This window comes from Rhinolophus ferrumequinum, chromosome 17, assembly GCF_004115265.2.
Source record: "Rhinolophus ferrumequinum isolate MPI-CBG mRhiFer1 chromosome 17, mRhiFer1_v1.p, whole genome shotgun sequence".
NCBI lineage: Eukaryota > Metazoa > Chordata > Mammalia > Chiroptera > Rhinolophidae > Rhinolophus > Rhinolophus ferrumequinum.
This window is the reverse complement of record NC_046300.1, coordinates 39,503,546-39,575,634: the sequence shown is the minus strand read 5'-3', so window position 1 is coordinate 39,575,634 and position 72,089 is coordinate 39,503,546. Positions and strand designations below refer to the sequence as shown.

Sequence of the window (72,089 nt, the reverse complement as noted above, 5' to 3'; positions counted from 1 at the left end):
AACCGTTGATTAGAAGTAAATTTGGAAAAATTCTCTGAACAACATCATGAACAGGCTCACACCCTTTCTGCTAGAGCCAAAGTGACTGTGTGATGCTCAGAGAAGTTAATAACTTGTCCAAGGTCCCATAGCTAGTATTCTCCTGGATAATGCACATTTGAAACGTATTATCCAGGGAGCTGGTACAGACCAGAGTGTGCACGATTCTCGAAGGGCTCAGCTGATTTCATGGGCAACACGTCCCTCGTAGGCTTCCCTGGTTTGGGCCTTTATCATCTCTGCCCTGGACCTCGGCTTTCTAGTCTCCTCTCCCTCACTTCATTCCCCTCGTACTGTGCTCTCCTGATGACACCCAGAGGGACTGTAGCCATCATTACTGGATGCCCACCGGAGTGCCTCCCCCACCCCTTTTACATCAGCAGAATGATCGTTTTGTTCCAGTAACAATATACCCAGCCTCAGAGACAAATCCTGGCAGGTTTCAGCCATTCCTGACAAGTGCATAAATGAAAAATAAGTCTTGTATTTGACTCACTAGATTTGGTTTTCTGTAGTAGCATAAGAATCCTAAAATCATTTTCTACGGTTTTGGGTGTGAACAGTCTGTGCACATACTAATGATTTCAGGAATCATAGTTCTCACCGTGGAAGAAAGGAGATGCAACTCTGCAATGGGGCAAAGCAAGCAAATCCTCCAGAGTCACGTTAGAATAGGGACACCGGCATGTGTAGCGTTGCCCAGGGAAAGGGCCTGGGAGCACCAACCCCGCCAGCAGTGAGCACACGCGAGCACACACTTTTTGGTTTCTGAAAAGCATTCTTTGCTAAAAGGAACCAAAGATGGTTGAAGAGATGGGCTATTCAAGAACTGGGGAAGGGAAAGTACAAGGTAAGTCTGGAATATTGTACTGTAACAGGAAGTAAGAAATAATAGCAGTATATCAAAAGTACGTGGAAGACATCTGAAGGCACTAAAAATCCAAATATATGACAGTAATGAATTATAATCATTTGAATACAATAAGAATCCATAGTAGATACAAATGACACATACATACATACGGGACAGCTCTTCCTCATTGTAGAATGCCAAATAATATAGAAGAAAAGATGATATCAGAAAATCAGCATTTTACTGCCATCCTAGCAATAGAACCAGGCAAGAATCATCACGGGATGTTAAAACATGTGAGTGAAAGTCTACTGAGGAACAAGCTATTTAGAGTCTCAACAAATCTCTCCCCCCAAATAATTATTAATTAGAAAAGGAAAAAACAGAAATTTGACAGGCACCATTTTAACAAAATGATTGAAATTAACATCACAAGTCATGAATGGGGCAAACCAACATGATATACTTCCTGGTATGTTGCACTGAGAAGAACACAACATCATTCTGTGGTAGTCTGGTCAAAAGCACATAACCTATAACTAATGATGAGGAGATATCAGACAAGCCCAAACTGAAGGACATTTCACAAAACAATTGGCATGACTGTAACTCTTTAAAATGTCAAAGTTCTGAAATAAAAAGAAAGGAAGAGGAGACATGCCACATGAAAGGAGACTAAAGTGACCTGATAATTGATGTAACACACAACCCTGGACTGGATCTTGGACCGTAAAAATATTATTATAAATGATATTATTTGGACAATTGGAATATGGACTATAGATTAGATAATAGTTGTCAATGTTAAAACTCCTGCTGTACTGTGGATACGTAAAAGAATTCTTTGTTTTTAGGAAATACATAAGGAAGCATTTAGGGGTAAAGAGCATGATACATACAACTTATTCTCAACTAGTTCAGAGAGAAGATGATAAAGCCAATGTGGCAAAATGTTAATTGGTGAATTGTGGTGCAATGAAGATGGCCACAAACATTTTGCTGCTCCTGTGACGGGGAGATGAAAATGAATTCCCATCTTTAAATTCAAGCTAGCCTTACTGACTTGTTTCACTGCTAGGATGTAGGCGAAGCGATGCTATGTCATGAGAAGCCTTGCACCTTTGACCGTGGACTCTTGGAAAGCTTTCACCTTGAACTGTTACAATACATCCAACTCCCTGAGACCACCACACTGAAGAGACCCTATATAGGTGCTCCTGCTGATACTTGCAGCCGAGCTCAGCCTTCCAGCCATCCTCTAGACATGCGAAATAAAGCTATATCGGCTTCTCCAGGTGGGTCCATCCACCAGCTGAATACCATCCCATGACCTCTGTCAACACCACGTGGAATGGAAATCACCTAGCTGGGCTCTGTCTAAATTCTCAACACAGAAAACCATAATATATGATATAACGGCTGCAGTTTTAAGCCATTACGTTTTGGGGTCGTTTTTTTTAATACAAAAATGGATAACTAGCAGTAGGTGACTGATAAAAAGGGCATTCTTTGTAGTGTTCTTGCAACTTTCTTCTAAGGTTGATGTTATTTTTAAATTAAAAGAAAACATTGTAGGGCCATAAATTCATGATTGAAAGGGGTATGCATTTCTGCTTAAGCCAAAAGCTCATTTCCTCAGCAGGAAAATCATTTAGCAATTCCTTAAATCTTTGCCAACCTCTGGCCCCAAGTTGAGCTTTTTCACATTGTGAGTCAAGGCCATGAAGGGGTTTGTCGAACTTTGATCCTCAGTGTGGAAACCAAGACGCGTGAAGTGGAAACACACCTATCAAATGACTGGCCCCTGTGTTCCATTGCCAAGGATCCAACAACTATTTCTCCACTGGATATCTCAGAGCTGCTTCAGTTCAACGTGTCCTAAATCTATCTATATTCTCACCAACTTGAGCCACAAACCCTACCAAAACAAACAAACGATAATAACCTAGCCCTCCCTTAGTGTTTGCTGTATCAGAGAGTGGCTGCTCTCGTTCCATTTTGTTATCAGAACCAGAAATCTGGGAGTCACCCTTGAGGCTTCTCTCTCCCTTATATTCCACCACCAGTTATATTGGTTTTGCCTCCTGATAGTTTTCCCATTTGCCCCCTTCAAGCTAAGCTACCATTGCCGCTCACCTTCTAACAATTCTCCCTGTATTTAATCTTGCTCTTCTGAGATTCAGTCTCCAGTTCTCCATGCAGCAGCCACATTTAAAACACAAATCAGATCATATCACTTCCGTGCTTAAACCACTCAAGGCTTCCTGTTGTTCTTAGACTTCCTTCAGGAAGCCATAAAGGAAAAATTTTAACTTAACCAGGAAAACTGTATAAAACTCTTGGAGGCAAAAAGAGAATACATATAAATTACCATACAGCTGGCAAAAACAAATAACAATTGGAAGGAAATATTTGCACTACCACCTGCCTAACTAACCAAGAGCTATATTCCTCATTATATAAAAAGACCTCACAAATCAACAAAAAATGATCAACATCCAATAGCATAATTGATCTAGAACACAAAAATTCAATTCACAATAAAAGAAAAAAATGACATAAAATTTACAAAAAAGATGCTCAACTGCCCTCATAATGAAATAAATACTAAACCAAGAAACAAGCAAAAACATTGCCTACCATGTTGGCATAGATTAAAAGTTTTGAAGCTACACAATGTTGGTGAAGGCAGAAGGATACAGGAAATTTCCTACATGGTTTGTACCATCAAGGCCATTTTAAGACCTTTACAGATCTCAGTCACTTTGACTTTTGGAAACCGTGCCCTACATTATATGAAATATATTAAAATACACATACATCCTATATTAAGTAGAATTTTGCTGATATTGAAATACTGAAAAGGTTTTTATAATTTTGCTTTTGAAATTATTTGGCTATACGTAATTCTTATGATAGGCTATTTAATTTATGATAAGCTATTTCTCAACAGTTGTACATACTTGTGAATTCATGCAAAATAAGCAAAATACATAACCTAAATGTTTTCAAATATAATCAACTTTCTTTATGAATACTAACATTACAGATAATACATTGTAGAGATATTTAATTAAATAATTATTGATCTCAAATTTGCAGTTTCCCTTTTATCAGGAGGTGAATATATACTGTTCTGTGCCCAAACAGTTTCTTAAGCCCCTGATGCTAAGCTATGCCTATAGAACATTTTAATGGACAAACATCGCTGAAGGACAATTGGCAATGCCTGTCAAAATTACAAGTGTGCGTACTTTTTCACCAAGAAATTCCACTGAAGTAAATTTATCCTACACATATACTCACTCATGTGCTCAAATATGTCTTTATTAGTGTGTTCCTGGTTACACTGTTTGTAAAAACAAAAAACAGAAGGAACTTAAAATGCCCATCAATAGTGATTGAGTATAAACACAGAATGGCACATCCATGCACTGGAGTGCCATGCAGCCCTTGAAGCAAAGTGATGTATAACCAACCACGCTGATGTAGAAAAGTCTCTTCACTCATTGTCAAGTGAAACAAATGAAGGTAAAAAAAAAAAAAAACACAAAACACTGTGCATAGAAACCCCATCCTCCTTCCCCAACACACTGTCTTTTTAGAAGAAGCTGTATATTCTTACACATATGTGTGTTCCTTTGTGAAATAGCTCTAAAAGCATCTACGGGAAACCTTGGCAGCGGTTATCTCTGTGGAATGGGACAGGCGTGGGGAAGGGCAGGGATTTTCTTTGCATGCAAATCCATGAATTCTTTTCCTAGCAATTTAACAAAGAGGTAAGAGGAGATACATAGGGAAAGGGAGGAGAAGGAAACACAAATCCTAAACTGGACAACAAGGTTGCGTGACCAGGACCCTGCCCTCTCAGACTTTCTCTTGTGCTCTGCGCCCTCACTGTTAATGCTCTAGCTTACCCGTCTGCTCTCAGTTCTTCAAATTTTCAGCCCTCCCTCCCGGACTGGTTCTCTGCACATGCTGTTCCACTACCTGGAACTACCCCACTGGCACACACACTTAGTTCACTTTCCCTCCTCTTTGCAATAATTTCTCGCTCCTGAGGGAAGCCTTCCCTGACCTCTCAGGCTGGGCCAAGTTCCCTGTTACGCACTCTCTGCTTTTAACACATGGCAGTTATCACAGGGTAAAAATTCTATACCTGTGGGTTGTTGATTCGTGTCTGGCTCCCTTAGTAAATTGCTGATAATCATACCCCTGATGTCCAGCACCTGGTCTAACACATATTAGGTGCTCCATAAATATTTAATAAGTAAATGAATTACCCGAGGAGGAAGCAGGGAACAGTCTCCCATCATGGAAGAGTAGGGTACTTTTTATCCAGCGTGACCCCTTTCAAGTTCTTCCCCTCCAACAGCCTTATACTATGAGCTGATGACTTTGCCTTCATCACAGAAAAGTGATCCGCAGCACTGTTAGAACACAAAAGAATCAACATTTTCTAGTGGAGAAGTGGAAGGGGTGTCAAGAGGCTTCATTTTAGCATTTTTAGATTTTTTCCATTGTTGTTAGAACCAAACAAAATAAAAGTCCATTTTATATTGGACAATATTTTGTCATATATATGTCAAACCGGCTTAAAATAAATTTAAAAAGAGCATCTGTATAGATAAAACAAAGGTAAAAGGAGATTTCCACTGCAATGTGGCTGATGGACATGACCCTCCTATAGAAAACAATATAAACTTTGGATAAACTTACTCCCCCAACCGCACCATCAAAAAAAATAAAAAAATAAATGACCTGCTTACACTGAAGAATGAACAATGGCAGATTCTGGACAGGAGTCAACATTTGGAAAAAATGAACAACACAGGGTGAGTTAGTCAAATTTATGGCTTTTAGCCTTACGCTAAGCCTAAGCCAGCATCACACAAGGCAGCTAAACCTCTGCTAGAAAACCTGAACTTTTTGGCTTGAAAAAGAGGACAGAGTTCAGCCACTGAAAAGTGAAGGGGAATCCTATAAAGGAGTGAGCCAGAGAGGGGAAGTCCCAAATTCTGTGCAAAATCTCTACTCAAATCTTTGTGTAACCATTCATCCATGCATGCCTGGGGCAGGCTGTGAGCAGCCTAGTTAACGAACAAAGAAGTGAACTGAGATTTGAGCTGCTACCCAAGAGAAAGAATTTGCAGTTGGAATCCAACAAAAGTAATTGCCTACTCAGAAAAACAAACAAAGCAGAATCTCGAGTCTCTACAACATAACAGTCACAATGTTGGGGATAAAATCCAAAACTGTTTGATGTATGAAGATCAGGAAAATTTGACCCATCATTAAGAAAAAAGGAAATCAACAAAGACCAGCCTTGAGATAATTCAGATGTTCAAATAAGCATATAAGGATTTTAAAGCAGCTGTAATTATAGTTCCATACCATACTTCTACACAAACTCTTCTGGAAAACAGAGAAGGGAACACTTCCCAATTCATTTCATGAGGTCAGCATCACCCTGATACCAAAGCTGAAGACATGGCAAGAAAAGAAAACCCAGACTGATATGAACATAGATGTAAACATTCTCTTAAAACTTTAGTAAATTTAATTTAACAGTATATTTAAAAAGATAATAAATCATGACTAAGTGGGGTTTATTCCAGGAACGCAAGATAGGCTCAACATTCAAACATCAATCAATGTAATTCACAATATCGACAGACTAAAAAAGACAATTTTGTAATCATCTTAATAGATGCAAAAAAAGCATTTGACAAAATTCAATTCTCATCTATGATAAAAACTCTCAGCAAACTAGGAAGAGAAGGGAAAAGAGAAATTTCTCAAGCCTGATAAAGGGTATCTACTAAAACCCAACAGCTAAACTCATACTCACAGGTGAAAGACTGAAGGCTTTCCCTCAAGAATGGAAATAAGAATGTTCACTCTCATCACTCCTATCCAACATCATACTGGCGATCCCAGCAATGAGGCAAGGAACAGAAATAAAAGGCATTTAAATAGGAAAGAAAGAACTCAAACTGTCTTTATTCATCAACAACATGGTCACCTAGGTAAAAATTTCTAAAGAATCAACAAAAAAGCTGTTAAGACTATTTTGTTGTTGTTGTTGCTGGTTTATTTTTCCCTCTTCTTACACCTCTTCCACCACCCCCCCCAATCTGGTTCAAGCCGTTGTTTCTCAGTCTAGTTGTGTAGGACACAGCTCCCCGGCCCATGCTGGTATTATGAGCCTTGCGCTCCCCCTGGCTAGGGCACTCGGTCACCGGTCATCTGTCAGCTGCTCACAGCAGCTCACGGCTGCTCTTGCTGGCTGCTGGTCACTCATGCTGGCCACTGGCCGCTCCTGGCAGCACACGGTAGACCGTGGCAGCACATAGCAGCCTCGGTGTTAGGAGCACAGCACTCTAACCACCTGAGCCACCGGGCGGGCCCTGTTAAGACTATTAAGTGAGTTTAGTGATATCAGAGGACAAAAAGTCAACAAGCAAAAATCAAGTGTGTTTTGATATACTTTCAGTGAACAATTATAAATTGAAATTTATAAAACAGTGTCATTGAAAAGAGTATAAAAACCAAAATATATAGGGATAAATTTTTTTAATGTCTGTGCAAGATGTGTATGAGACAGATCAAACAGGACTTAAATAAGCAAACAGATCTACCCCGTTCATAAATCAGAAAACCCATTATTAATATGTCACTTCCTACAAATTGATGTATAGACTCAACATAATCCCAATCAACATTCCAGGAGGCTTTTCAACACTGACAAGCTGATTCTAAAATTAATATGGAAAAACAAAAATCTGCAATAATCAAACCATTTGAAAAGAAAGAACAAGTTAAAAGATTTACATTACCTGGTTTCATAACTTTCTTTAAAGCTGCAACAATCAATACAGTGTGGTATTGGCCTAAGAGTGGACATATATATGATTGGAACAGAACAAAGCCCAAAATAGACCCATTCATATATAGGCAATTATTTTTCAACAAAGGTGCTAAGATAATTCAATGGAGAAAACAGTCTTTTCAAAAAAAGAAACTTGATCTTAAACTTGTATCGCATATAAAAATTAATTCAAAATGGATCATAGAGTTAATATAAAATTTTTTTGATCTTAGATTTTGGCAAAGATTTCTTAGAGAGGACACAAAAAACATGAGCCTTACAAGAAAAGTTGGTAAATTGGACTTCTTCAAAATGGAAAGTTTCTGTTCTTTGAAAGACTCTGTCAACATCATGAAAAGACAAGCCACAGTAGGGAGAAATATGTGCGAAGCATATATCTGATAAGGGATCTATATCCAGAATTTATGAAGAACTCTCACAGCTCAATAATAAGAAAACCAGTGAGTCAGTTTAAAAAATGGGCAGTAAAACTTGTATATGTACAAACATATAGAATGTTAATAGAAGTATAAATAACCCTATTTTACACTTAAGGGAAAACAAAGTGGGGTCTTGGCAGTTTTAAATCTTTTTTTTCCCCATTGGAGACCCTCGCTGTTTGAGGGTGTGGGCTGGGAAAAGGATTGGACAAGGGGACAAATGGGGACACCCAGTGAGTTACGCTTACATTTAGATGTAGACATACAAAGTTGCTGGAAGGTCAAGATGCTAAGACAGCTTTTCCCCTGTGGCTTTCTTTCTTTCATTTGTGTATGTATTTTTCCCTTCTGCTGCTGGTCCTCCTCCCTGGCTCTGCCTGTAGGACGCTCATCATCCCTCCTCTTCCCTGCCTGTGGCTGCTTCAGCCTTCTCATGTTCATGTCTTGTCTTGGGAGCCATTACAGTAAGTCTCCTGCTCTCTGGCCAGAGCTGCCACATTTCTCGCCTTCTCTATAGGAGGAGATCCCTGAGCCACCATGGAGCATGCCTGGACTGCAAATGTAGCTAATTAAAAGAAATAACAGGGCTCACGGGTTCAGAATAAAAAGCAGCACCTGTACAGAGAACAGCTGCTCTTTATACTTTACAAATCCCTCCCTATTATCTCAGTTAAGCCTTAGCATGGCCCTGTGCAATGGGATGAGAAACATCCTCACTTGACACGGAAGGAAGGCTCAGGCCCAGAGGGTCTTCCCCGCTGCCATCCAAATGACAGCCTCTTGCTCACAGAACGCTCCATGTCTCACAGGAGGCTGGTGAGTGTTGAACCGAGTGCAGGCTTTGGAACCAGAGAAACTCAGGTCTGCGTTGGCCTCCCACTTGCCAGCTGTGTGACGTTAGGGAAGTCACTTACTTTCTCTGAGCTTTCATTCCCTGTGCTCTGCTGTGATAACACTACCTGACTCCCAGAGTTATTAACGATGATCAAATGCACACTGAAGGTACAATTTTTCTACAAGGAATTCATTTGATTTCTTTCTCTGTGAAGACAAATCTGCTTATTTGTGACTTTTCTTTGTGTCTTTCCTCATGAATTCTACTTTAAAATGTTAAAACCTAAACATTAGAAGCCTGGAGATATATATATAGATATAGATAGATAGATAGGTAGATAGTTCCCACACTTTCTTTATCCATTTATATATATATATATATATATATACATATATATATATATATATATATATACACATATATATATATTTCCCCCCGTATGTTTAAAACTATTCTTTTCCTTCTCGATTTTTCCTATTTCCCTTCTTCTATTCCCTCCCCTTACACATAATCACATACCCTCAGTCCATGAGTTCTCCCTGTGCTTGAGTCTAACTCAGAAAAAAATCCACAGAAGAAAGGGAAACACTCTTGCACTGTTGACAGAAAAGTACATTAGTGTAGCCACTATGAAAAACAGTCTGGAGGTGCCTCAAAAATTAAAAATAGAACTACCATGTGACCCAGCAATTCCACTTCTGGGTATTTATCTGAAATTCAAAACACTAATTAAAAAAGATATATGCACCCCTATGTTCACTGCAGCATTGTTTACAATAGCCAAGATATGGAAGCAACCTAAGTGTCTATCCATGGATGAATGGATAAAGAAAATGTGGGATGGATATATATATATATATATATATATACATATATATATACACAAACATATATCTATATATACATATATATGTATCTACATACACACACAGAAGGTTTGACATTTAAGTTTGTGAACTTGTTGCAACAATGTTGCTAACCTTTTTAGATATCAGGGGGATTGTTCATTGTGGGGACAGAGTCCCAGAGAGCAGTTTCCAGGCTCTCGGCCTCACGTGGAAAGGTGCTGGCTCGGTTATTAGATGGCCATCTGCTGTGGCTGGGTGGCCATCAGCTGTTACCAGTTAACCATTGGCCACTCATATAAATGCCGGGGCTACGCTAGGCGGTTGTTGGTTGGCAGAGAAGCGGAGGCGAGTTGCGGATCATGTGGATCCTACTTACTGTGTCTCGCCCGGCCGCAGCGAGACTGGGGTGCAGGAAGACCCCTTGTTGGGGTACTGGCAGATGTTTGCTTTTGTGTCTCAACCAGTTGCCAGCGAGAATATAGTGGTGTGACTCCCCTACCTATGGCTCTGTTGTTCATTTTTGGCCTCCCCATGTCCTGCGTTCTTGTGCGGGGAGCGGGAGCTGAGTCCCTGCATGACCTTCATCATGAATTTGTACCAACTGGACAGGTAACCAAGTTTACTATTTGGAAGTGCTAAAAATGCTGCGTGAAAAAGTTAGACGACCTGAACTTTTCCCCAACAATTCATGACCCTTGCATCACAACAATGCACCAGCTCACATGGCACTGTCTGTGAGGGAGTTTTTAGCCAGTAAACAAATAACTGTATTGGAACACCCTCCCTACTCACCTGATCTGGCCCCCAATGACTTCTTTCTTTAACCGAAGATAAAGGAAATTTTGAAAGGAAGACATTTTGATGACATTCAGGACATCAAGGGTAATACGACAACAGCTCTGATGGCCATTCCAGAAAGAGTTCCAAAATTGCCTTGAAGGGTGGACTAGGTGCTGTCATCGGAGTATAGCTTCCCAAGGGGAGTACTTTGAAGGTGACCGTAGTGATATTCAGCAATGAGGTCTGTAGCACTTTTTCCAGTATGAGTTCATGAACTTAATTGTCAGACCATGTATATATTAGGATATTATTCAGCTATACAGAAGCAAAAGGGCCATTTACAACAATATGAATGGACCTGGAGGACATATGCTAAATGAAATAAGATAGAGAAAGCCAAATATTACACATTCTCACTTATATGTGGAATCTGAAAAAAGCAGAACTGACAGAAATAGAGGGTAGAATAGTATTTACCCAGGGTTAGGGGGTGGGAGTAATGGGGAGATGTTGGTCAAAGGGTACAAATTCCCAGCTACAAGATGAATAAATTCTGGGGATCTAATGTATAGCATGGCAACTATAATTGACGATACTGTATTATCTAACTGACAGTTGCTAAGTGAGTAGATCTTGATGTTCTTACCACCACCACCACACACACACACACACACACACACACACACTAATGGTACTTACGTGAGAGGACAGAGATGTTAACTAACATTATTGGGGTAATCATTTTGCAATATATAGGTATCAAATCATCACACTGTACACTTTAAACATACCTGTATTATGTCAATATCTTGATAAAGCTGGATAAGAAAAAAGAAAAAAATCCACAGCCATTGCGAGAAAATTACGTGGGAGAGAGAACTTCCTAAAGAATGCCACCCAAACACACTGTGTGGGTTGATGTCCAAAACGGAGGAAGAAGGAGAATAGTTCATAGGAGAGAGGATTAGTTTTGCATGAAGTTCTCATAAATCAAGACGCACTCGTGCCTCTAGGCCTAGTCAGTCCCCACACAAACTCAGAACTGTCCTGCTGGGGAAACCAATGCCTGGGGTGAACAGCGAGGGAGTCTGGGGGGCCATCCTTGTTCTCTGTCCCCCACAATCCTACCCACGAAACCCCCCTTCCACATCTTTCATAAGAGCCTCGGCCACGGGCCCATCTGGGCCTGGCTGCGAGGGAGAGAGGCGGCCAGGCTGACACAAAGCAGAGGCCTGACCCCGGCCCCAGAAGGCTTCCCTGCATTGTTCTCAGCGAGGCCCTGGACAGCCCTGAGCCGGGGGAGGGGAGCAGGTGGGACTCAGATGGCAGGCAGCACCCTCCAGCCAGACAGATGGCGAACAAAAGGGCACACAAAGGAGGCAAAGGCACCAGAGCAGTCCCCATTGGCTGCCTCAAACACAAGCTGCACCTCAGACCATTGTGACACAAGGGGGGCCAGGGAGCGGCCATGTGGGTTTGCCAGCGTGAGCTGGGACCCAACATGTTTCTTCATTTTAATGTCACAGCCAAATGCTAACTCCCGTTTTGCAGACAAGGAATCTGGGTCTAAGAAGTGCTTGTCCAAGGTCACATGTCAGGGTTTAAACCAAGTAATCTTTTTCCAAAGTCTGTATTCTTGATCTACGTCACCGATTCTTTCTATATGGTAAATACTGAGCTTTTGGGCTCTTGCACGCGACTTCTATCCAAGGGCAGAAAGACAAACCCTGAAAGTTCCTCAACCTGAGTTACGCACAGCCAGGAAATAGCAGAATTCTTGATGGGTACAAATGAATCAAGATACCAAATTGCTTGACCAGAGGTATTCATAGCACAATAAAATGTATATTTTCAGACATTTAATTGTTTTTAAAAAGAGAGAGTTTTGGACCACTCACAGTTGTGCTGAAGCACAACCAGTCTGAATTGCTGGCTCCATTGAATGCATTTTGTAAACATCTAGAGGTGGCCTAACCAACTGCTATGTAACACTCCTCCCCAGGGGTTTTCCCAATTCTAGGCTCCCTGGTACTACTGAGGAGGAAGGGTAGTGACATGAGGTGGCTCTCCTGTAGGTGGCTCTCACCTCTCTACAGGAGAGCCACCTCATGTCACCAGGAAAAAGAATAGAAATAGAGCCATTAGAGAGAGTGGCAGTAAGGACCGTCACATTTGTCATTACTGAGTTCCAGAATTTTGCAGATCCCATTAACGCCTCAGGTAGCAGCATCATCTCCATTTTACAGATGAGGAAAATAGAGGCTGAAAATGGTGAAGCGATAGAGATATCTGTGTGTCTTCTCTGTCAAGGATCAAGTGCCCCTTCTGGTAGTAACAACGCAATTTTCCCTTGCCCCAATCACAGGGTCGTGTGGTTCAGGTGAGGCTGCCTGGGACCCAGCCAGGCCCCTCACCATATTCAATCCCTAGGACACAGTGATTGGGTCAGGGGTGTGCAGGTGACCCAAGTCAGCCAAAGAGATTCAATCCTGGGACTCCTGCTGGCCTCCTCTCTCCACTGGAATGGCAGAAAAAATAGGTGGGTAGTTGGCCCCCGAGAGGCCAGGGACATCCTGTGCGGTAAGAGCCTTCCCGAGACTGAACCATACAGAGTAGGGCCAGGAGATGAGTTAGACTAAATCCGAGGACCCAGTTCTAAGTCCTTCATTGGTTGAAGCGTTTCAGGTATGTGAGCAAAGCAAGACCAATTTTGATTAAACTCCCTGGTTTTCTTTTTCTGCTGATAACCCTTGACTTCCCTGCACCGGTGGTGGGGCTGAGCATCTTCCTCAGTCATAATACATCATCATGAGTCCCCGGAAGGCCTCAGAGGCACATGGGAAGACTATATAGTTCCCAGCCTCCTTTGCAGTAGTCGGGCATGTGACCAAGTTCTAGCCATTCTTTTTCAACTATTCTATCTATCCTCTATTTTCACCCCACACCCTCTTTTCTTGTTCTGGCTCATTCTGAAGCAAATTCTAGACATCTTATCATTTTACCCCCCTGATAAAGACTTTTGAAAAACATTACCACCATACCATTATCATACCCAACAAAATTGTGGTGATTTCTTAACATCATCTAATACCCAATCCATGTTCATGTTTTCCTAATTGTCTTAAAATATCTTTTTGTAGTTGGTTTGATCAAATCAGAATTGAATTGTGTTCCTTTTGCATATGGCATATGTGTCTTAGTGTCTCTTAAGTTTATTTTCATCTATAAGAATAGCCTCTTTCATTCTTTACCTCACATTATTTATTTATTGAAGAAACAGTCATTTATCTTGTAGAATTTCCAACATTCTGGCCTTGGTGGGTGGATTGTATCCTCACAGTGTTTCTTAATATGTTCCTCTATCCTTTGTATTTTCTATAAAGTGTAGGAAGATCTAGAGACATGGTTCGATTCAGGTTCCAGTTTCTTTGGCAAGAATACTTCATAGTGGTATTTTCTATGGTGTCACAACTGTGTATTTTCTATGGCGTCACAGCTGGAGGCACATCACCTGTGGGTGCTGCACTTTTGGTGATGTTAAAATTGGTTAGGGGTTCAGGTATCAATCTGATTTATTCATCATAAAGCACCCTCACCTTTCACCTCATGGTTTTAGCAGCATTGATTATTGTGGCTTAGATGCATTATTTCAGTAGGGGTTGCAAATGGTGATTTGCTAATTCAGTTATCTTTCTTGCTTTTATTAACCATGATTCTTCTACAAATATAAACTTTTCTCCATCAGCTATTTGATTACTCAGAAATATAGTCCATCTAGGAAAGACAGAATAAATGCTTATTTCTTTCCTTTTTTTTGTTTTCAGGATAATGACTTATTTCCTACCAAAGTTAAACAAACAAAAAACTCACAATAAGTTTTAAATGAATATCATTTAAAGGGATTGAAATTATATACGATATTTCAATAAATGGTAATCATTATTCTTTTTGATGCTCAAAGTGCCTCTTTGGCCACTGAAAACCCCTGCAAGTTGCACTCTATATCCTTTCCACAGGACCCAGTAGTCCTAATAGCTTACTTGCTTTCTGGCACAAGGTGTCCCAGGTTTATCTTGTCCATATCTGGCCCAGTCCCGGTGTCAGTCATTTCTCCAAGGAGCCCTGTTTCCTTTCAGTGGTAACACAATCACTTAAAAAAAGAACACAATCACTTTAAAAGTCTTTTGCCTGTGGAAGTGAAGCAGACAAGCCGCGCCCACAATCACTGGTCATGCTGCAAAGTAGCCTCACTATATTGAAGATTTTGGCCTCTGGCTGGCCCTGCCGGAAAGGACTGTGGAGAAAAGCCCAGAAAAACCAAGCCCAGCTGTGTTTGCATCCTTCCCACAGAGCAACTGGCCAAGAGCTGACAGGTGTGAGGCGGTGCTTTCCTGGAGACCTGCTTCCTCTGCACACCAATCTGATATCTGTGAAACTAAGTGTGCTGGACTTCCTTGCGGCAGACCCAACCGTGCTATTGCTAAGTTTGGAACTGTGTGTGCAGAAGAGGCGACATAATGCTCCAAAGGGCTTTTGACGTGGACTTTATAAACAATTTGAACCTCACAACCACCCTAGGAACTAAGTACTATTTCTATTCCCATTGTACAGATGAAGAAAATGAGGCTCAAAGGGGTTAAATCACTTGGCTAAAGTCAACACATAAGTAATAGGACGGGTTGCAGTGTGACCCAAGGGTCTCCTGAACATAGTAATGGAACTCCCTAAGCCTGGGGAGGAAGGCACTTCTAAAACATCAAAACCACTATCAGCAGCAGCAGCTAAAATTCCTAAATGCCAACCCAATATCCATTCTCCCCTCTTTTTTTTTTGTTATTATCAGAATTCTGATTTTATTCTGGGGAATAATGTGTATAGCTGATAAACTTCATTTCCCAGCGTCCCTGTCAGTTAGGGGCAGCCAATGAGATGTCAGCAGAAGTTGTTGCATGGGACTTATGGGTAAGGTCCTAATAAGGGGAAAGACAGCTGCAGGGTACCCATTGCCCTCCTCTCACGTCTAGCTTACTGCTTACAATGTGCCCAAGATGACTGGAGCTCCCCTGTCATCTTGAATTGTAAAACAGCTTTGAAAAGGGAAGACTGGTGCTAAGAGCACCAGGAATCAGAAAGATAGAAAGAGCCTGGGTCCCTGATGACTCAGGAGTTGCCAGCCAGGCTGAACTGCTTATGACCAAGATTCTGTCCTTGATCAAACTCTAATCAGGCTCCCCTGAACTTTCTTTTCAACTAGACCATGACTTTTGAGTTTCCAAGTTTATCTCTGCACTGTCAAATTTTAGCAAGAGTCCTGCTAAGTCAACTTAGCCAGCCAGATACCCTCATTCTCAATATCTGATCACCTTTTATATAAGATGGGCTCCATTTCCCTCCGTTTCGGTTAGGGGCAGCCAATCCTGCAGGTAACGTCAGCAAGAGCCAGTGTAGCCAGAATCCCCGCTGACCCTTGGTGTTTGATCTTAGTAATTTTCCATCCACTGACCCCCATCCTGCACCTTGGCCGTAAATTCCCATTTGTCCTTGTTGTGTTCAACGTGGAGCCTGATCTTTCTCTCTGACCACAAAACCACATTGTAGTAGCTCCCCCTGAATAGAGTCTTCCTTACCGTCTTTAACAAGTGTCATAAATAATTTTTTCTTTGACACCTATTTTTGGATTTAATTTATGGGAGAGAGAAACAGATTTCTGTCTTATTTAAGTCATTTGTTTGAGTATTTTGTTCAGGGCAGGTGAGACTAATCCAAATAGATATAAGCAACATCAAATGCAGAAGCAGTGCAGAATTCTGAAAACTTCAGTGATGTCTTAGTTTAAAGGTTATCAGCCTTTCCGATAAAACTCTCCCTTTGATGGAGGGTTTGCTGTCTTGTTCCCCAGCATGTCATCAATTTTGGCTCAAATAAACTTTATAAAAATTCTCTAAAAAGAACAACAAAAAACATTCCCTGTGTATGATAAATATTTTGCAAGTCTCCCTTTATCATCTTGAAACAAATACACATGTAATTTATCCAAATCAATATACTATCCTAATTCTAATACAACGGGGAAATGGAACTAAAGTAATTTGTAAAAATATGTATTTCAATATATAAATACTCGAGCACAATTATACCAGCAGATATCATAAAGTAGTGAGATGTCAATATCTGTACATGTGGCAGCTTCCAGTGCAGGCTGACAGGGGTGTTTTATTAGTGATTCAAACACAGGAGTGGGATTGTCATTGGTGGTTGTGACTTTTTGAAAGAGCAAACAAAACTCTCGGTAAAGTTTCAATCATAATGACACAAAGCATAACTTGATTTACACAGATGTATTTCTAGAAAACACGATATTAAAACCACATAAAATACCTTGTGTTTATATTTAAAACAGAAAGTTCTAGGATGAACTCATTAGGAACAGGTTTTTCATCTGCATGAATTTCTGGTCGTTCACTGAGAAGTCGTGTGGAATGCAGGACAGCTTTGTTGCATGAGACTGTTCCACGGGTTGCAGGGTACAAGGTACCACACACTTGCCAGGGCTGCTCTCCAGTCAATCTGAGCCCTAATGAGCACAGTTCAGATTTCCTGAGCTCCCCCTAGTGTGTGGTACTGCCCTCGCTGAAAATTGCTGGCAGCGTGCAGCCCTCTGGAATGCAAACATTGACGCTGAAGCGCCAGAAGGAGTGCAAAGTCGCCAGAATGAGAGCGTGATGCCTTCTAGTTCACGAACCTTCTGGACCCCAAGGGCGACTCTGGGGGTTGGGTGTCGTTGTCCCCATTTGCCAGATGAACAAGCAGAAGACACTGGGAAATCACTGATGCTAAAAGAGCCATGTCTTGAGCCCTTCAATGACGTAAATCCCAAATCTCTAAGAGAGCTAACAAAGGACGAGGAAGTATCAACACAACTCTCTCTGTTTTATATACAAACACCTAGCCAATGCTGCACAGCTTTCCTGTAAGATACTTGCCCATTAACTTGGGTTGGCTAATTAATCCTTGGAGGATGTGAAATTATAACCTAATGATGCTTTGCTTGCATCATAAGAATAGAGAGGAAATGCCTTTGTGGCAGATTTCTGCTAACAACCACTCAGCCCGAATGTGACATGGATGAGCAGGAACTCTCTTCAGACTCACAGTCCTACAGCCAGCCCTTGGCTGATATCCAGCTGCAAGAAGAAACTTATTATAGGAGCTCCCAAGAACAGGGACACGAGGGGGATCAATACGAAATACACAATAATTCATATTTCTTTTATTCACACACACACACACACACACACACACACACACACACACACACACACTGACCAACCTTTAATCTTCTGACACCAGCTTGGCTTTGCAGAACTTTGGTGAATTGTGACTTCTCTCCTTCCCTCCGTAGGCAACGGGTGAACACTCAAGTTACTGACATGTCCCTCTCGTTTTCAGATACATTTTTCATTTTAAAATAAAGAAAAATGGTTTCTTTACCCAAATCTTCCTTTTCCAATCCAAGTTTTTGCTTTTTTTTCTTGAGGCAGCAAAGACTGAGGATGGCAGAAGTTTCTTGAAGCGTAGGTCAGGCAGGTGAAGGGTTTCAATGAAGGTACAGGCCATTGCTTTCCTGTGACCGGGCAAAAGGGAAGCGTCCGAAAGATACTGCATTTATTCGCCTTCTGTTGGGTAGCAGGCCTTCTCACAAGTATTTATCAAATTTAATGTTCAAAGCAGCCCTGTTGGGGTTTTATAGATGGAAAACTAAGAGAAGAAGATTTGCGCAAGGTCCCAGGGCAGGTGCCAGGCACAGGATGTGAGCCCAGATCTGTCTGAACTACGAAACCATGATTCTATCACACCTTTTGATATTACCTGTTTGAACAACTTTGCTCTCCTTCGCCACTGCACGTGGGCCAGCGTGTTTTGCTTCTCATCAGGCATTTTTCTTTGTGTCGCACACTGAGCTGGACTTCCTGCCCTTGGAATCTGTCTCAGTCCCCAAATCTGAAAGTCCAGGGATGCAACTGTCGATGCAGATTCTATCTCCAAAGTCCTTTGGAAAGTAGCTCTCTCGCCTTCTAGTTTTGTCTCTATTGCAAACACAACTGAGGACAATTATATTAGTCTTTCAGTATAAACAATGAAGAACTGTTAAAGGAATTCCAGTGAGCTCTGCCAAGATTTCTCTGTAACTCAGTAAACATTTGCCGAATATTAAAAAATGAATAAACAAGAAAACTGATGAATGTATTCTGGGCTTCCGTGGACTGAGGACACATTCTCAATGATGGGGACCTGTGGGAACTGCTGCAACAGGCCTGCTGCCGTCATTGACTCCTCGCCTTGTCCCACTGCTTTAAAGCGAAACCCTCTGGGAACGGAGAGGAAATTGCACCAATAAACACAATATTACTTTAAATCCTTGATTTCCTGTATGACATAGAAAAGTATTTAATGCCCACTCAAGTCAGCATGAACTACCATCCCCCCAAAAGGAGAGGGGCAAGAGGGAGATAAGAAGAGGGCATTTATCACAACTACGGTTAGAATCAGAATCAAATTACTTTAGATATACAATGTCAATATTTTGCAGACTGTTCCCCTGGAGGGGATGCTAAAAGAGCACCCAGCTGCTGTTTTCAAGTTCGTAATCTCATTCCGGTTAAATTATACCATTAAATCATAAAATTAATATGCAGCCCACAGTTGTACATATACGACAGTACCAAATAGTATCTTAGAGGACAAGTACCTAATGGTGAATATATTTATTCAAATTACATTTAATTTGCCTTGTGTCATCACAGAAGGCTATAAAACCGTTCTTTATTTCTTTCCATGTTTCAATGTCCGCAATTTATCAGGCCCTTAGGCATCTCCCAGATTTTCCTAAAATGTTAATGTGACAAACTTTTGGGGGTGCTCCTCTCTTGGCGGATGCTGTTTCCAGGTTCTGAGGGTTCGGGGTGCCAGCTCCTGGGCTCAGAGGGGAAGAACACGCTGCGGGACCCAGAACCCAGAAAACAGACGAGGTTACAAGCCCCACAGCAGCTGCCGGGCGCCCCCTAGGGGCCTCTGAAGGGGCAAGACGCCTTATTTCTATGTAAATCTTAAGCTAATTCTGTTCCTAAAGCCTTTTCAATTAGGAACATTTTTAGATTGAGAGAAACGTTGGGGTGGATTTTTTCTAAACTATTTTCATGTAAATTAAAAATTGGGTTGCGCTGGTAACCATTTTCTACTTGTTTCAGGACTAGAATTATCAGTTCTTTTTTCCCCCCATATACTAGGTCATTTCTGTTTTCTCAATTTATTTTATTAAATATTTTTATTAAAATATAGCTAACATACAACATTATATTAGTTTCAGGTGTACGCCATAGTTATTCCACATTTATATACCTAAAAAAGTGATCACCATAATGCCAGCAACCATCTTACATTGTACTATCCTATCACAATAGTACTATTTCCTATGCTATACATTATATTCCCATGACTTACTTGTTCTACACCTGGAAACTTGGACCTCTTATTCCCCTTCATTCCCCCCTGTTTTTAATTTTTCAATTACAAGTGCCATTCAATATTATTTTGTATTAATTTCAGGTGTATAGCATAGTGATTAGACATTTGAATAATTTAAGAAGTGATCCCCTGACTAGTCTAGTACCCACCTGGCACTATACATAGATATTACTATACTATTGACTATATAACCTATGCTTTACTTTATATCCCCATGACCATTTTGTAGCTATCAGTTTGTGCTTCCTCCTCCCTTATCTTTTACACCCTGCCCCCAAACGCCCTCCCATCTATCACCCTGACAAATCTAGTACCCATCTGACACCACACACAGTTATTACAATATTACTGACTTACGACATCTCCTACCTCCCCACGGCTACTGTGTAATAACCAATTTGTACTTAATCCCTTTCCCTTTTTCATTCATCCCCAACCCCCTCTCCCATATAGCAACCATCAATATGTTCTCTGTATCTCCGAGTTTGTGTATTCTTTAAATTCCACATATAAGTGAAATCACATTGCATCTGTCTTTCTCGGTCTGACACTCCACTCAGCACAACACCCTCCAGGTCCATCCAAGCCGCTGCAGATGGCAAGAACCCATTCCCTTCCCTGGCCGAGCAATATTCCATTGTATAAATGTACCACCTCCTCTTTGTCCATTCATCCAACAACAGACACCCAGGCTGCCTCCACGTCTTGGCCATTGTAAACAGTGCTGAAATGAACATATGGATGCACATGTCCCGTCAAAGCAGCGTTTGGGTTTCTTCAGATAAATACCCTGAAGTGGGATCTCTGGGTCCTTCTTTGTCTCTTGTTATAGCCTTTATTTTAAAGTCCATTTTGTCTGCTATAAGCATTGCTAACCCTAGCTGTTATTTGTTTTTAATTTCCATTTTCATGAAATATCTTTTTCCATCCCTTTATACACTGTCTGTGTATGTCTTTCAATCTGAAGTGAGCAGCATATGTAAGGGTCTTGTTTTCTTATCCATTCAGCCCTCCTATGTATTTTGAGTGGAGCATTTATCCATTTACATTGAAAGTAATTTTTGATCGATATGTAGCTATTGCCACCTGAATAATCCAGGATAATCTCTTTATCTTAAAGTCAGCTGATTTGCAACCTTCATTTTGTCTGCAACCTTAATTTTCCCTTGCCATGTAACATACTACATTTACAGGCTCCAGGAATTAGGATGTGTATATCTCTGGGAGCCATTATTCTGACACACACAAACACACACACAGAGAGAAAGAGAAAGCAAGATGTTAACAAGTTAACAATAAATGGAGAGTATATGGAAGTTAATTGTAATATTCTTGTGACTTTGTGAGGATTTAAAATTTTTTCAAAATAAAAAGTTTAATTATAAAAAACCCACTTTACAATAGCGCTGGATATTTTAAGCAACACAAATCTACAATCCCTTATCTGAAATGCAGAAGCTCTGAAAACTGACCATTTTTTTTATAACTCCTTTGGCTTCAAAGCCCCACCTGCATTGTCATGAGGCTCTTCACAGCCTCTGTGTATTCCCTTGCTGTGACTGTTTACCAACGTCCCTTCATTCCATCTACACTGTCTCATGTCCGGTGGCTCATGTGCTGGGCTCTGGGCTAGGTCTTGGGAGGAAAAACAGGTAGGCAGGGCCCTGCCCTCTGGGGGCCCAGAGTCCAACAGAGCAAACACTCAAGCTACCCGATCGCAGAACCCATCCCAGGCCTGAGGGCAGGGAGCCGAGGTGAGGGAACAGAGATGGCTTTTGGGGGAGGTGATACATATTAGTAAATGAAAGCAGAAGATCGATGAGGAGAAGACCCTACATGGGAGAACAATGTGGGAACATGTTTGGAGGCTTGAGTGCACATAGCCAGTTTGAGAAAAATCAACTCAGTCAGTCTGATGGGAGGGACAATGGAGGTTGAAGGGCAGACAAGGCCAGGCCAGGGAAGAGGGCTTTCTAGCCTGGGATTACCACAGTGAGGAATCTGTTTTGATCCTGAAGTTCCTGAGGAGCGACCATAGGGATTTTTATTATGGAATATTAATAAGAGAACACACTCAAATATATGCAGCAGGCAGCTTTTAAAATGACTGTCAGTGATTCTTGCCTCCGGTGTTCATACTCTTGTGTAATTTCTCCCCTTGAGCGTGGGCTGGACCTGTGACTGCTTCTAATGAAGAGAATATGGCAAAAGTAAGGGACTGTCCCTTCTGCTCCCCTCTTTTGCGTCTACTCACTCTGATGAAGCCAGCTGCCATGTGGTGAACGGCCCTATGGAGCGGCCCACGTGGCAAGGAACTGAGCCTTTGGCCAAGAGCTATCCAGGATCTGAGGCCGAGTCCAATAATTTGTGAGGCACTGAATCCTGCTGACAATCATATGAGTGAGCTTGGAAGTATATCCTTCCACAGACAAGCCTTGAGTTTCACTGCAGCCCCAGCTAACACCTTGCAGCCTCTGAGAGTCCATGAGATGGAGGACCCAGAGCCACAGAAAATGAGATAATAAGTGATTTGTTGCTTTTAGTTCTTAAGCTTTGGGGTAATTTGTTATGCAGTGATAGATAAAAAGAAAATTAAAAAAGAAATCATCTGGCCCACGAGCTGAAGAAATAGAGCATTGGTTCCTTCAAAGCCTCCCGTGTCTTTTTTCCATCATACCCTAGCCCCCTTTGTCCTGCCGGAAGTAATCACTATCTAGAATTTTGCATTCATCATTCCCTTGCTTTTCCTTGTTAGTTTAACACAGGTACATTTGGCTAAATAAATTTTGTTGTTTTGCACATTTTGGAGCTTTATATAAACAGAATTACACTGTATGTACGCTTGACTTCTTTTTTTAATTCAAAATTAAGTTCCTAAGATTGAGCCATGTTGATCATGTGATTCATTCATTTTCACTGATGTGAATTTCTCCATTCTCCTGTCCTTGGACACGTAGAATGTTTTCAGTGCTTTGCTATTGCAACCAGACTGCTAGGAACATTCTTGTGCACGACTCCTGGAACATATGAGCCAAAGTTTCTCTGGGGTATACACCCAGGAGTGAAAGTGCCAGCTTATATGGTATAAGCATCTTCAACTTTACAATATAATGCAAAATATTTTCCAAAGTGTCATATGATACCATTTTCCACTCCCAACTTGAGTGCATAAGAATTCCTTTGTTCTACATCTATTTGAGATTGTCTGATTTATTCACTTTTGCCTTTTTGATGGTTATGACATCATGATTCTAATTTGCAGTTCCCTCATTACTAAGATGAACATTTTTTAATATGCTTATTGCATATTAAGTTCTATTTTCCTGTGAAATGCTTATGATTTTGTCCAGGTTTTTATTGGGTTGTCTTTAACTGATTGAGTCACAGAAGTTCTTTATATATTCTGATACTGTACCTTGTCGGTTATATATGTTACAAATATATTCTTCTAGCTTTGGGATTATGTTTTCATCATTTTTGAAGTGTTTTTGAAGACAAGAAGTTATAAAGTTTGATGTAGTCTAATGTAGCAATCATTTCCTGCATGAAGTATACTTTTTGTGTCTTGCTTTAGAAAATCTTTTTTCCCCACCAATTTATACTTTCTCCTATATTTTCTTCTTAACATTGTAAAAGTTTGGCTTCTCACATTTAAGTCTAATCCATCTGAAATGGATTCTTTCAGTATAGTATAAGGTATCCCACCAATTGGATATGAATATCCAAGTACGTAATTTTTCATATGGACAAGCACCATGAACAAGCACCATGTTGAATGGTCCAGCCAAATCAGTTCTGATTTGCAGTGCTCCCTCTGACACAGTCACGTCTCTCTATGAGTGTATGTCTGTTTCTGGGCTCTGCCTTCTGTTCCATTGTTCTGTTCCTTATGATCCAGCAATGCCACTTTGGGGTACATGTCTGAAGAAAATGAATTCACTGTCTCAAAGAGATATCTGCACACCATGTTTACCGCAGCATTATTCACACAGCCAAGGCATGAAAACAATCTAAGTGTCCATCGATGGATGAATGGATAAAGAAGTTGTGGTGTATATATACAATTAAGTGTTATTCAGCTATAGAAAAGAAGTCCCGCCTTTTGTGACAATATGCTAAGTGAAATAAGTCAGACAAAGAAGGACCAATACTGTATGATCTCACTTATATGTGGAATCTAAAAAAGCTAAGATAGAAATAGCAAGTAGAAGAATGGTAATTGCTGGGGCTGGGGAAAATGGGGAGATTTTAAGTCCAAGGGTACAAACTTTGGTCATGAAAGGAATAAATTCTAGGGATCTAAAGTTCAGCATGGTGACTATATTTAACAGTACTGTATTACATACTTGAAAGTTGCTGAGAGAGTAGATCTTAAATGTTCTAACTACACACCAAAAAAATGGTAACTATGTGACGGGATAGAGGTATTAGTTTTATGGTGGTAATCATTTTGCAATATGTAAGTGTATCAAACCATCACACTGTACACCTTAAATTTACGTGATGCTATATGTCAATTATATCTCAACAAAGCAGGGGGAAAATATTTCAGTAATGGTATAGTGAATATACATCTAACAGTTCTATACTTTGAATTATATCCCCAAAGGATGGAATTTTGCCCACCTATTTACAGCTTCTCAAAGATAGGTAACATTTATTTTTTACTTTAAACACCACCACCAGGAAAACAAAACAAAACAAACCCCATTTGGATACATGCTGAAGTTGGAGAAACACAGCCCTGATGCCACCTTGGAAAGCAAGTGCTGAGAATAGCAGAGCCTCAATCAGCTGAGTCCCTGAAGGACTAAACCAATCTGTTTCTCTGTCCAAGATTGTTACATGAGCAAGCGATGAATGTCTATTAGCTTGAGCCACTATTAGCTTGAGGCACTCTCTAAATTACTGTGCCCTAGCCAACCCTGACTTACAGAAACGCTTACCTCCTAATTTTCAGCTTTTTATTTTTTTCCTTTTCTGATATATGGACTTAAAAATCCTAAATTTCCTCTAAGGACTGCTTAAGGTGCATTCATTAATTCTGACATTTAGAATTTTTATTATCATTCAATTCAAAATATTTTGTCGATTTGACTGAGCAGGCCAGTGGGTTTTAAGAAGCATGTGTCTAAATTGCTAAATTAAAAAAGTTCTTCAATTATCTTCTTATTGATTTCCAGTTTAATTGCATTGTTGTCAGAGAACATCCTGTGTATGATTTCAGTGCTTTGAAATTTGATGAGATTGCGTGGATCAATTTTTACAAATATTGTGTGTATGCTTGAAAAAGCAGGCATGTTCTGCTGATGTAGAATGCAGTGTTTGTTCTACGTGTGTCCAGTGGCTCACGGTTGTTAATGATATTGTTGAAATCTATATGCTTACTATTTTTATTTGCTCGTTCTATCAACTTCTGAGAGAAGTTTGTTAAAAACTCCCACTATCGTTGTGGATTTGTCTGTTTCTTATTGTGGTTCTTTCAATTTTGGCTATATACAATGAGGAAATTTCATTAGGTGTACAAAAATTTTAAATCATTGTATCTTCAGTGAAACAAACCTTTTATTATCATATGGTAATCAACCTTTTTTGTTTTTTTCCCAAAGATTTTATTGGGGAAGGGGAACAGGACTCTATTGGGGAACAGTGTGTACTTCCAGGACATTTTTCCAAGTCAAGTTGTTGTCCTTTCAATCTTAGTTGTGGAGGGTGCCGTTCAGCTTCAAGTTGTTGTCCTTTCAGTCTTAGTTGTGGAGGGCACAGCTCAGCTCCAGGTCCAGTTGCCGTTGCTAGTTGCAGGGGGTGCTGCCCACCATCCCTTGTGGGACTTTGAACCAGCAACCTGTGGTTGAGAGCCCACTGGCCATGTGGGAATCGAACCAGCAGCCTTCGGAGTTAGGACCACGGAGCTCCAACCGCCTGAGCCACTGGGCCGGACTGGTGACCAGCCTTCTAATGCCTTCTTGCCTTCAAGTCCGTTTTCTTTGGTAGTAATATAATTACACCCATTTTCTTTGTGTCATATTTTCACGTCTTATCCTTTTTCATTCTTTCACTTTCAATCTTAACGTGTTCTATGGCTTAGCCATGTCTCTCACAAGTAGTTTTCGTTGTATTTAACTCCACCCCAACAAACTTTAAACTGCAGCCTCAGGTCCATTTCCACTTAATGTAACTACTACACAATATATTTGGATTTAAAACTGTTATTATTTTATGCTGTTTACCTCTCCTAATAGGCCTTCTTTTTAACTGATTTTTTAAATGAATAATTTCACGTTTTCCCCTTCTACCAGTATGGAAGTGGTATTATTTCTGTTCTTTCATTGGTTAGCTTACATTTTACAATGTAGACCTCACAAATTTAAAATCAATCAAAATCTTTGTTCTCCTCCTGCATAACATACGGTTCCTAGAACTTTTTATCGCCCTACTTTCATAAAATGGTAACGTGCTGTATTTTTCTATCTTGCTTTGTTTTTGAAAATCTCATTATTACTCTTTTATATGGTTAATCACCTTTGCATCTGCCTACCTACCTTATTGCTTTTTTACCTTTTCTTTTCTTTTTTTTTTTTATTGCCTCCCATCTGGTATCAATTCCTTCCACCTAAAGGTCGTATCTTTTAGAATTTCCTTTGGTGAGTTTCTGTGGATAGCAAACTTCCAGTTTTAATTTTTCTGAAATTTCTTTATTCCATCCTCTTTCCTGAAAGATTTTTACTGGGTGTACAATTCTAGTTTGGCAGTACACTAGGAAAAAAAATATTCTTCTGATATGAATGTTAAGTTAGTTGTCGGGCTCGCTGTCATTGTTTTGAAGGTTCTGTCAGACGAAAAACGCTGGATGCTTTGATCTCAAAATTTGCTCTTTGCCTTTAGTAATTTAGTTTCATGAAAGTGTGTGGGTTCCTTTTTTATTGTTTTGGATTACTTGGGATTTTGAATCTGTGGAGTAATGTTCATCAGTTTTAGACAATTCTCGGCCTTGATACCTTCAGGTGGTCTCTACGATCCAGTCTCTGCTTCCCTGGGACACCAAACATGAACTGGACCGCTGTGTATCCCCCCTGCAGCTTACCCTCTCCTCTGTATTTTCCGTTTTGCTTTGCTGCATTCTGCATTTCGTATGCTCCATCTTTCAGTTAAACAATTCCCTTCAGCTTATCCAGCTGTGTTTTACATTTTATCTTTCATTTCTAGAAGTTCTATTTGGTTTTCTTATCTGCTCTACCATTTTTTAATGTCCCACTCGCCTATGTTCAAGCATGTCTTATTTTTCTAAATGTACTAATTTGTGTTTTACACTCTGTGTTTGATAACGCCAGATGTTTTCTTTTTGGGAGAGTGGGCTGTTTTGCCTTTGAGGGCTGTCACCAGTGGTGTGGCTTCCTTGTGTGCTTATTGACTGCATGCTGCTCATAGTGCTTGAAAAAATTTATTGAGGTGGTTTCACCATGAGCTAGGATAAAGGTAGCTTTTTCCAGAAATTAATGGGATTTGCTTCTACCATGTACTTGGGATTCTGTATGTCTGGCACCACTGTAATTCACGACGTGAGCATTCCTTTCACCACTCTGCCAATACAGATGTGGGCTTTAGGTGTGCTCAAGGGTTGATACTTGATCTAGTTTCTGGGGCCCCAGATTTGGGAGTCTACCAGACTTAAGTGGGGCCTAGTCATCTATTTCTGTCTCCCTTGTCCTGAAAAGCCATCCACAATTATAGCTTGATCAGCAAATGCTTCTAGGTCCTAAGTGGTTTGGTACGATCACTTAACTCTCCAGGTTCTTATCATGGCTTGTATTTTGGTCTTCTCATTCTTCATGTTAACTCCCGGGTGTTAAGATTTTAGAACGTTTTACCCAGCATTTTAATTGCACTCATTAGGAGTTAGGCCCTAAAACCTAGCCTTTTATGCAGGTAGCAGAAATCAAGATCTTTGCTTTGATGTTTTAATCCTCAGGATGCCTTGTGATTTGTGCTGCTATGGATTCTTGTTTATCAACTCTGGGAATTCTCCAATCCCTTTTAAAATGTTGCTTCTCTCCTCTTCATTTACTTAATGAAGTACATTAGACATTATCATGCCATTCTCCATGTCTCCTAACTTTTCTTTCATAGTCTTTTATCTCTTAGCTGTCTTCTAGGTAAATTATTTACGTATGAGGTGTGATACAAAAATACACTGAATGTTTGAATAAAAAAATTTATTCCAGTAAAAGACACATTGCCATTAACACCCCTCAAAATACTCTGCCTCACTTCGAACACACTTATCCCATTGTTCTTGCCACTTTCTGAAGCAGTTCTGGAAGTCCTCTTTTGTGTCTTTAGTTGCACTGTCATAGCTTCCTCGATGACCTGAATCAATTCAAAACGTTTACCTTTCATGGTCATTTTGACTTTGGGGAAGAGCCAGAAGTCACAGTGCCAGATCCGGTGAGTAACGTGGATAAGGACACACTGTAATGTTTTTATTTGACAGAAATTGCCGTACCAGAAGCGATGTGTGACACGGAGCATTGTCATGATGATGAAGACACTCATGAAAGAGGACTTCCAGAACTGCTTCAGAAAGTGGAAAAAACAATGGGATAACTGTTCACAGCGAGGGGGAGTATTTTGATGGGTATTAAAGGCAATGTCTTTTACTGTAATAAATTTTTATTTAAACATTCACTTGTACATCAAGTTTAAATCACTTCCATTATGTCTAGGTCATTTTTGCCTTATAACTATTGAGTTCTTGATTTCAGTGTATTTTTCATTTTTACTGTTAACTTTTTGTCTGTTTATTCCTTCTTATTGTACGCTCATCCTTGTAATTACAGCTACTTTGCATTTCATCTCCAATAATTAAACATTGTAAGTCCTTGACGGTATCAATCTGTTATTTCCATGTTTCTGTAATCTCTCATAGTGTCTGGTCTTATGTGTTCAGTGATCAAGTAATTCTATGGGAGTTCTGCAGGCCTAGCTTGGAAAAGTTTACCTGCAAAGATTTGATTCTTCTTGTGCTAGTATCCAGGGAGTATCCTCACCCTGGAAGCACCCCAGCCTGCTGACTCCCCTCCTCGTCAGCCGCAGACCCCAGCTATTATTGCTTCTGGCTATCTAAGCCCCGGCACACCAGTCCTTACCCTGATTAATCCAGGTTCAGTTCTAATTGTTTAGTGTTGGGCTTGGGGTAGAGGAGGTAACGGGAAAAAACCCTTGGGGAACCCTCCTACTTTTTGCAAGCTGTGCCTCAAAAAGCATGTTCTGAGATCTAGCTGACATGAAGGTGAACTGCTCAGAGGTCTTGCTTACTCATACCAAAACCAGATATTCACTTTTAAAACCTCCCCTTTATTTCTTGAAACATACTAAACATATTTTATGAACTGTACTTTGCTAATTCCAGTATTTCAAGTCTTCGTGGATTTTATTCCGTAACTTTCACTCAAATTTACTTTTCCTCAACTATCTTGCGTTATAAAACGTGTTTAAAGTGAACAAATCTTAAATGTGCACCTAATGAACGTTCACATTATGTACACAGCTGTTTAACCATTGGGCTGATTAACATGTGGGACATTTCTGTCACGCCAGAATATCCCACGAGGCCGCGTTAGCCATCTCCTTCCCCACCTGCAGGTAAGCACTAATTTACATCTATCATTTTGACTAGTTTTGCCTGTTCTCGACCATTATATAAAATGACTTTTAGTAATAAAGCAGCTATAAACATTTGTGGACACATGTTCATGTCTCTTGGGAGTCCTCCCTCCCTACCCCTCTCCGCTCATCCCCCGTAATAATTCTGGGTTTTAAACTTTCTTAGGAATGACATCTTTCCAAAGTATCTATACATACCATTTTACGTTCTCAACAGCAATGAGTCCCAGTTGTTTGTACATCCTTGGTATTGTGTCTAGTCCTTGTACTGGGTGTATTATCGTGTTTTATCTCATGTTTTGTTCGAATATGTATTACCAATTATGCTAAATATCTTTTTCACATGCTTATTTGTGTTTGTAGTGACTGTTCAGGTCTTTGCTCTCTTAAAAAATTTAATTATACAGTGGTACCTCGGTTTTTGAATGTAATCCGTTCCGGAAGACCGTTGGTGTTCGGAGACATTCGCCAGCAGCCGACAGCCGGCCTCAGGAGCTTGCACTCAGCGGAAGCCACGTGACAGGTTCGACTTCCGACGCGTGTTCGAAAACCAAAGCCTTTACTTCCAGGTTTACGGAGTTTGTAAACCGAAATGCTCGTCAACCGAGACATTCGAAAACTGAGGTACTATTGTATATCCTATCAGAGATGTCTGTATTTTCTTCTAGTCAGTGACTGTATTACTTTTAACGTTATTAATTTCTTTAATTTTTTTTGTGAACTTAATCCTTGTCTATTCACGGTTGTAGAGATGTGTTCTTCTAGGTTTGCAATTCTAATTTTTACCTCTGACCTTTATTTTTTCGTGTACAATGAGGTAATGATTCATTTTAATCCATATTGGTGTCCAGTTGCTCTAGCACACTTATTGGGGGTGAGGGAGAAATCAAATAACCTAGGCCACTAAAACACCTGAGTAAGTTTATCCAATGGAGATCAATCTTACTGGACAGCCTTGAAAGCTAATGTTCAGTAGTGCTTGAAAATGGGCTACTCATCTTCTTAGGAATGACATCTTTCCAAAGTATCTATACATACCATTTTACGTTCTCAACAGCAATGAGTCCCAGTTGTTTGTACATCCTTGGTATTGTGTCTAGTCCTTGTACTGGGTGTACAATGAAAGACTCAATGAGGAATTATGAGGTGCTCTGGAAGAGCAGGGACCAAGAACACAGAAAACAGGGGTCTAGCACTAAAGGGTGATGGGCTGGAGTTGAGGAGCTCCTTTAGAGTAGGTTTAGAATCCTGGGTCTACCAACTAGTTGCAAAATCTCAAGAGTTTTGAGTCATTCCCAGGATAGAATAAAATGGGTTATTTCTCCTGAGACTCTGCTAGAACACTTTGATTTTTGCTTCAAGGAATGCCCCTATGCCTATCGGCCTGTCAAATTTCTATCATCGTGTTAATTCCTGATTAAAATACTATTTTCTCCAGGCAACCTTTCTAGATCTTTCTAAAAGAATCACCATAACACGTCCAGAGAACACAGGACATCTGTGAGGCTCAATGGTAGTTTAGTTGAGAGCAGCTCACGTAAGACAACCAGAACCTAATGGTAAGTCTGACTTTCTGATGTCACAATGCTTTTGGGGGAAAAAAATCCAGTGCTTCCCCAGTAGTCTCAGGATATAAACTAAGCTCTCTGTAGTTATCAGTTTCAAAGACAGTTCATACTGTTCTAATTTACATCCGTAGCTCTATTTCTCATTACTTCCCAATGTTTCATTCTGAGCCAATCCACATAGATCTTTCTTTTAAATGAAGAGTTTTTTTTTAAATCATCTCAGTGTCATCCCAAGTGTTAATGAAAAACCTAGTATAAATACAGGGCTAATGTTCAGAACACCCAAGTGAAAAAAAGTCCAATTGTGACTAATATTCCTCTAAGTATCACTGGTCTACTCACTTAATCTATATAGGCTGCTGGGAAATCACATGACGTTATTGTATAAAAACAGCACTCTATGAATTTAAATTACTGACTTGAATTCTGTATGATGGTCTTTGCAATGCAAAAAATTAAGCCAATGAAATAATTTCTTGCTTGCCTGAGCTTTATCAGTTGTATAGACATCACACTTGAATCTTAAGAAATCACAAACTCACAAATTCCTTCCTCTATCACAGCTCCTGATATTCGGTAATGAACACACACACAATCTAACCTTGGAACACTTGAGCTAAGTGGTAACAAACTCAATCGTTATTTTGTCAATGTCTTCACCCTACCCACTACTTGTCTGCAGTGGAAAGATAACTGTTAGTAGGACGAACGATTTCAACTTCATGTTAACTTTGAGAAATGGAACATGTCAAGTTTGTCCTGGTTTCCTCACCTACAACACGGGGTGATGTTTGATGGTAACTACAATTGGGGAAAACTTAAATAAAACAAAATAGACAAAGTGTACAGTGGGTAGGTACCACATGGCACTTTATCTGTGTCACTTGTATTTCAACCTATCACGTGTAGATTCATTTGGTTATTCTAACAAGTTTCCAGCTCTTTACTTTTAAATTTAAAATTCTTAGCTTTCCTAAAGGCTGAAAATAAAAGGAAGAGAAAAAAAAACTACTAGTATCAAAAAAACATTACAACCTAAGGAGGTGTCAATTGAATAACCAAATGTGGCTCCAATTTCTCAGATGTTCTTTGCAAATCGCATGTTTTGAAATGTGAAAAGTGAAGAACTTAAAGATCAATTAACCTCTGGGAAATACTGAACTATGAAAGTTAAATTATTTGACCTTTTGATTATTAGAGATATCACTAGGTCTAACAGACAGGAGCCTAACATTTAACATTTAACAACGCGCTTTTGTTCTACATGAATCCTAAGAAAGTGTGGTTATATCCTCACCATCCCAATATATTAGGATACATTATAAAAAACAACAAACCGCATTTGCATGAGCATGTTTTAATTTTTAAAATTTTAACAATTCAAATAAAATTCAGCTAGTTAACATAAATACAGAGTAAATGCACATAATTTACAGCCATGTACAGAAATGCAAGAATAGCAACCCTCACATAAACGGTCAAAAGATATCAACTCTTTTGAAGTTGATTATTTAGTTATGACCGATAGGTCATAATTTAATTGTTCACATATGCAGGGGTACACATTCAAAATGTTATATTAACACAAAAAAACTCAATTAAACTAGAATTCAGTTTCTAAAAGGAGTAGCATAAAAAGCAGCATATATTAATGAGAACTATAAGGGCATGACAGAGAAGAGACCTTTAAATATTTTTATATAATTAAAATTCCTTCCAATTGAATAATTCAGAAATATCTATGTTCGTAGGAATGTTAAAGTCATGATCAGTATTAGAGGAGGAAAAAGCTGAACTATTACATTTATCAGCCCCAAAGGGTCCCTACTAACAGTCTGGGCAGAAGAGCACGTAAACAACAAAAGGCGGGCATGAGCAATGCTGGAGGAGTAAAGGACAGACTGGTTTCTAGCATTTAAATCCTTCAAGTTCAAATCGATATTTTTAGTGACTTAAAACAAACCTAAAAATGTTGACGTTTTTATGCTCCAGTAAGAGTAAATCCTCATTATTTTTAACCCAAACTCTGCCGGTCCTAATATACTAATGCTAGTCTACAATGGGCATTAGGCACTAGGAGACAAAAGCCTGGATTAAATAATCTCATAATATTCTGTCTTGGTTTTGAAGTTACAAATCAGTTACTTGTGGGCCCCATCCAGGAAGGTTAGTTCCACAAAGATACATACATAGTAAGAGTTAAGACAAAGCTTTGGAGAGAGTTTTGTCCTGGATTTAAAATCACTGTATGGGACCTCACAATCACCAGGTTGGTAATTCTCAGATTTGGACTCTGAAATTTAGAAAACTGTTTTCTGTGAGCCACAGGTACCGCTGGTACCAGAGTTCTATCGGCTATTCCATGAGAGTCTGCTCTTCCAGTATCTACTGCTTTAACCTGAATAAGTTCAATTTAATTTTCTGAGAAGATTCTACAATAAAAACCATACTTATCTAAAGAGTGCAGACTACCTCCATACTAGAAATAAAATGTTATCTGATAGAAAATAGATGAAAACAAAAGTTTTTAAAAAAGTCCAATGCTTTTAAGTATGTTTTTCTTCTTAAACATTTGCATTAAACAAAAGATCTCCAAAGAAATGTTTCAGAGGCAAATTTTAAAAATAACTTTTATATAGTTTTTTTTTTTTTTAATTATCTCTGTCATACGTAAACTACGGCAGATTGTGCTTTGGGGAAAAACAAAACAATGAAAATAAATGACACTGCTTCTCTCCAGTTGTTGCACAAAGAAACAAAGTCTAAGACTCTAAGACCTTCTCCTTCCAGTACATACATAAAACTCACTTTTAAAAGCTGAATATAATGCACTAAAGGTCAACAAAAGTTTTACTTGCTAAATACAAACAGGAATAACATGTTCATCCTTGAAGGACACTTATGAATTTGCTACGACTAAATAATAAGATGTTCTTTAGCTGCTGGTTTTCACATCATTCTTAATCACTTGTGGGATACTGAGATCAGTAAGATTAGGGTGAGTCTCTGTCCTACATTCAGTACAACTAATATTTACAGATCTTCACAAGGCAAATGGCACTGTATTAGGCAGTACAAGTGGCACCTGAAAAGGCAAACGCTACAGATGGAGACTTTCTCTACAGATTTAAGTTAGAAACCCGTGGTTTTTGTTTCTTTGTTTGTTACTTGGGTTTTTTGGCATGTTCCTCACAATAAATGTCAAAGCTGAAAATCACCGTAAAAGATATGAATAACCCCAAAGGTAATGAAACTGAATTTGCCTTTGGTTTCCAAATAGATTGGAATGTTTTTAATTCCAATCAAAGCACCTCAAAAACATCCAGTTACTGTTGATTACAAGGAAGTTGTGAAGGAATTTAAGAGGGCACTGTGTTTCATTGGTGACAGCAGAGAAAGCTTGCAATGACATGCTACAATCTTCTATGTTATGTCACTAGGTGCATAGAATACTTAAAACATTTATATTCAAGATCTCCAAAACAACACCCTTAAAGCCCAGAAAAATGTTATGAATACTGTTTTGCCTAATACATGACTGTTTTAAAAAAATAACCTTAACATGGAATTCTCTCCTACTCTTATTATCTCCCCCGCCCTCAAAAAAAGGCCACAAAGTGCATTCACAAAGAGTCATTCTTAAGATAAAGCCATTGCACAAAATGTACAGTTCACGTATATTGAAATGAGTACCACACTGGAGTTTAATTGTAGAAGTTTTTTCACACCAGTATAGCAACATCCATAAGCTAAAGTCTCTTAGTAGAATTGCAGCCAACATCTTCGTAAGGGCCATATATATAACACATGTAAAGTATTACAAGGTGCAGTTGAGCTCAACAGCAAAATGTAAAAGCTGTATCCTGTTAGCACACTTAATCTGAATTAACTTGAATCTTTCTATGATTTACCACTCAAGAAATTAGGATAGAATAAATTTCTTTTCAAAAGCAGATTTGTTCATTTACAAAACTAAGTCAATTAGGATCATTACCTGCTCAATCAGATAGCAGAGGGCCCTCTTCTACAACGTTTGTACTGCCCCAGATATTTACGTCGCCTTAAAAAAAAAATAAAACCTGTCAGGGCAAAGCTGAAAATTACCATTTTCTCTACAAAATAAATGCAATCTATACAGATCTTTTGGAAATAATTCAAAGGTTCAAATTCTTAATGTGAAAGCAGAGAAAGATTCAGAAGTGGTAAAATTTTCCATTTTAAGAAAATGATACTGAAGTATGATACGTGGTAATTCAAGTTCAAACTAGTAAATCACTGAAAAGACATTCATTCATGTATCATCAAGTTAGAAAAGATATGAAGACATGCTCAAGTTATTGAAATGGCCAAAAATCAACATTTTACTGGTTTATTTTGTCCCAAACTATTACCATTTTGAGTTTCATATGTTAATGAACAATTTAAGTGTCCACATTATGCTAAACATCAAGCACCTGTAGCAGTGAAAACCAAAACATTTTAAAGATAAAAGTAGGTAAGATATTTAGACACTATTTCATTAGTTGTCAAAACCAGTGAGTACTAATGCCCAATAATTAACTTTTAAAGATTGGGCCAGATCCTCTCAAGGAAACATGAAAATAATACTGAGGATCTCACTACTATTGTTATTTTACAATAATTACAGAGAAGCCAAAAGTCAGAAATTTATGACTGTCAGTACTATCTTTGGGTAGTTTATAGTACAGTATAGAATTAGGGATGGCTTTATGGAAAAGTACTCATGGAATAAACACTATACTCTGACTGCCATAAATAAACAAAATGCAACTGTGTCCCATGGACATGGTAGAGAAAATGGCAATTTTGAAGAAGGAGCGCTTCTAAAGGCTTTTTCTTGGAGGCAGCCGAGGTTTTTTTTCACATTACCGGAAAGACCAAGTAATGTGGTTATGATTACTTTAATTCCTACAACCAGACTTCTGCTTAGGCATAGTTACATGTTCCCAAACCATTTCTCTTCTGTCCACCATGCTGGCTTCAACACTCCATGGTCCACTGGCATCTTTTGGTCTTTCCTCTTCATAGAACGGCAGCCTGATGTTGCTATCCATTAAGAAGGTAGACCACCAGTTCATAGGTGGCCATCATAATGGCTGTATTGGGAATCTGTCTCACCAGATGAGTTGTTAAACCACGGTAAAGAGACCCATAACCTTCTTCTTGAACAACCAAAGATAGTGTCTGAAAAAAAGATCTGTATTTCGTTCCCTCTTCACGTAGTCTTGTTCTTACAACTTCTGTTTAGGTAAAAAATAAAGTCATTTTATTTAAACTTAGTGATATATTTATTTATATCCTCCTAATACCGAGCACATCATATCCCATTTACCTGTAAGTGCAAGCTTAGGATAAATGTATCTGTAGTGTAACCGTAGGGCAAATGATACGTAATTTCTAATGTCTAACTTATTAAAACCAGTCACATTGAAACAACACCAAACTTCTAAGTTGGCGGCTAAAATCATGTAGACTAATTATAAAATTCCATAGGTTCCTGAATGGTAAAAGAAAGAATGAAATAAAAGTATCAGTTGTATACTAGACATAGGTAACAGGGAGAATAGATGTGATAAGAAAAAGGCGAAGAAGCAGGGAAAGGAATGCAGGTGATATCAAAAATGAATATAGATACTGTGAGAAATAAGCAGAAAATATTTTTAAAAAGTGGACAGTATAATTAGAAAATAGAATTACTAATTTACTCACAATGGTCTACATATACCAACATGAAATTTTATGTGGATGAGACTGAAAATGTTTAAAATATAAACTGCCTGCTAAAGGCCCCATCTGGGAAGCAACTAAGCAAAAATCATAAAATTTAGAGCTGAAAGGGATCTTAAAGATTATAGTTAGTCCACTTTTTCTTCATTTTAAAAAGTGAGAAAATTGGGGCTACAGAGAGGTTTTCGTCAGTTGATGGTAGAGGCTGGGACAAGAAATCAGAGTTTCCGACAGAAAAGTCTGTTCTTTCCACATTCATTATTTGTCAAACTTTTTCAACACACTACTCTTGATGGGCCTGTGGGAAATGGCCTAAAGCCATTTTCACTGCAAATTTCATGTCCTACCTTAAAAATTCATGCCATTTATACATTCTTCTTTGACATAGTTTATAAACCGTACCTCTTCTTGTAATGACATCATCTCACTCGAAGGGACAGGATACTTAAAACTCCCAAACACTCTCACCTTAGCAGGCCACTGGCCCACAGGACGCCAGAACCAAATAATGCTGCTGGCACTGTCCTCTTGTGACTTCTCTTAAGGAAGTTAGGATTTCCCTCAGGAAACTGGGTAAGTTCATAGCCCAACTTGAGTCGAGTTGGTTTTATTCATAAATTACATTTGAGGCAAATACTCATTTCCTAGACCTGTTTTATTGTTCCGGATACAGCTTTAACCAGAACCTCAGCTTTATAAAGGTTAGTGTAAATGTTAAACAGTGTAACAAAAGGGAGCACTTAGATTAAAAACCGGAACCAAAACAAACCTCAAGCACACCAAAATCAAAGGCTACAGATGCTAAAACAAAACAAAAAGTTACAAAAAACCTCAGCATGCTGCAGACCAATTCTTAAGTGATTTTCTTAGCTATTTATGAAACAAGTTAATATTGTAAAACAAAGACAGAAATAAATCATTCATATATACTTATTTGCCAACATGAAATAGTGTAAAACCGTTTGGTCTTTGGGATTAGGCTTCAATTCAAATTTAGGCTCTATCACTGAGTAAACTATGAGACCTTGAGCAAGTTACTTACAATCTTTTCTTATTTCCAATTCGAAAATGAAGACAGTTGTGGTTATGTTCTAGCATACCTAGATTTAGCCAGATTTTTATGATTAGCAATAATGTATATAAAGTATCTAGTATACCATCTACATCCCTATGTTTTTGAAAAAACAGAAACTTGCCCAAAGTCACCTGGCTGGAATCTAACTGATTCTGGGTTCAAATTTGTCCAGAGTGCATGTTAAATTACCACCACGCCACTATAGCATATACTGACATATTAAAATTGCTTTACAAGTATGTTAACTTGTATAGGTTTGATCCTATTATGATGAACTCCTAAGAACTACACGTTGTTATACTGAAATTCAGTAAAATTATAAATGCTTGAATAAGTGGGCTGCTGGCTGGAGAGAGCATTTCTCAATTAACAGAACATTACTTAGAAATTCAATTCCTCTTACCGTGCGGATATGCTATACTCGTGGCACAAGTCTTTGAGGTGGCAGCAGCTAGCATCATTCCCACAAAATCTGATGCTTCTTTTACGGACTCTTCATCATCTTCCATTGTAGAAGCAATCTTGTATTCCAGTAGTTTTTGCTTAATACTTTCATAAATAACAAAATGGATAACAGTCTCTGATATGCCAGCATATGAAGCAGACATGCCTCTGTAAAATCCTCTAAGTCCATCTGTCTGATACACTTTACGAACACACTCAAAAGCACCCATTCGCTTTTCCCCACGATTCCTGAAAAGCAAAACAGAGAAGTATTTTTGATGTAAGTAAAGTAGTACAGGTTTTTAAATAAAATATAGTAGAAATGTGCCACTGTATATAATGAAGAATGATCCTCTTTAATTCATGAAGAAGTGAAGTCAGAATTTTAAAACATTCGTTTTAGATTTTCTATTCTTTTGTCCCGAATTTGTCGTATTAGATGAGTAACATGTACGCAATTAATTTTACTGAATGCAAAACACACTGCGCTGAACATTCAGTTTCACGTCCTCATTGAAGTTTGCACTGCAGGGATGAGCAGCAAAATCCTTTAGTGCAAATATATTGTGCCTGCAGCTCAAGATTACAACAAAACAAACAAAAACACTCACATTATATAATATTAAATCCAGTTTTAAGTTGCGAAGATTTCTTTTGCATTTAATAACATACAAAAAGAATGACTGGGACTCCAGTGATGACAGTACATCACAAAACCAAGGAGCACAATTAATCTAATTTCTGTGTATCTGAGGGCTTCTTCTAAACTCATCCAGTTCTTCCCCAAAAGTGATTGAGTGAATTTAAAACAAATCTCCTTTGAAGGTAATGGCCATATCTTTCCGTTCAGTATCCTAATGAATAGTGAATGAGGACCTTTACAGTTATCAAGTATTTACTGAAGACTGAGCCAAGAAAATGTTCTTAGTGCTACGTAAGGGTGCAGCACTTACACTTACGTAAGTATATAATTTTGAGTTTATAAAAGTATTACCTCACGCTATGATTTCCCCCAAAATAAACTATCTATAAGAAATGGACTTAAATGCTACCGACAGGGAAAGAAGTAGAAAATTTACCTATTTATAAGTTATTCACAACCTGGTTCTGACATAACAAAATAAAACCACAACTAAGACACATACCTGATATCCTACAGATCCCTCCAGTTTTATGAACTAATGGCTGTCCTCAACTACTGACATTAAATACCTTCTGAGTTGAATTATCCACGCAACCAACTGATAACAGTTTCTGCCATCAAATCCGTCCTTACAAAGTTAAAAGAGCTACAAGTCCCAAAGGGTAACATGCAAACACATCAGTGCTGTTCTAGATAGCAGGGTTATAAATTAGCACCTTGAAATTAACACTTCACAACTACCCGACCCCTATTCCATTCCCCATTCCCAAGCCTAAGAAATTGTGCTGGCTTGTGTTACAGTTGGTAGTAAGAGTTTTAAGCCATGCTTTTCCTGGATCTCCTACAAATCCACCCTATAACATACTGAAGGGTACCCCTGGTAGTTAATAATAGTATAAATAGACTGGCATCACACACTTTCTTAACCTTTGCATTGTCTTATCCACCATTATTACCTGTCAGATATTTGGCTTTAAGAAATAAACTTTGAATTTTTCTGTATCACTTAAGATTTTATTAAAATTTATTCCAGATGGGAGAAGAATTAGACTTTTTTTTCAAGTCTCCAAATAACATACAGTTCAACATGACAGGTTGTGGAAAACAGAAATTTAATCAGGCGTAATTGTTAATGATTTCTTACATCAGTTTTATTTGTAAGATACAACACTACTTCCCAAACCCTAAAATATAAAAAACAGTGGAAATTTGTTGTGTCTAGTCTACTCCAGACTGCAAGGCAAAAACAGTTCCAAAGCAATTAGAATTATTATTATTATTATTATTACTACTACACACCAGATACCGTGTTTCCCCAAAAATAAGACCTCGCTGGACAATCAGCTCTAATGCATCTTTTGGAGCAAAAATTAATATAAGACCTCGTCTTATTTTACTAATACTAATGTAATATTAATTTTTGCCCCAAAAGACGCATTAGAGCTGATTGTCCGGCGAGGTCTTATTTTTGGGGAAATAGGGTAGGCTCTTTGCCAAAGTCCCTAAACTTAGGACCTAGGTGGTTTGCACTGACTGTTGCCTCTGCTTAAAATGGGCTCAAAAAACCCATTCCGTGACTATTCCATTTAAAGCTGGTCCCCACTGGTTCCTGGTATAACTCTAGAACCTAGCAATGGCTGCTCAATATAGATTTACTGAGTGAATGAATCTTTCTACCATCAAGTGGTCAGCGGTAACAGATGAGGTCTATGAATGTATGAGAGCAGAATCCCAGGCCAGGACTTCCTGTATATAAGGGTACTGAATTTGAGCAATGATCCTCAAAGACTCAGCCTGGACTAGTTGATCATGTGGGTTATTTAGCTGTTGGGAGTCCAATTATAATAAGCCATGTAGTGAAATATCACTGCTTGGGCTAGGTTCATATGTCCTTCTTTCTTCCATTTAAAAACACAATACACTTTCTTCCCTGAAGTGTCCTACTACCAACCATTGTATCACTTTTGCTTCTAATGGTAGACCCAAGTTTCAAAAACAAAACAAAAAAACTCAGCAGCAAGAAGGGAAAATACCTGGCATTGAAATCTCACTGACATAAATTTATAGGAAAAAAAATTAGTTGAAACCAACTTTAACTTTGTTTTAATGAAATAACATACCTTGCATCAAGCTGTAACCGAGTCTTTATAAGCCAAATGGGGTTGGTTGCTGTGATTGCGGTAAAACCTAAACAAACATGTTTAAAATGAACTCTGGTAAAAATGAATACACTATTAACTTTAAGGTTTTTTAAATTATACACATCTATTATTAAAGAAAATGCATATAAATATTTCAATATTAACTGATATATGCTTTACACTTTTATCTTACATCCATACAAACATGAACATTTGTACTTTATTTCCAAGCTACATTCTCAAATTCTGACCATAACTAAAAGATAATCTTTTAAAAACAAAATGTATAAATCCCTCTACCATAATATTCAGAATATCCTCTGGGGTGCCTTCTACTCTCTAAGCTAAATTCAGAAATCTATTTCTACAAACACACAAAAATTGTGTGTATTTTAGGGATTTTTAGCATGCAAGCTGTAACAACTACTTGGGGTCCAATTAACATCAAAAATCACTATGTTCAAAATGGATTCTATATAAACATCAGCATTTCCTAATATTTGATCTTAAGCTGATTGTGCAACAGAAAAGACTGTTGTTTGGCCTTATGAATACTTTATATAAACATACACTTAATACTGTTAAAATAATTATACCACAGAGGTAAGGTTTCTGTTAAGAGTTAATAGGACAAACCTATTTTTTATCCAGTTAAACACATACAAAAAAATAAAATGTTCAAAACAAAAAGTTACAAATTGGAACTCCCCTCTCACTTATATAGACACTGGAGAGAGAAACCCAGGGTAGAAGCAGCTGTAGTTTACTTTAAAGTACTAAGTACTATCAGTGCAGAAGGGTGGTCACCTAAGATGGCTCATTCCAGGTAGTCAATTAAGACCTCTGGAACAGTGTGTTTCTAGCCTAGTGCATATCTTTACTTGCTATCTTCTTAGTGCTATGGAAAAATAGCAGCATGAAATTCAAACTTGATGAAAACTGATGAAGCTTGCTTCATCTATACAAAAGAGGGTTTTAATATATTGCTTGCAAACATTTAATATCAGCTACCCAAACTTCACAGAACTACTTAAATTAAGCTACATTTATTCAATTGGCCTGTAAATTCAATGAAAATTTACATGCAGAAATGTCTAAGGATCTTAACTGTTTTAATACTTTCTATCAAATACTAGCAGGTCAAGCACATTATTTTTAGAAAGGTAGACTATAACCAGCACATTAAATATGAGGCAAATTTTAAGAAGCAAAAATGTTGTGAATAGTTTATTTTTTAAGTTAACATATAGTGCAGAACCAATCATAAACCTTTTTTGGCTTTCAAAGCTAGTACGGGTATATCAACAAATGCAAAATAATTTTACTAAATTGTATACAAAGTGGAATTCAGTCTCACAGGTTCTTTTCTAGAATGTTAGATAGTTAGCTAACTCAAATTTTACTCCTTTAATCCACTGCTTTAACACTGTAAAAATAGCCAGATGTTTCACAAAGGGATGCTCAAATTGAAATCTATCAAGGCAAGATAAATAGAATAAAAGTTTGATTTGATAACTCCTTTAATAATCCTGTAATGGTTATATAGTCTCCTTTTCACTTAAGTGCTTTTAATACTACATATATTATGTATAAAACTAGAACGGGACCAGTAATTTTGTAGGCATCAGTACTAAATAATAAAAATTTAAATGTTGGACAGGTTGTCAGGACCATTTTTATATAAGGTTCTTTTCATGTATATAGTGTTGGTAAAGGGAAAGAGAAGAAAAATATGAAACTGTCAGATCCATTTAAGTATTTTTTGTTCGCAAAAGATTTTTCTTGCATGGCCTAGACTTAATTGAAAATAAGGTTACAGAGCATTATTTTTCCTTGGCTTGATCCTCACTTATCTAAGTAAAAAAGTCAAACTAAAGATGTTCAAATTTTATTTTAAAGCAAATACGAACCAGACATCAGCATTCTGGTCATATCCTTAATTTAATGATTCTTTATTTTTAAACTTAAATATTTGTATTAGCTAAATGTCTGTACAGCAATATTAGGGGTTTATTAGTGAAAAGCCACTAAGCAGCACAAACGAACAAAATATTCTACATTACTCACAATGGTTTTTAATTATTCTGTGAAAATTAAAAATATATATATTTGTTTTATTAAATTTAGAAAGGCTAAAACGGGGAATTACTACATAAAACTTAAAAAAAACCCAGCCTTTCTAGGTAAAAATCTAATTCAATTCATTATACTTTATTTGAGAAGAAGATAAGCATCAAAGTATTTTAAAAAATAATTATGTTCTACTTCTAAAAATATAAACTTAGTATCCAATCTTAATACTCTTCCAAGTCACAGAATTCCTCAGAGGCCAAAACCCCCTTATATTATGTAAACTTTAATCAGTATTTATAAATATTACTAGAAATAAAATTTCAAATTACCCATAAATTATAATTTTAATTATTCTCTGTACAAATTAAACAATGACAGGATGCAAACAACAGGTATTTCTCACTTAACTAAAATTCATTTCCAGACACAAATTAACCTATGGAATAGTGCACATTAAAATTAGGTAAGTGGGAGAATGTTGTCACCTTATCCCTACGTAACTCTCATTGTCAGTAAGTTGTGCTTACTATATAGTTGGTTTGGCTCAACTTGCCCAATAAGCTAGCTCGTAATAAAGACGCTAGCCCAACTTGCCAGCAAACCATTAGGTTAAAAGAATCTGGGAATAATCCACAGGTTTTTAGCTATTGGTCTTTTACCAGTTAAAACTCTGATCCTTGAGTTTTGTGCTATTTATAGTCTCTTATCAAAGACACTCTAATAAACTAAGTAGATATTATTAGGCTAATGAAATCTAGAAAAATATAATCCATTAATCCAAGAAATGAAACAGGTGGGAAGAAACAAAAATTTATCACTAACTTTGAATTATACGTATTAAAGCAATTTGAAGTTGACAAACATCCAAAGCCAAACATATCTTCCTATTTTTTTCTAAGACAAACATACACAAAGATATTGGGAATGGTGCCCCTGAAATTTAGAAATTTCCTATTATTTTTTATTTTGGCATTTAAATTTTGTGACATTTTGATAATATGTTAACTCACTATAATATTCTGAGTACCCTGTTAAACATTAAAACTGACTTAGAGGTATATGTAGGATCTATTTGTAGGTTAAGAATTAATGTTACTCCACAGTCAGTTAAAGCAAAGTGGTAGTATATTGGCCATACTGTTAGTAGTGTGGTTAGTATTTCATTAGAAAGTTTTTAAAAACTTTTAAAATGCAGTTGTTTAGTTTTGCTTCACCTAAGACTCCATTTGATAATGTAAACTGATTAAAAACCAGATTAACAGAAATCCTGCTTATAGTCTATAAAACTTGCTGAAAATGTCTGTTTCATTAAGTGAGTGATACCTGTGGTACTGCATTTTTAGTACTTTTTATTTCAATTAATTTCTTTAGTAGAACAAAGCCCACCTAACTTTCTGAGAAATGTATTAAAACTACTAAAAAACAAATTAAAACTAAAACAGCTAAGATCCCATATATTCTTGTCCTGCATTTATTTTCAAAGTAAGGACAGGTATTAAGATCAATGAGTAGAAAAAAGCCAAGTATCAACAAGCAAGAGAATAGAAAGCACTGTTGTGTTAGATTTTTAAAATATGTTATGCTAAGCAAAGAGAACTTTTTCTCCAAGTTGCAGGATGGTATGATACCAGTTACAACTATGTATCTCTTAAATACTGTTATCAATTTCTTTGGTGGTCAAGGCGATTATGGCCAAGCTGAGGACCCCAGGCTTTTACTATATGATGACTGAAAAGTTACCCCATTCTTCCTTCTAGAAGGAATATTATAAAGGAATCAGAATTAAAGTTTTAGAAAATATTCAGATAATGCACACACAAATTCAGGAAATAAAAGTTCATTTCCCGCCTTCTATTAATTCCACAGCTACTGTAAATTCCCAGGGGATGTTTCTTATAACTAGAGGCTGCAAGAGATGCTCAGATCAGTACTCACGAGGTTTAAGTTAGTCCATATTTCTACAGGAAGTGACCTGCGGATGGGGAGCATGAGATGACACGATCTCACTCTTTTCTCGGGAGAAATGTACAGTAAATGCCTAAAATAGACACAGGCTTTTCTGTATCATAACAACAAGCAGTGACCTCATCAGAAACATGTGTACAAAATGAATCCCACTGGAAGGATCTGAGAAATATTTACGGTGAGATCTAACTTTTTTGAAAATTTTAAGTTAAAAAAGAAAAAGAAAGGAGTATCAAAACGGGCCACCAATTTTTTTAAAAAAATGCACCGAGTACTGAAAATTCTGCCATCTGCAACAGTTTCAGAGTCCAAATACTTACCTAAAAGACCAATTTTGCCTTAAAAAAAAAATGCCAACCTTGTCAAAGGGAATCTAAGAAAATATTTAGAGGGAATTGTCATATTCCATTTTCCTACCATTATTTATCTACCATGATTGGAATTGAAATTATAATTTTCTATTCTTTAACAACCAGCCTATTTAGTAAACCTTAAAAAAAAGAAACCAATATCCAAGTAACTTCATTTTGTTAACTATTTATCATCTTTTTAATAAATAAAATAAAAGTATATGTTGCTTCAGTAGTACCTTTCACCTTTTGCACTATGGCCAGTAATATTGCACATCCATTTTTATGAAATATTTTGAGTTATTTTGTATTTAATTTCTTGTGTTCTACAAAACAAAAAAACAGGAATAATGTTTACACACAAACACAAAACATCTGTTCAATCATCCATCTGGCTGAATGAACTGCCATGGACCCCAGACTTTTACTAAAATATTTTTTAAAATTTTATATATGTAAGACAAAATTTCTATTTAATGAGTAAAAAATTAACCTTTAATAAACTTTAAGTCAATAGAAAAATATATCTTGAAAAATAAGTGAATGCTATAAACAAATAAAGTCCATTAAGTATCTAGTAAATGTTAAACGATTATATTATGGGTACTTTAAAAAAACTGAACAGAAATTGTTGGAATATATAATCCAATAAAATTGGAATTCATTTCCTTTTAAGTCTGTAATGCTATATATAATAGTATATACATTCCAGATAAAAACTTTTTAAAATTGGGAATTGCTATAAACAAAGAAGAAGCTGAATTCTATTTTTTGTATACACACCCATATCTAGATGTATACAGTGGAATATGCAAGTTCATTTAAACAAAAACACAAATGTCCTCAACAAAACAAATACCCTCAATTCCTAAGACTCACTTAGTCTGACAAAAGTCATATGTAGTAAAAAAAAAAAAAAAGAAGAAAGAAAAAAAGGGGCAGGTAAAACAGGAAGAGTCAACAACGTTACTTCATTAGATTAAATAGCCTCACAATTGAAAAAATTTCAATGCATGAAAATTTATAGCCCAAATTTAAAGTTTTACAAATTCTTACAGTATTCCCTTGAAACACTACAACAAATGAAAACAAGACCCACTTTAAATAAACTGTCCTTTTAACTAAAAAGATTTAGATCTAAAAACTTTAGTTCTTATGGATAACATGAAAAATTCAACTGAATTGAGAGATTACTTGAAATAAAATTATGTCCAAGGTATGTTATTAAATTCTTAATGTGTATGCTGCTTGATGTGGCAAAATCTTGCAGGCAATAGCATTAATGATCTATTTTAGTGTGTTTTTTGATACTAAAATGACAAGGTTAGCATTTTTTTTTGAATAGCCAGTTGAAAAACAATTTTTCATGATTGCCTCTAAGCACTTTGCACCCCCAATTCATAATTTAAAAGACCTATAAAAAATGATCATGAAGAAAAACCAGAGCAATCTGGTTATTTCAAGAATGAAGGGGGCAAAAGGCTACCTTAATGAATCTGCATGGGACCATTCAGTTTCACCAACCATGTAGTTATGTAAAAACTGCAAAGCTAAATGTTAATAATGCTCATGAACAGTGCAAGAAAGCTCTGAAAGCACAATTCTCAGAAAAAAAATGTAACTGAAAACAAATGGAAGAAGTATTTTCAAATTACACAATAAGTGTATGTGAACAAGTATAAAACTATCAATTAACCAAAATTCTAGGAATTCAAGTTGGGAAATAGTATCAACATAGAGATAAAAAACAAAGTTAACATGTTCACATTTTTTTTTTAAAAGTGCAAAACAACAATTCCACTGAAATTCTTTGCAACTGATACAAATATAGTAACAAATTCTGATGAGACACTTTAATGTTCCAGAAGGAATTAAGATATTCAGAAACTCTAAATTTGCAATACTGAATATATAACAACTTTCCTCAACTTAAATGATTGCTCATCTACTTTCTTGGTTTTAATTCTTTCAAAAAAAGAAAGATTAACATTTCTTTATAATTTTCTGGGGTTAAAAAACAAAAATATAAACACTGGTAATTCAGAAATACATTCTTAAAGATCCTAATATAGTGGTTATACAGACTGAAATTAGCTACTAACTTTTACCTTATACCCACTGAAATGTGTAGAGGGAAAATCTATTCGTATTCAACATCTGTAAAAAGTACATTAAAAAATAATTCCAGTTGTAACTAGATGATCTCTATGGTACCGAAGAGCTAATTCTCAAAATCCAAATCTATGTAGAGCAACCTACTCATTCCAAGGATAAGGTAATGGAGGTTCACATACATTACATAACGTGCCCAAGATCTTTCCACATTTTAAAATAAGAGTATTTCACCACCTTCCAGCTTTAAAACTTCAATGAGTTAGTCAACAACTACTAAATATAAAAACGCCTTAAAAATATTTTGTGAGGTATATGCTAGATTTATTAATGGCTATTGACCTTTCAGAAATTAGTATTTCAAACTTACACTTAGTTCGTTAAGTATGTGGTTCAAATTGATCCAATTTATTTCTAAACAGAAAATGGTTAACAGTTTAAGGCACTCATTATTAAGCACATAGCTGACACTTCAATTAATTGATCAACAGTTGATGAAAGTAGATATAATTTGCTTTATAAAGTCATAGCATAATTTGGAAATGTGAGGCATGGATAAATATGCAACAAATCTCAGAAAACTGCAGAGAATTTTCTAATGAGAACCAAAGGTCATGGCTTTGTCTAACATGCATAACAGCAAATGATTCCAGAACCAAACTGGTTAAACCAATCTTCCAGTTTATCTTTAAGACGGTGTAGAAAGAGACCCAGGACTGGTTGTTTTAACTCAGAAATCACATACACTCAATGATGACAGATGAATTCCTGGAAACATTTCTATAGCATGTACACATAGCCAGTGTCTAAATTTTGAGTGCTATCTAGTGTGATTTAAGTGGAACACTACACATATTTTTCAAAATGCATACACTGCAGTAACTCTGAGTTATCAGTAATACATCACTCACAAAAATTTCAGCATTTGAGCACAGGACAAAATGAATACTTTACCAAGAACTGCCGGCACATTTCAGACAGAAGCCAAAACATGCAGCAAAAAGGGAAAAGGCACTAACAGAAATTGAGGAGAGAAGAGTAAATTACAGCTCCATAACTTGTAGTGTAATTATGGTTGGCTTCTTAAAACTATTAAAAGTGATCACTAAGTATTCAGTGAACTACACGAGACAATGTAAATATATTACCTGTATACATCACAAACTCCTAATTACAAAATGCCAATTGACAACAGATTTTACATATACCTCCCAATCAAATTTATTGTATACTAATAAATGTAAAAATCGTATTTGTGGATGCTAATGAATGAAAAGCACATTGTCTTAATTTTACAATGTAAATTCATCATAATTCAATATTAAGTCTCTAGATCTCAGAAAATTTTTTGTTTTTTAGTATTATATATTCATACCTGCCATTGCAGCTGAAATCATGTGTACCTGGGTAGAATCAGGATCAAATACACCATTCAACTTCTCCTTGCAGTTTGAATAAGCAGCAAAGTATATTGCTCTAAAATAAAGATTTACATTTTATCAATAAGCTCGTTACTTAATTCTTAAGATTTAAATGACACATAAATTGCTCTTTGTAATTTCAGAGTACAGAAATCTAAAAATAAAGTCTTAGCTACATTCCCATGTAAGATCAGGTTAATTTACACATTTTCCCCATTAAGACCCTGAAGTACTTTCTGTATTGACTCATTAAGAAAAAGACAAGCTCAAATGTAAAATTCCTCAAATGTAAAGCAACCTCAGACACCCCCCCACCCCACCCCAATACTTTGACAGCAACTAACTGTAACAAAAAATATTTGTATAAAATTTTGAAAGCATATGAATAAGGCTGAAAGGCTGCTGTAATGCTAAGACTTAAATACACTTGAGTTAAGGAAATACGGCATAAGCACTTATTTTTTTGGTGGAGAGAAATCTAGAACTGACCCAACTGATCAAAGTATACGTTAAACAATTTTGAGATACTGTGGTATATTCTAACCTATACTATACAGAGAGTAGTTCACAGTATCATTAAACAGACAAGACAATTCCAAACGAAATTAGCCTCTTCAGGTCAGGTGATATTTTCCAACATTTGTAAACATTCCATTAAATTTGTAAATATCTCCCATTAACATACTGACTATGACTTTATGCATCCCAGCCACCTCCTCATTGTTTAGCTTTCCAGGCACTGAATTAGTTGCTTGTTGTTTCAAATACCCTGTTATTTCCCAACAATCCTGATTATCTGGTCCAAAGGGACAGAGCAGACAAACAAGTACAAATGGGGAGTCTCATTGTTGTGCCTTTTTAAAGGTGACTTAAAAATGGGGACGTTAATTTAAAATGAAACAACTGCTTCATGAAAAAGGAAAAAAACTAGGATACATTTAATGATGCCAAATTGTGAAAAGTAATAATGCATTACTAGAAATCAGTAAGGCAAAAAGACATCCTAATGAGAAAGAGGGCAGGGAATATATATACACAGGTAATTCACAGAAGAGATATACAAATAACTACGAGGAGGATGTGATTGCACCAAAAATTAAACAAGTGTATATTAAAACAGTGAAAAACCACGTTCAATCTATTTGGCAAGTATTAAAAGGCATGGATAGAAGCCAACACGGGTAATACATGGATAAAAGGCAACTAATTCACTATTTGAGAATAAAAATAAGAGATGCCTTTTCAAAAGGTAGTTGAGCAATATTTATTAATTTTAAATGTACGTCTGCCCTTTTATCTATAAATTCTACTTTTAGGTAACTATCCTAAAGAAATATACTTGTTTTAAGTATGCAAAGATGAAGGTACCACTAAGTTCACAAAAATCATTGTTTTTAACAGTAAAAATCTGGAAATTAATCTAAAGGCTTATCAGTAAGGGAATGCTTATTAATGATGGGATAGTCATACTATGAATTTTTAAAAAAACTACACATTTTCATGGAAAAAGCTTCAAGACAAATTGGGTGAAATGTTTAATACAATTTAATTCATGTAAATGATAATAGGTGTACATATTATACATTTTATGTATATGATAGGTCAGAAAAATTAATGAAAGACTGTACACCAAAGTGTTTAATGCCAGTTTTCTATGGCGAGAAGAGTGTGTGAGGGGAGGTGCACTGGGTGAGAGAGGTGAGGTGTTTAAGGTGGAATGTCAAGCTTTAAACTATACATTTTTTTGGTCTTTACAATAAAGATGAAATTTTGGATAATTTTTTTTTAAAGAGAAAAAATAGGCCATAAAAAGTTGAAATGCAATAAATAATGAGACATGGATCTGGCACAGATCCATGTTTGGACACAGATCTGGCTATGCATTTTCATGCTGAAATGGGGACTCTGGAGTGTTCTATCACGGAAGAAGTCAATCTAAGATAAAAATGTATCAGAGAAAAATGACAACTTAATGTATTAAGGCCTTTGGGCTTCTTTAATAATGAACGAAACCATTCTATCGGTTTAGCTTGTCCCCTAAACCAAAGAATAGGATTAGTTCCCACTTGTTCCTTTAGTTGGTTCTTTGCCTTTTGCACCGGGTACAGCAAGGACTTCACGGTGACCTCACTGTGAGATCCTGTGCCCCTCCACACGCTGCAACCTGCCCATCCTTTTACTGATACCCGTTTGTTACACCGCAGTGCTTTATCCTTACCACCTTGACTTCAGCATCTCCCTTCATTAAACTCGAAACAAGGAAGACGGTTGCATTTTGCTTAACTTAATTTTTGTTTACCTGGAAGGGGCCACCCCCACTAAATTGGGGCCTAATCCTCTAAACAAGGAACGAGGCCCTTCTTTTTCCAAGATCATCCTGAAAGAGAAAAATATTATTTAGAAAGAAATGTCCTTCAAAGTCTAGTACTTTATTTGCATAGCAAACTTAAGCGTCTAAATCACATGTTTATACTACGTAATGCTGCACTGATCAATTTTCTTTACTTACGAAAACCTAGTTTTCTTGACACAGCATCAATTATGGAAGATTGATAATAGATTTACTAGTGATAATAAAAAGAACTCCATTTAGATGTTTCCTAAAAGTTTTAAAGATATAATAACAGATTTCTACATTTATTTTCATATTGTCATGCTACTCTTCCATCTTCTTCATTTCATTCTTTTTACTAGCAAATTCAATTCCCAATTAGATGTTAATGGAACCAAATCCATAGATCAATATGTGTTATGGAATTCTTTTCTAGTACTTCTTGGGAACTGGTAAGAGGTCACAAAATGTAGTATTATTCCAAAAAAAATAAAAAATGTTGAGAACGCACACACACACACACACTCTCTCTCCCCCAATCCCAATCCCAATCAGAAATGTAGTTCCCTCAGTATTTGATGTCCTTTATTTGACATGGGACAAATCTCTCAGTACTGCAGCATTATCTCATCTAACCATTCCAGTGAAATGCAATGGCAAAATCTAAAAACCTTTAGGGTACTAAAATGTTGGCCGGTTACCATTGCTCTCTCTACTCAGTTAGCATTTACTATATTGAATAGCTAACTATATAAAGATTAAGCAGAGTAAGAAGAAAGGGTAAGGCCCCTTTCTTCTTACTCTGCTTAATCTTTATATAAATCTTTTGTTTCAATATAATTCTTTTGAAAAATCTGCCTCCCAGTCGTGGAAAAAAAGAATTATATTGAAACAAAAGATTTAACAGACCATATTAATTAGCAAGTACTATATAAGCTAGATACATATGCCCAGTAGGGAAAGAAACAGATGCATGTCTAAGTCATGGAAGGCTTTCTGAGGGTGAGTTATTAAGTTTTGGAGGTGAGGAGAAACAGAGATTGAGGAAGAGTTGGTATTTTAATTTAGAGTTAACAGACTAGGCCAGTGGTTCTCAAGCATCTATATGCTTAAGAATGATTTCTTAAAAGGCAATTTGGCATAATGGTTTATTAAGGGTCTGAGTTGTGGGACCAGACTTCTCAATATGAAGCCCAATTTTGGTAACTGAATAGCTGTGAGAACATAAAGTAATAACTTTTCACTTATCCTTATTTTCATCAGCAGTAAACAGAGAAAAACAGTACTCTTCTTTCAGTTACTGTGAGGAATCAATAAATTAATACATGAAAAGCTTAAAAGAGTACTTAGCTCACAGTAAGCACTTGATAAATCTTAATATTATTTTTATTACTGAAGCATTTGTTTAAAACGCAGATTTCTCTGATCCCACCCTCAAAGTATAGGTATAGGAGAATGCTCAGCAATTTGGGTTTTCACTATGCATCCAGATGACTGACACAGGTGATAAAGAAACCACTTTTGATAAAACTAGATTAGACAGAAGCAGAGTTAAGAATGACAAATTATAGAGCACATTTTAAAGATTCAGTGTTTACTAGCCCTTTCTGTATTATAAGTCCCTTTGAGAAATTAAGGAAGGTAAGTGTCCTTTTAAAAAATACAAATTTGCAAACACAATTTTGCATACAATTTCATCTAATTTATAGACCTCTGGAAGCTCACCCAATGAGCCACATAAGAAACTAAGAGAGCCTGGAGGGAATTCCTAAAGTTTCTGGTTAAGAAGCCGTGAAACACTTCAAACCCACCACGATGGCTACAATAAAAAAGACATAGTAAAACAAGGGTTGGCGAGGATGTGCAGAAATTGGAAATCTCATGTATTGGTCTTGGGCACGTAAAATGATGTAGCCACTTGGGGCAACAGTTTGGCAGCTCCTCAAAATGTTAAATATAAAGTTACTTACTATATGATCCGGCAATTCCATTCCTAGTATATTCCCGAGAGAAATGAAAAAATTATGTCCTTATAGTGGCATTATTCATAACACCCAAAAAGTGGAAACGACTCAAATGTCCATCAACCAATGAGTAGATAAACACTGAAATATTTGGCAATAAAAAGATACCTGTTACAACATGGATGAACCTTGAAAACATGTCAAGTGAAAGAAACCAGTCACAAAAAAATATTGTATAATTTCATTTACATAAAATGTCCAGAACAGGTAAATTTGTAGTGACAAAAAGTAGTTGCCTAGGGCTGGGGGGAGGGTAAGACGGAAGAGAGAAAATGGGTGACGGCTGAGTAAGGGTTTCTTTTTGTGGTGATAAGGAAAGTGTTCTCAATTTAGAAAATGGTGATGGTCACAACTCCGTGAATATATTAAAAACAATTGAATTGTACACGTTAAATGGGTGAACTTTATGGTATGTGAATTATATCTCTATAAAGATGTTGGAAAAAGAAAAAAAGCAGCAGTAGTAGCCATGAAATCGACTGATTAGGACAAAGTCCCTGAGTAGGGAAAAAATGGAAATGAGAGGGAAGAGATGCTAGGGCCAGAGAATGCAGACTGGGAAGTCACCTGTACACTGATAGGGGAAACATGTTAAATTAACTCTTATATAAGAGGGCCTGAAAAATTGAAAAATTAAAGCTGAGCCCAGAGGGTCCTACAGTTCCTCTGAGGAAAGTCAGAGAAGGCAAAAACCACTGAAAACATAAATAAAAAATATAAATATAAAAAATACATAAGTATAAAAATACATATAAATAAAAAAATATAGTATTGTCACAAAAGTCAAAGGACGAACTTTAAGAAGAGAGTGGCAATAAATGTTAAAATCATGATATTAAAATACTCTATTATTAATCAGATATTTATATATAACTATGGCCTTTTAATCCAAAATTGTTAACTATTTTCTTCGACCTATTTATGTACTTAGTCAGTTTGAAAAAAGACTGATAAAATCTTTTGGTAGAGAAGATAAACACAGAGTATGAGTTTATTTGCTACTACAAAATAAACACTATTGAACTAAGTTCAAACATATTATGTCCCAAGTGAGATAGCTGATAAGGCAGACACATGAAGCATTCAGTTACATACCGAAGTTTAAACATGTAAAACCTAATTTCAATAGATTTGACATTTCAAATCCAACTTGTAACATAATAAAGTATGGTAAAATGTAAAAAAAAAAACAAAAAACAAAACACCTTTTTCAAACCATCAAGAAATGTCAAAACAAACACTGAATCATATTTTAAAATCAGTAGAACTCCGCTTTAAATCTCAGTTATAAATCTGTCATATAAAAATCAAAGACTGTCATTAATTGGATGTACTTACTTGTGTGAGTACTTGGAAAATTAAAGACACACACAAAAAGAGTTATTAGCATTTAACAGTATCACATTTCAAAAATAAATGAATTCATAGTTTAAAATACTTATAGTAGGCTTTTATGACATAAATCCATTGGACAAATGTAAAAAGTATTCCAAATACACAATTTGAAAATAATATTACATTTTATTCAGCTGTTTGTCTCCATTAGGGATTATTGTTGCTAATGAACATAATTTGGAATAACTGTCATTAAGTTTGTAAAAGAAAAAAAACACCACCTTTTAAAATATGGCAGAATAGAAACAAATATATGAGCATCATTAAAGTAAATGGACTAAAAAAAATTCGTGAATATGTGCTCTCACTTTAGGCAATGGAGGGGTCCAGGAGACACCACTCGGTTGACACTGGCTCCAGCCATGGTGTTCAGCTGAACTTCAGAGATATAAAGCGTCAGAGAAGATGATTGCAGCCGTGTTTTTACAACTTCCAGAGGACATGTCAGAATAGCTCCCACTGTACCACCACATCTACAAAAACAGAGAAAGGAACAAAACTTAATTCGTCAGAACACACGCACAGTGCTGTAAAACAGGTGGGCCATTGGGGCTTTGCCAAGGTACTAAAATGTAACATTTTAATTTCAGAAGAGGAAATAATTTTTTAAATGTTTCATTTCTTTGACTGCATACAAATAGCTTTGGTAGCTAGAAAAGAACTGAGCTTAATTATCATCCTCGCGAGAATTAGAATTAGCTGAAGAAGACAAAGTAATATTCAAATCTCCTACCCTTTCTTACACAGCTACTAAAGGATGTGTTCCACAAATTAAGGGACTGAATTAAGAAAGAGGAGGGAATATAGCAAATCATTATGTAAACTGAATTCAATGTTATATGTCAATGACATCTCAATAAAACGGGGGGGGAGGTGGGGGGGGTGGTGGTGAGGGGGAGGGAACTGAAAGCAAAAGGGAACAGAATAACCCAGGAAAGAGAGAAAGGAGTCCCAAGATGGTAGTGAAATGTCAGGCTTTTTAGAAAATAACCAGTCCAGATACCGTTTCCCCCAAAATAACACCTAGCTGGACAATCAGCTCTAATGTGTCTTTTGGAGCAAAAATTAATGTAAGACCGGGTATTATATTAATTTTTGCTCCAAAAGACGCATTAGAGCTGATTGTCCGGCTAGGTCTTATTTTCGGGGAAACATGGTAGGATTAGGATGACGGAGTTCAGAGGGATAAAGATCTCCAGGAAAAGAAGACAATACATTTGACCATATGAAAATAAATATTCAAGTATAAATCCTCACATAACTAAACAAACATTTTAAAATATGGGGCAATTATTAACTCCGGGGGAAGAATGAAGTTATTCAATAAAGAAAAAAACTGTGATATAACTAACTGTCCTGAGAGGACGGAAAGGGGGAAATAGGGACGAGTATAATATAACTAAAGCCTCATCTATCAGAAAAGGATGATGAAAATCCCAAAGGAAAAAACTAAGACCAGTAGAAAGTTCCTACCTGGGAGATGTGGGGAGGGGAACTGGGGGAGGCTGGGTTTTATTACGTTTCAGTAGCTTTTTTACCTTTGGCATACATTTTTAATTTATCAAAATTTTAGCAGTATTTAAAAATAATAGTAGGGGTTTTTAACTGCAGAATGTGGTTAATGTTTCTGGGACCCACTGGACCCCATGAAAAAATGATGTGTATAATACACAAATGTCGGACCCAGAACTTCAAAATCTAGAATCTTGACCACTTCTCACTATTTCCACCCTGGTCTAAGCCACTATACCTTTTATTATTATTAAATTTATTGTGGTGACACTGTTTAATAACATAATTTTCAGGTCTACAAGACACGAATTCGCTTATCTGTGTACTCTATCTGTGTACTCTATCGTGCGGAGGCAACTGTACTGAGGTTGGTGCAGTAACCTCCCCGTTAGTGTCTCCTGCTTCTGCCCTTGCCCCGCCCGTCACCAATCTATCTTCAATACAGCAGGTGAGGAAACAAAAGTTCTGCAAGGGAAAATGACTCGCTCCACGTCGACAGCCAGTTACTTAAAGAACAAACCCTATCTCCTGATTCTTAGTCCCTTTTTAGTGGCTTTCAAATCTTTGACTTCAATCCATGAGAGATATTTTACATCAAGATGCAGAATAACCACCTGCACAAACATACATTTTACAGAACAATATTCATCTGTTATATGCAATGCACTGGTATTTCCTATTCTACTTTTAAAAATATGTTGGTCATAGAACAATCAAATTCATTTCATAATCCACTAATGGGTTGCTATGAAATTTGAAACACTGTTCTGTACTAATTAGATGCAATTTAACCAGGAAGGGTAGGGAAAAATATTTGTTCTTCTGTATTATTACACGTCATATATAGCTTATGGGTAGAGGTATTTTTATGGGCTGGTCAATTTAGTGTGAGATTAAAGCAGTGTGCTATTTAACAGCTGGGGGCTGGGTCAGTGCATTCTCAGCTTCACAATTAAATGGATGTGAGCACAACTAAATATATTAAACATATACTGCTGGTCTCATTTATGAATCTATAAGATGTGGGCAGCACAATTATTCTCTCAAGCCAAGCAAGTCATAAAACAATGAATGCAAAAGACTAGAAATTATTTTTAAAACATTCTGTATAAAAATATTAACATTTAAAATTATTTTAGTCTTTCTTATTCCACTCCCCCACAAAGAAAGATTTTTAGCAATAAACACTGATTTAAATATTTTATTATTTATAATAATCAAATTCCTCACAAACATCAATTTGCATAGCCAATATAATGCTTTAAAAAATTATCAAGACAGATAATGTAGAATGTACTGAGGCTGTGAAGAATCCAGGATCAAGAAGGGGAAGAATCTGGAGTCTAGAAGGCCATGTAGAAGATACTGTCATGTCCAACCACAAAGACATTATGCTAAATGAAATAAGCCAGACACAGAAAGAAAACACTACATGATCTTCCTTTTATGTGACACCTTTAAAAAAGTCAAATACCCAGGAGCAGAGTGGACGGGTGGTTACCACCTGTGGAGGTGGAGGCAACGGGGAGGTGCTGGCCAAAGGGTACAGCACTGGCAGTTACAAAGACGAAGAAGTCTAAAGTTCTCCTGTACAGAGGACTATCAGGAATAATACTGGACTGAACACCGGAAATTTGTAAAAGCAGATTTCAGGTACTCTCATCACAAAAAAATGGTAACTGTGAGAAGACATGCTACATAGTAATCATCACTTCGTTATGTATATCATCCTGTCCTACACCTTAAATATATACAATTTTTTTTAAAAAAAAGGCCAAATGAAGAAGCTCCTGTAATCACCTAGGTAGGAGGTATTGAAGGCTAACAATCACCAGTTGGAACAGAGATAAAGGGATACAGAGGCTTTCTGATAACCAACTATCCTCACGTATCACTGGTTCCACTTTCTAAACTTCTTTTCTATTTCCCCTCACAATCCCCACTACAAGTGCCTTAGAGCAGGCCCTCAATTTATTTCTTGTCTTCTGACTGGTCCTGAGTCACTCTGATCCAGTGATACGTTAAAATCAGTTGCAAGGTGTCACTGATGTCACTTGCTACTACTAATAAAGATTATGTTGGAAGTTTTACTATTAAAAGTTGTAATTAATATAAGTTGCCTGTTCCTTTGCTTTAAATGCTTTGATTTGCAAAGAATTCCAAGGTGAGAACAGCCAAGTTTGATAGCAGAAGAGCAAGAGCAAAGTTCATTATCCGGGAATATAAAAAATCTAAAGGGACTGTTTCTAAGGTTAAGAATCTATAAAACTGTTATGTCACCACACGCTTGGTATATCCAGGTTGGAGCACCTAAACTATACATTCTTAGTGAAACTACTTGTATAGGCCAATGTCATACATCTTAAAGATATTAGAAGGCCAATGTTGCTTGGTGAGGGAGGTAATCGTACAACTATGCAGATTTTAGAAAATATTTAAGAATTGTTTAATAATTCTGGCATGCCAAGGGTTCTAACTACTTGGGATCCCTTGAGTAAAGCAATGGCTAAAAGCTACTTAGAATGGAGTTTGTTTTTTTTTGAAACCAGGTACAATGTAACCAAGAGACTGGTTACAGAAACAAAACAATCTGTGTAAATAGGTCTTATAAGCAAGAGGAGGCCCCTGGGGGCCTCAAAGTGCTCTCTCCCACCCAGGTTAGAGCAACACAGGAATGAGAAGTTTGGAGGGGGGAGGGTGACAAGGACAAGAAAGGAAACAGAAACTGTTCATTAAATAAAAGTATGAATAGCAAGCAGATCACTTTCTGCCACAAATAATCATCAATACATAAGTCAGGTGTGCACAAACACAAAACCGCATCAGTGGGACAGCCTCAAGCTGCAGAACAGTCTCCTTGGTTTTAAAGGACTTTCACTAGCTACACCAAGGCAGAGGAACCCAAGGCGACCCAGAATTCAGCTAAGGAAAAGGTAGGTAGGTCACGGAAAAGAACTGTGGTTGTTAGACATATATCCTTGGTTTTAACCTTCTAAGACTCTATTGAGTAGGACATTTGTTTTTAATAGGCAAGGTAATTTATAAAAGGACAAAACCTATTTTGATTGGGTCCACAATACTGGTGTGTGTGTGTGTGTGTGTGTAGGCACATGTGCATACATGTAAATATATATAACAGGTTCTTTAGAAATGTAGTTTTGTTAACTTTAAGCAAACCTATTGTCAGACAACTTCAGTGCTTACCTTTGTAAACCAAAATGAATAGATTGAAATATTTTGTCATTTTTCTGCCTGTAGGTAACACTGTAATTTCCTAATTACAGTGCATTAGTCAAATTAAGAGATATTACTAAGGAAGAGATCCATTAAAATGTTAGCCAAGGAGTTTTTCAATCTCAAAGCATGTAGCCCATCTCTGAAATTCTGTAAAAACCATTTAGGAAGTCTTACCAAAATTGTTTGTTCAGTAGTGTATTTGTTGAGGTATTTTCTCTGAAGCTTTAATGGTTGGGTAAAAAAACAATACAATTTCTTGAAACAGTGAATGAAGGGCATACTCTATATATTTGACAGACTACCTTATGAGAAGTCAGATAGATACAAGTATTTTTGAAGGTTCAGGCAGTATTTCTGATGCAGGGGGAAAAATTAACAGGCAAGGCATTTTGAATGGCAAGGCAAAATCAAAATACCAATAATATTGAAAAAAATGTTAACCAACTTAGATAAACATGAAACACAGAACAAAACCATTTCATACAGCCCAAGATGTAATTATATAGTCTTTCAGGAAAAACAGTAAGATATCAGACCGAGGACCAAAATTCACTATAGAAACAAAATATACTGAGGATCCCTAGTAGGTTTAGAAAATTTCCCCCAACAAACTATTGCTTTGTTTCTTTGGTTCCCCTTGTGCAGCAAATCTCGAAGTTCTATCTGTCATCAATAACTGCTCTCCCACTCCGATCAGACCTTTGGTCCCTGGCTCTGCCTTGAAAACCATCAAAGGTCTCCAACTGTTAAATTCAAAGATTAACAACTCTCAGACATCACCATAATTGACAGTAACCTGACAGTAGATCACCCCCTATTTCCTAAATGACTTTTAGAACACATTTTCTTGGTCACTCTAAGGCCAGTTTGCTGGTTCTTTCTTTTCTACAGACTTCTTTTGTTGAAGTCTCCAGAGGCTAATCTTTGACACTCTCTTCTCTATAGTCACTCCCTTGGTGATCTCATCTAGGCTCATGGTACCATCTATGTTCCAATAATTATGAAATGTGCATCTCTAGTCCAGACCTCTTTCTTTCCTGGACTCGAGACTAATATATCCAGCTACCTAAACAAACAACTGGCTTCTTGACCTCGTTCTCAAACTTCCCATGTCTAAAATGGAACTACTGCTCTTTCCCGACCTCAAACCTGTTCCATCTGCAACCTCGCGCATCTCAGTTAACAGCAATCCCTCCTTCCAATTGCCCATCTCAAAACCCTGGAGTTCTTCTCGACTCTTCTTCACACTCTATAATCCAACACATCACAACCTGCTATAAATGACCATTACCTCTCATTTTGATTACTGCTATAGCCAAATCATCTCCCTACTTCTGCCCTCACCCTACGCATAGTCTATTCTAAACATAGTGGCCAGATGACCAGAGCCAGCCTTTTAAACGGCTGCAATGACTCCTCCCATTTCAGAAATACACAGTCATTTAATGGCCTAAGAAGGCTCTACTACTCTGCCTACAGGTGTTTTATTACAGTGCTCCCACCCTAGGATCTTTTCACCGCCTGTTTTCTCCAAACAGTTAACTCTCTCCCCTCCACGTCTTTGCTCAAAAGGAACCTGTCTCAGTAAGACTCATCACCATCCCCGTTTGGTGCACTCCCATTATTCCCCTTTATCCTGCTCCACTTTTCCATTTTTTTCCATAGCACTGACCACCTTCTAATTAATATGATTCAGTCCTTTTCAGATAATTGTGAATATTCTTCATTACTACATTAAAACTGACAAGTGGTAGGTACTTACGGAATCTGAACAATAACCAAACTTTTCACATTGTTACATTAAAATCTATTCATCTGTTTTCCATTCTGAATATTTTACCTATGCATGACTCTGGTCATTTGAAAAATATTGGTTCACTGGGTTATACAGATCTTCCAAATGTTGATACATGTACTACACAATATAAAAAAATTACATTCCTGTGAATCCAAGATTTCAAAAATTCTAACTTTTGCTTGAAAACTCAAATTTTACCATAAGGCAACAAATGTTATCAGTGGTTTTCCCTGAAGCAACGGGCTCACTTCCTTCATTTTTTGAGAAAACGTATGCCACATAGTCTGAATAGTCAGTCTATCGATTGTTCTTTCAAGTAAGAATGGTTCTTGTGAAAAAGAGGCTAGTTCAGTTGAGACTGAAGCAACTGCAGAACTACTTTGGTATGCAGAAGTAATTTATTCATATTTCCCATTTTGTCACACGGAATATGAAATAAAGATGAGTACGAAAGGGTCAAGATTTAGTAAAATTAATAATTTTATTGCTGTAAGAACATTCATAAATGAAACTGGTTTTTTAAATTCCAAGTGCCAATGACTATTATTAGCACGTTCTGGGGACACTGCCTTGATGCATACTAGCTCAGGCATCAGCAGTTTTACTCATTGCTGCCTTTGTACCACCAGTACAAATGTCAGCGAAAAGGCAAACCACGTCTTAGTATTTCTATGAAAACAGTTTTAACCTCTCAGACCACCGAAAGGGTCTTGGGAACTCTCAGGGCTCCAGGATCCACACTGCTGTGCTATACTAATCCACTTATAGGAAAATAGTTTCTTTGAGAATATTCTACATCAGGGTAAGCAACTCCCCTTAGTCTTGTAATCTACTGGTAAGAATGAAAGAATGCATTTTCACAAGGAAAAAAAAAAGAAGGAAAAGAAAAGGTGGTGAAAATAATGGAAATAAGGCCAGTAAAAATATAGACAGTAAAGTAGACAACATTATTAATCTATCCATTCATTACTTCAGTAAGGAAACTCCCACTTGGGTGTCAAATATGTTGATTCCGCAAAAAGTTTTGTTATATTTATTAAATTACTTCACCCGCTTCCTTGTAAAATCAGGGCAGAAGTAGAATACTTAAAAGTATAATAATGTTGTGTTTCCAATATCTGAAACATGATCTTTACCATTCTTCCTAGTTCTAGTGTTTCTTTAAGATAAGCCAGGTTTTATATTGAAATGACTCATGCAACCACATATAAATGTAAAATCAAGATGAAATGCCAAGGAAGGGACTTTACAAGGCTGAGCACCTATCTTGTGTCAGGCCTGACATACCAGTACTTCCTTTAATATACTCTAACCTGCACATGCTGGTTCTTTGGGGAGCGGGGCTCCAAAATCTATTTGTTTACATGCTGCAAAAACTCTCCACTCCTGTTTTTAAAGAAAAAGCTAACCAGAAGAGCCTTTACACGTATTAATAACAAAGTGACTCATGATACTAATCGGAACTGGGAAGTTAGTGCAATCAAGCTAACATTTCAAATAAATGTGTCCTACTTTTAAGAAAATGATACGTGAATCTTGAACGCAGAGTCATAGAAATGTTAGAGCAGAGTCATAGAAATGTTAGAACCGAGAGAAGGGCCTCAGAGATCATAGCATAACTTCCTTACTTTACAGAGGAAGCAATATACCATTTGTCCATTTCTCACTCAAATTAAAACGGCCAGAAGTAGATGTGCAGTCTCCTAACTTTCAGGCATCTCTGCGATCTGATTACAACAGGGAATCCAATTATTTGCATACCGAGGTATCTTCACAGAAACATGTCCATGGCTAACAGGTTTGTTTTTTTTTTTTTTAATGATTTAATTTGCCAAGATTATTGGTAAATGTATTAGCAATGTGGGAAGCAAGCTTTACCGAAACTGAGTCTCACAGATTAAAAAAATATGTATTTTTGATGTCAGAACAGTGGTTGGCCCCTAAACTGGTGTGCAATAAATGTTTGTTGAATGAATGTGCCAAGGAAAGTAATGCCATCATTGATGATAGAGTCGATATGTTCAACTCAAGACACTGAATAGAACTGCATATATATTACCTTAATATTCTTTAAAAGGTCGATTTAAAAACATACTGTGTGGCCTGAGAGAATGCGACTTTATATGGCCATATAGGTAGAGAGTAGAGCCTCAGCATAATTCTTCATAGCCATGTTTGATAAGATTATGATCCTAAATAACTCCTGAACTTAAAATTGTTAGGATTCTCCAAATAATTTGGAAGTAACAAACCTTTAGTAGGAGACTCAACTGGCTCAACAAAATGTCTGTAGCACTTAGGATGGCATTCTAACACTTCAGGCTTAGTCCTAACCTTGCTCACACACTACCGCCGAGGTATGTGACCTCTCCCTACCGCACACTTTCTCCTTTAACCAAAGGAAAAGCAGCGGGTGTGGCAGAGGGTTGATTTTCATGAAAAGAATCTGACCTCAAAGGCTTTGCCACTTTGCACCGCATCTCGCAACCTGGGAAAGCTTGGGAAGGCAATTTTCCAAAAGCTAGAAACCTACAGCTACTGCGGGAGAAAGAATACCAATGCCTATCTGGTGCCGGAAACCCCTCAAGGACCCACCCTGGCAGAGCAGGGCCCGGAAATCTGCCCGTGTCTGCAGCGGAGCCCGAGCGACATGAGGCCCCGTAGCCCGCGCAGCAAGAAGGGAAGGAGGAGGCCCCGGCGCCCATTTTGTCCTCTGCCTCCGCACTTCCCGCCCCGTCCACCCCTTGGCTAACCAACCTACGTGAGGCCTGCAGCTACACTCCTCCCCACGAGTCCGCATCCTAGACACCCGCTAGGCCGCCACGCGTGGCCTGGGCTCGCAGTGGCACCTGGGGCCCGCGTTGATCCCACCCCGCCCCCCACTCCCCAGCCCGCAGATCAGGCCCTAGCCTCGCTCCAGCTCCGCAGGCCCAAAGCCTCACGTCCTTCCTCGGCTTCATCCTCCCAAGGCTCCCCACCTGGGCCTCAGCACCCTCTTCCCCCAACCTCGCGGGCCGGAGGCCCAGTGCCCCTTCCCGCCGGGGCCTCACTCCTCTCGCCTGCATCCCAGTCCACGGCCCTCAGCCCAGCCCCCTTAGACCCATTCTGCACGCCCCCCCTGTACCGTACCCCCCGGCAAACAGATGCACCAGCGTGTCCCTCTGGCTCATTCTCTCTCCCGCATGTCCTCCGGGCGCTGAAGCGGGACGCGGATCTGGCCGCCCACAACGGCCGGCGGTTTCGGTTCCGGACCGGAGCCGCACAGCGCCCCCGGGGCGGCGAGGGCAGCTGGCGGAGACGCGGCTGGAAAAGGTAACTGGCTCGGCCCTCCCCGCGGCCCGCAGCCGCGCCGCCTCCAGTTCCAGCTCAGCGCTCACGACCAGAGCCGGAGAACGGCGCGGCTGCAGAGGGAGGGTGCGTGCAGGGGCGTGAATATTCGGCTGACCTCCCCCGCCTCATAAACAGAAGCTCCTATTGGTCTGCGCTGCGTGACGTCACGGGGCCGACATGGCTCTTTCACGTGATCGCTAAGGGGTTTCTCAATGAAAGGGGCCGAGAGGCGGGGCCGGAGCGCGTGCGGGGAGGGTAGTAGGTCACTGTGCCCTCGCACCTACTCCGCGGGTGGTGAAGGCGGCACGCCTTCTGCCTGGGCTCGCGTGGGCGCACCGTTGGAGACCCCACGCTCGCGCCCCGACTAGGTGAGAAACCGCCTGGATTCGTTGTAGGCAAGCAGAGAGGGGGCGCTAAGTCTCTGTTTCACTTAAAAAAAAAAATCATTTCATTAGAGCAATTTTTAGGTTTACAACAAAATTGAGAGGATGGTACAGAGATTTCCCATTTACCCCTTGTTTGGTTTACTTTCTAAAAATTAGATTTACGACCCGCATTTCTTCTCGGTATCTACCTCAGAGTAACAGTCCAACAACGCGTGAAAAGGCCCCTACAAGGATACTCATGCAGGATGACAGACAGTGTTTATAAACAATGTAATAGTGGAAAATTGGCATCACGGAGGAAATGGAGAAATAAAGCATGAAACATCGCTATTATGGAATATTATGCGGTGATGACAAGGGATGAGGTAGATCTGTGTGAAAAAAAATCCCTAAGGGCCTCATAACTAAAACAGGCAATTCAAACATTAAGGTTTATGTTGGAAAGAATCAAGAAAACTGACATTTACTCATTCTTCTAATTAGTAAATGTTTCTTTTGTGTATATATAAGAAGGTCAAAGACTAAGGGACAGAAAATGTTTTATTTCTCCAGAACATGGTGGTTAAATATTTAAAATTTTTGTTAATTAGTAATTATTTTTAAGGTGCGGAAAAGTACCGAGAATAATATAACACAGTCTGTACTCATCACCCACACTGAACAAATGTTGATTTTTTTTTCGGTTTTACAACTTTATTTGACAATCAGCAGGTAGTTCTCCACATTAACTGTAGATTTTTGAAAGGGGTGACAGGTACAGAGGTAACCAAGGTATAGAGCTTATTTGGTGACTCTTCATCCTCATTATGCTTCCTGGACAACCGCACCTGGATGCGGTATGGGACATTCCTTATTCCTTTGGCCCAGACAGCTTTGTTGAGTCTGGTGTCAAAGCGCACATCTGGGGTTCCCATCTCCTTCATGGCAAATTTCCGGATCTCTTTGAGTGCCCGAGGGGCACGCTTCTTGAAACCCACTCCATGGATGCACTTGTGAATGTTGATGGTGTACGCTCTGATGGCAGAACGGCTCTTCTTCTCACCACCCTTCTTTGGGGGAGTCATTCTGCCAAGCCCAAATGATAATATTTCCCACTTCTTTGTTCCGTAACTTTCATTCCACCTGCAAGGCTCTCAACACCCTTTCCCACCCATGTGTGATTATTCAAGGCCCACCTTCCTTTCCTTCCTGGGCTACTTCCTACATGAAGTCCTCCCTGATTGCCTCAGCTCTTTATGCTCTTTACTTCTCCTAAAGTCCTACAAAAAGTACAGACTGCATGGCACTGGCAAGTGTTCACCCACTCCACAGTAAATGCTCATCTGTAAAATGGGCATAAGAGTACCCACCTCACAAGGTAGTTGTGAGGACTAAATGTGTTAAAATGCATAAAGCACCTGTAGCAGTGCTATGTAAGGCCTACCTGTAATAATTAGTAGTAGCATTTTACTGCCTTGTATTCTTAAGAACAAAAATGGCAGGTGATATTTCTTGAGTGCCCGAGGGGCACGCTTCTTGAAACCCACTCCATGGATGCACTTGTGAATGTTGATGGTGTACGCTCTGATGGCGGCACGTTCCAGATGGTGTACGTTCCTGATGGTGTACGTTCCAGGCTCTCATCTAAGCACTTTGCAGCATTCTCTTATTAAGCTCTCACAACTACTCTGTGAAGTAAGTGACATTATCTCCCCAATTTTTCATGAGGAGACTGTAGTGTAAAATAATTACATGACTTGACCAATATTGTCCAGTTTATCCAGAAGGAGCTTGGATTTGAATCCAAGAGTCTGCCTAATTTCAGAGTTTCAGCTGATGAAGTAATAGCTGCCCAATAGAGGGGGGGACATTTGAAGGAAAAAAACAAAAAAGTAGAAATAAAAATTGGCACCTGGCCACACTCCCCTCCAACCATTGCATTAACAATTTGTGGGTAGTTCTTTTTTTTTACAGCAGCTTTATTGAGGTGTCATTCACGTGCATAAAATTCACCTATTTAAAGTGTTCAATTTGGTGGGTTTTAGTATATTCTCATGGTTGTACAACCATCACCACAACGCAATCCCAGAACATTTTTGTCACCCCAAAAGAAATCCCACACGCTGTTAGAAGTCGCTCCCATTCTCCTCTCCTTATCCCCTGGCAACCACTAATCTACTTTCTATTTGTCTGGATTTGCATAATCTGGACTTTTCATATAAATGGAATCATACAGTATGTGACCTTTTGTGTCTGGTTTCTTTATTAAGCATAATGTTTTCAGGGTTCATTCATGTTGTAGCATGTGTCAGCACTTCATTCCTTTTTATGACTGAATAATTTTCCATTGTATAGATGCACCACATTTCTTTTTATCCATTCTCAGTTGATGGCCACGTGGATCGTTTCCACGTTGGAGTTATCAGGAATGATGATGCCATGAGCATTTGTGTACAAGTTTTAGCATGGACATATGTTTTCAATTCTCTTGGGAATATAGAGAGTGGAATTGTTGGGTCCTATGATAACTCTATGTTTAACCCTTTGAGGAACTGCCCTACTGTTTTCCAAAGTGACTGCGCCATTTTAGATGTGTTTCTTTTAAGACAATAGCTATAGTTCCATGTGTTTGACATGGTGAATACTGTAGGAATTACATTTAATGAAGCTTATAAAACTGGTAAGAAAGGAGCTCGAGTTCTCATGTGCAGTTAGCAGTTATTCCCATAATGAGCAACAACAATTCATGATGTGACTGTTTCCCTTGAACTTCTTTTCGATGCCATCATGGAGGTAGACTCTGACCCCTGCACATCCTGGTTGGTCAATCATGGGGCCGCCCCCTTGGGTGCGGTTGCTGCGGTGGTTATTATTGCTGTGATTCCAGGGTTGAGTTGGCTGTCATGCTTGCTGCTCTGTCATCCTACTGCTCTTTTATAACCTTTCTTCCTCATTCCTGTTGACTAAAGCACATATTCAAGTGATTCTTTCAAGACTGGCACAGAGTTTACTTGATCCCTTCTCCCTTACACAAAGAAGGTTTTTCTAGGATGGCATTAGGGCAGGGTGGGTGGGGCTAAGACCATGCTGTGGTGTCAGGCACACCTTCACTTCCTCCAGCCCCCAATTCCTGCTGAGGGTCTTTTGGGAGTTGCAGTGTTTTGTTTTTTTTTAATTTTATTGAATATAGAAAGAGAAACGTGGGGAAGGGGTGCCCACAACTGGATGCGTGCCTCAAAACAAATGAGCTCACTGTGAAGTAGAGGGGATTCCTACTCTATTTCCAGATTGGCACTGACCTTGAATTTTAATTGCTAATGTGCTAAAGAATAGTTCTTAATAGCTATTTGGTGGGGAGTGGAGCACAGGTGGACCACCGATGTCATTGTTCTCCCCACTTAGTCTCTATTCGTCTTATAGGTACACAAAATTCATGTGGGTTTCAAGCCTTGGATTGGCAACATTAGTTTTAAGTGTTTGGATATCTATATATGTAGATATCTATCTATCTATCTATCTATCTATCTATCTATCTATCTATCTATCTATCTATATCTCTGTGTCTTCTTAGCCATTTTAGTGGGAGGTTGGGAGAGATTACTTTATACTTTTTGCTCCAAAAGACGCATTAGAGCTGATGGTCTGGCTAGGTCTTATTTTTGGGGAAACACGGTATAAAGTAATCTTATTTTAATTTTTGCTCCAAAAGACGCATTAGAGCTGATGGTCTGGCTAGGTCTTATTTTCGGGGAAACACGGTAGTCTCTTAGCCAGATGCCATTTTATTTTATTTTTTACTTACTTTACTCTTAATAAAAAGTAATAAATTCAAACAACACAGAGGTGCACAAGGTGGGAAGGAAAGTCCTCTCTTCAACTTCCCTTCCTAAATCCCACTACTCAGAGGACATCATTGGTAAGAGTCGTGTAAATGTCCTTTTGTGTACTCTTATGCCATGATGGCAGTTATCTCAAAGAGCCTCAGACTTATGTAACACACCATGTGCCAGGCATTGTTGTAAGCTCTTTACGTGAATTTAAATGAATCCTTTCTAGAACATAATGAGGAATGTTATACAAAAAACAGAGATACAAAGAGGTTAGAGGATTTGTCAAGGTTATTCAACTAGCAAGAAGCCAAGCTGGGATGGAAACCTAGGGAGTCTGGCTCTAGAATCTGTACTCTCAGTTTTTCATTCTACACCATCTCAGTTGTTTTTTTGGTTGAGAATATCAGCCATAGTTCCTACCCAAAAAAGGGGTAGTGATTTTGGAGGAATTTAAGATGTGGTGCCCAGAGAACAAAATGTTCTCTTACATCTCAGCCCCGGATGGAGTCACAAGGGCAGTTGCTCCGGAATGCAGCTTTGATGTCTCATTGAGCCACCACTCCCATCAGCTACTCTGGGTAACATTTCTAGTCAATGATGGTTAAAGGTTCTTCTGATACATGCGTGATAAGCACAGCTAGCACTAGAGATGGATAAGGAGCTTGTTAGAAATGAATTTTCCCCAGAATGAATGAACAGTTTGCATGTAGGAAACACTATTTCAGAGGGACCAATTCAGGAGTGTGTCCCAGGAGGCTTGGGAAAAAAACCAGAGGACTTTTTCTACCCGCCCAGACAGAAGTATTAGAAGGGTGGCAAGACTTTGCAAACAAATGCATCGATTTTGTTGACATAAGGGTGTAACATTCTTTTTTATTTTATCTGGGTAATGCCTGGGACTTCAACAGTTTGTGGTAGTACAGTCGTACCCTGCTTCCCATTTAAGAACCTATCCAAGGGCCCCACCAAGGTCCCTGCTTTGAAACCCAACTTGTAGGTTGGCATTTAGACCTTGTTTTTAACAGTAATTCTTTATTTTTATTACAAAGTAGTAATGGCAAACACACTACCCAATTCAAAAAATGGGCAAAAGACTTGAAGTGATATTTTCCCAAAGATTTGCAAGTGGCAATCGGTACAGGAAAGATGCTCTCCATCACTAATCTCTAGGGAAACGCAAATTAAAATAGCAGTGAGATACTACTTCACACCCAAGAGGATGGCTATTGTAAAGACAAAACAAAACAAACTAAAACAGAACACACCTCGTGTTGGCCAGGATGTGGAGAAATTGGAACTCTGTGCACGGCTGGTGGGAATGTAAAATGGCACTGCTGCTGTGAAAAACTGGGTGGCGGTTTCTCAAAATCTTAAACGTAGAATTACCATATGATCCAGCAATTCCGCCTCTAGGTATATCCCCCAAAAAATTGAAAGCAGAGACTCAAACAGATACGTTCACGTCCGTGTTCATAGCAGCCCTATTTGCAATAGCCAATAGGTGGAAACACTCCAAGAGTCCATCATCAGCTGAATGGACAAGCAAAATGTGATACATATAATACACACAGTGCAATATTTACTCAGCCTTAAAAAGGAGGGAAATTCTGACACACGCTACAACATGGATGAACTTGGAAGACATTATGTGATATGAAACAAAGCCATCACCAAAGGACAAATATTGAAGAATGCCACTTATATGAGATACCTAGACTAGTCAAACTCATAGAGGAAAAAAACAAAATAGTGGTTGCCAGGGGCTGGAGGAAGGTGGAACTGGAGAGTTAGTGCTGAGTGGGTATGAAATTTCAGTTTGGGGTAATGGAAGTGTTCTGGTGGTGTAGCTGTACAATGAGAATATACTTAATGCCGCTGCATTGTACACTCAGAAATGGTTACAATGGTAAATTTTATGTTACGGATATTTTACCACAGTCAAAACATCATAAAAGCAATGCTCTTGGTTGTCAAAAAGTAAATATATAGTATTAGAAAAGTTACAGTGAAAAACATTAGACTCCCTATCCCATTCCCGTCTCCTCATTTTTCTCCTAGAAGTAACCACTTTCAACTTTTTACTTTCCTGTAGGTCCACATTGCTCAGTAATAGTTCATGCAGTTTTTCTTGATTTATTAATTTCAGACATCATTTATTACACTTCTGATTATAATAGATGCAGATTTCGCTTTTTAAATCCACGCCTCTAGTTCCTATTTTTCCTTTTCCGTCTTCCCAATAACTGTATCACAATTTTTCAGTTGTTGACAATTATTTATCTTTTTGTGACTATGTAAATTTTTTCCACGGCAAAGCCACATGATGTATGTTTTTCTTGTACAAAATTTTACTTTTTCTGGTTAACAATTGTACTTTTTTCCCTATTTGCTTAATTTTCTATACTGATCCTTAATTTTTATCACATAGTGCATCGTATCAGTAGCCTAAAAATATTATTTTCTGAATGTTGAAATACCAGTCTGTTACCAGGAAATATGTTGAACCTCGGCTCTTCATCTTCTTGAAGGAATAAATGTAATCAAGAGACAGAATTTTGTCCAGAATAAAACAGCAGGAAGTTAATTATTAAGAGAAAGTGCTCTCCAAGACATGGAGCAGGACGACCCAAGAGAGGGAAGCAGCCTTACCTTACGTTGTGTGAGGGATTTTATTTCTGTGGGTAACTTGCCTCCCCCTCTCCCTCCTCTTATCTCTTTCTCTTCCTGAGGTGTTTGGTCCTCTGGCATTTAGCAGTGCATTTCTTTGAGTTAGGGGCATATGCAAACACATCCCCTTGATTTAGGGGCACTGTAAACATATCCCCTTGGTTTGGGGGCATGTGTGAACACATCCCTTAGAGGTATGTGTAAA

General features: G+C 38.0%; 2 protein-coding genes across 2 annotated transcripts; both read right to left on the bottom strand.

Annotated features, from left to right (window-relative positions):
* Positions 1-36,296: 36,296 nt before the first annotated feature.
* On the bottom strand, positions 36,297-65,123 carry SLC25A36 (solute carrier family 25 member 36). Its single transcript, XM_033132036.1, has 7 exons — positions 64,822-65,123; positions 55,454-55,618; positions 51,694-51,771; positions 49,349-49,449; positions 41,453-41,519; positions 38,649-38,938; positions 36,297-36,683 (listed from the first exon to the last, which is right to left on the bottom strand). Exons 1-7 carry the CDS (start codon positions 64,860-64,862, stop codon positions 36,490-36,492), a joined length of 936 nt encoding a protein of 311 aa, XP_032987927.1. The 5' UTR covers positions 64,863-65,123; the 3' UTR covers positions 36,297-36,489.
* A 989-nt stretch (positions 65,124-66,112) lies between these two features.
* On the bottom strand, positions 66,113-66,472 carry LOC117036697 (60S ribosomal protein L31-like). The gene has a single exon (XM_033131772.1). It carries the CDS (start codon positions 66,470-66,472, stop codon positions 66,113-66,115), a length of 360 nt encoding a protein of 119 aa, XP_032987663.1.
* Between the last annotated feature and the right edge of the window lie 5,617 nt (positions 66,473-72,089).

Excerpts from the sequence above, each read along its gene's own strand:
- LOC117036697 (XM_033131772.1), bottom strand. The coding sequence starts at position 66,472 with ATGACTCCCCCAAAGAAGGGTGGTGAGAAGAAGAGCCGTTCTGCCATC.
- SLC25A36 (XM_033132036.1), bottom strand. The coding sequence starts at position 64,862 with ATGAGCCAGAGGGACACGCTGGTGCATCTGTTTGCCGGGGG. Across the intron at positions 55,619-64,821 it reads GTGCATCTGTTTGCCGGGGG|ATGTGGTGGTACAGTGGGAG; the intron begins GTACGGTACAGG and ends CTGTTTTTGTAG. Across the intron at positions 38,939-41,452 it reads CGGTTACAGCTTGATGCAAG|GAATCGTGGGGAAAAGCGAA; the intron begins GTATGTTATTTC and ends TTTGCTTTTCAG.